Here is a 61,705-nt window from a genome sequence, read left to right on the forward strand (position 1 = left end):
GTTATATATACAGTTTTATATACTGATGGTGAACACCCACAGAAAGTTTCAGCTCATGTAATATGCTGATTTATTCTGTCATTAAATAGTTTTTTTTTAAGATTTTATTTATTTATTTGACAGAGAGAGATCACAAGCAGGCAGAGAGGCAGGCAGAGAGAGAGGAGGAAGCAGGTTCCCTGCCGAGCAGAAAGCCCAATAGGGGGCTCGATCCCAGGACTCTGAGATCATGACCTGAGCCGAAGGCAGCGGCTTAACCCACTGAGCCACCCAGGTGCCCCTGTCATTAAATAGTTTTTAAAAATATGATTTAAGGGGCACCTGGGTGGCTCAGTGGGTTAAGCCTCTGCCTTCGGCTCAGGTCATGATCTCAGGGTCCTGGGATCGAGCCCCGCATCGGGCTCTCTGCTCGGCGGGGAGCCTGCTTCCTCCTCTCACTGCCTGCCTCTCTGCCTACTTGTGATCTCTGTCTGTCAAATAAATAAATAAAATCTTTAAAAGATATATGATTTAATTGACTATAATACTTTCTGTGTAGATACTGTATTTTTTTAAATCATCTTGAGTTGTTGGAACTTGGTGGTTATTGCCTCTAGTTTCTGTGTGGAGTGTCAGCCACAAGTTACCCTCCTGGGGAAGAGGGTTACCCAGCCACTCCTTCTCCCCTTCTCTTCAGCCTTTGGCTGATGGGAAAGAGCGCTCTCGATTTTACAAAGGCAAGCTCCCATGTGCCCAGAACTGTCTATTTCTGGGGAGGGAAGTCCATTTAATTTCAAGATTCAGTATTAGGAAGCTGTGCACCAAAGTCATATTCTCCATGAGCAGGAGACAAGGCCGTGTGCAATTCTCCACCTGCCTTTTATGCTGAATTATAATTTAACTGATCTAGAACTCAGGAGAGGCGAAGGAAGGTACAATTTACTAAGCCCTCCCAAACCATAGCCAGATTGTTTCTAAAATTTTCCTACTCCAAGCAATGCTGGGATGAATATCCTTTTACAGAATCTTTGAGCATGTCTTAAGTTAGTATTTTACAAGAAATTCTTTGATTTGTAATTACTTCGTTTTCAGATTTTTTTTTTACAACTCTATAAACATACTGACAATTTATCATATTGCTCTGGAAACAAGATACCAAGTTTTTAAATATATAGATGTATTATGAATGTTCTACCTTGAAAGGAAGGGCTTGAAGACATAAGAAAGAAGGGGAAAGACCCGGGGGGAAGGTCTTCCTTGGCTGAGGGCAGAGACCTTGCTCTAATTCATGTAAGGAAGTATGGATGCACTTGAGTTTAGAGGCAGAGCTAATGAAAATTTGAAGAGGTTCATATCTGAAAAAAATAAAGTGTATGTATTTTAGCCACATACATGTATATACATTTAAAATACCATCTTTGAAATTTTGTAAAAAAAACCTACATTTTGGATTAGCATCCAATATAACCTAAAACCAGGTATGGCAGGATGGGCATTACACAATGAAGCCTATTAGGAGTGGTTCAGCAGGAATAAAGGAAATAGTGCATCCAATGTGTGTATCTCAAAATATATTTTGTTTACTCTAGCAGCAACTTACAACTAGAAAAATATCCAACTTGGATTCTATTTATTCAGTGAGTGAGTCAATTTACTAAGTAAACTTGCTTTACTTAGTAAATGATTCAATCACGGAGTAGGTCCTGCAAAGAACTTTCTTTAAAATGTTTTTCTCTACTAATATTGTAGGAAGTTTGTTTTTCCTTAATTTTGGATTCTGTCTATTCACATCTAGAAACAAGGTAGCTAGCACCACTGCAATGTATATAGTAATGAGAATCTGTCCTCAAGTGGATAGCTTTCATGATTTGTACAGCTCTGAAAGAAATATATGCTCTGAATTTGAAAAATCTTTACTTCTTAAGTCTTTACGCAAATAAAACAGCAACTGCTTGAATGACCTCATGAGGAGGACAGATAGCAAAGAAGATGCATACTTTAAGAATCTTTTTATGAAGATAGGTAAGTAAATACATCTACTAATGTGTTGCAGATTTTACCTTCTGACCACTGTCATTCATTTCAAGCAGAGCACTGTAACAACATCCAACATACACCGTCAGCTCTCGCCGAGTCCTCCCTATCCACAGCTGGCCTCCAAACCAGAGCAGGTTACTGTATATAAGCAGAGTCTATGCCAGAAATCCATTCTTCACATGGCCTGGGAGCTTTAGAGAACAGTCTCAAAAATCAGGGAAAGGCACACACAATACAGGACAGGAAATTCCGTGTAATGTAGAGGTCTCTTAACCAGACAGCTTACTCTAGAAAAGCCAAAGAAGCACCATGTTTCCTGAGAAACATTAACTTGGGTTTACTAAATTAATGATAAAAAATATTGATTTTTATTTTATAGTGTGCATTTCCGCCCCCCCCCCCATCACTTTCAGTTATAATATTTTATTTGGGAGCAGATGCCATATTATTTAGAAGCTTCTGGCTCCTGGGCAATGAACATAAGTAGTTTTTGTTGCCAAAATGTAAATGAATTACTCTGGAACTTTGATAGTTTTTATTAAAAGAAGTATAACCAAGCACAAGGGTGAAGAAGTTTCAGTTAGGGAAGGCCCAAGTCTTCCATCTTGAGCTGAGTCGGGCCAGTGCCATTTGAGGAAGAAATAAAGTGGGATTTCCAAAATGTCCCTGGTTAGACACAGGCTCTTCCTGAACACTGAAATGGCAAAGACTACTTATTACCTCCTCAGCATCCATCCTCTCCTCCCTCTTCAAGGATGGGCATGAGCCCAAGTTGTCCCAAATGAGATCTACATGGAAGTATTGTGTGGATAGCCACAGAGTCTCCTGAAAGAATGATGTGACTGTCTTTGCCCTGTCCTCCTCCCTGGGATCTGGCATAAGCCCCTGATGGTTAGAAGCTCCAACAGCCATCTTCGACCGCTGGGTCACTGGGGTGACCTGAAGATGGTGGAGCAGAGAACTGAAAGGAGAGACTCCAGACCCCTGAAGACATCACAGACCCACCCTGTTAGAATTTTCTAACAATTTTCTTTAAAAAAAAAAAAAAGATTTTATTTATTTATTTGTCAGGGAAAGAGAGAGAAAGAATGTGCACAAGCAGGGGGAGCAGCAGGTAGAGGGAGAAGCAGGCTCTCCACTGAGCAGGGAGCCCGATGTGGGAATCGATCTCAGGACCCCAGGATCGTGACCTGGGCCAAAGGCAGACCCATAACTGACTGAACCACCCAGGCGCCCCTCTAACAATTTTCAAAACAATTTGAGACACAAATAAATGTTTATTGTGTTTAAGCCAGTGATACTTTAGATTTTTCAATTACATCCAGCTAAACCTACTCCTAGATAATTCAGTGTTTAAAAAGGAAGCTCAGAAGATAAACTGGAAGGGATTATACCATTTCAGGCTCTGCCAACGATTGGTCTATATCAGACTACGGAATAGCAATCAGGACCATGAAAGGAAACTCCATGAGCCAGGTGGGAACTCTGATGAGTGGAGACAAATCACACCCAGAATTGCAATGTATTCCAATTTGTCAAGGGGAAGACAAAAAAGTTGGATTTTTTTTAAACTGCTATCTTCTGATTTTAAAGTATCTGCTAGTATTATAAAATATATTGCATGGGAGGGGTGGGATGAGAAAAAATAAAATATATTGTATATATGTAAACACACAAATGTGCACATACATACATATGTCCAATTGAAAAGTATCCACTGAATGAAAAGGCCTGAAAACTGTGGTTTATGTCTTCTGGGTTAGTGTTTGGCTTTATGTCTTAATATAACACTTCTATAGCTCTAGAAATGGAATCTTTTACTTCTCCTTAGCTTTTGATATAACTCAAGACCTGGAGGTAACATGGTCAAAGGTAGGTGAGGCTAAGAAGTGGCAGGCAGGGGAGAAAAAGACAAGATGACAAGTCAGAAGACTGGACTGACTCTGTCTGTGGCATTTACTTAGTTTTGTGACTAGCATTTAGTTACCTAACTTCTTCCAGAATCTGATGCTGTTCCTATAAAGCTCGAATCTTCAGAACAGATTCTGTAAAATCTTAATATGAAAGCATTGTAAAGTTATAAGTCTCTTTACAAATTAAAGGCATATCTGCTCAAGAATGGACACACTGAGTAATTCGGTGGCCACTATGAAGAGATATCCTCTCTGAGCACATTTATACCAGGACGACATGGCAAGAGGTAGGGGATGGGAGAGACTTTCTTATCCTTCAACCACAGAGGTGAAATAGGACAGAACAGCCCATCCTCTCTCTGTGTCTAGGCATTCAAGTCTTTGCCCAAGAGTTCTCATGATATGGTTCAACAAAACACAACATATTCCTGGCAGCCAACAATGATGACAGAAGCAGCAGGTGTACATCTGCTTATTATTCTTCTTATTATATTATCATTCTTATTATTCTACTTCATGCACTGAGGACTCATTCAATTCCTTCCTTCATTCGCATTTCTAAGGTTTGGCTGGGATAACAAAACCAGCTCCTATATAAGACCAAGGTAATAGGAGAATTGTTTAAAAGTTTAAGCAGCACAAAAGAGAGGCCTTTTCCAGAGGGGCATTTAGAAGCTTATCTTTTCAGTTTTGAAACAACTTAGCCTCTGCATCAGCGAGCAACTCTTGACATCTAAATCATGCTCTGAGTTTGCATCAGCTGAATCCACTGCAGATTGTATGACTCCCCCTCAACCTTTTCCTCTAGAAGGAAAGCTCAAACCTCCCTATTCTTCAGGATTTGGACCAGCAGAAAGCCTGCTGGAAAATGTGCAAAAGCTATTCTTGGTCTACTGTATGAAAACAAAATGGCTCTAACTTTATTCATCAGGGTTTTAATCTAGTGCCATCTCACACATCTCCAGATTTTATTAGAAAACTTAACAACAGATCCTTTCCTCCCATAAGGCTGAGAGAGCAGACTTGCCTCCTGGTAAAGGTGTGAATGTGTACTAGTGTGGACATATCACAACGATGCTCTTTCCCTAGAGCTAGGAAGATAGCTACTGCCCATCTCTTCTTAGTCTTCTGGCCATCTAAAGCTCGAATTTTTTTGTGAGACAGCACATTCCCCACCAGAGGATCATATTTCTGGAACTCTGGAACGTTGGAGAAAAGCAGAAATTTTTTCCAAAGGAAGCTTCATGCTGTTTGTTTAATAGATATTTAGTGAACGTGAAGTAGGAATGAGGGGCTCTGCTTTTATTACAAACTTGAAATGCTGAAGAGGTGGAGAGCCTTGCATTCACAGCATGACCAATCCAAAAGATGCAGTTTAGGGAAGGTAATTTATAAATACACGACAGAGAGAAAAATGAAGAAAAAAGGTCATTATGAAAAAGTCATTCCTTGGAAAGGAGAGTCTGAAGAGCTTTTTGTTTGTTTTGTAAAAGGTTTTCATGTGATTAAGTTCAAGGTGCTAAATCTTCCTCCCATTCATTGACGGTGTTTCTGCAAAGACCTGTGCTACCTGTAGATGCACTGCTTTAGTCCTTGCCCTCTTTGATGAGTGCTAGGGGGATAATGTCTAAAAAGAAAAGGCCTACACTGCCGTTTATCCATTGAAATAAAGTGTAATATACTGAAAGCTAACAGCAAATCTCATGCTGGTAAAGGAAATTCTACATCTTGGGATTTTTACATAAGAGGAGTCAGGTGTGTGGACTGTTAGGGGCAGCCATGGACTTGCAAGTATGTGTCTACGTTTATGTTATTGTGCCTTATGTGTTTGTCTGCCTGTGTTTATGTCTGTGTATGGTTGGGCGGACATTCAGTTTCAAGTGGAAAAGGTTTGAAAAGCTAATTTTTCTTGGGAAAGTCACTAACAACCTCAAAAATATCCCTGTGATATTCACTTTCCCAGCTCACAAACACAGTCCGTTCCAATAATACCATTCTGCACACATATGGGAATCTGATGAAGCGTCTCATTTCCCTGATAAAATGTATTAAGTTTCATATCCAAACCCGAACTACACAGCTTACAATTTTCAAACTAATTCTGCAATGAAACAGGCTTGTCTCATCCTCATACAGAAACCCATATTCAAACTTCCACTAATGTCATTTTTAAACATCACTCCTCTTCTGTTGATTTTCTCCCAATACCATATTTTAATTATACCTAACAATACTCATCAGCGGTTTGGAAAGTTACAGTAAAGATGCGTTAAGTTTCCAGGTTTCTGACCCTCTCCTGCACCTTCACATAATCCAAATGAGAAAAGAAAAATAAAATCAAAGGGAAGGTCAGTGAACACCAACTTTTGAGAAGTCTCGGCTTGTTAGATTACAAATGGATCCAGACTGGAGAACAGCACTGGGAACCTTGTTGGCAATTTCCCTTTCCAAGACAGGATGTAGTATTTGGAAGGAGAAGGCTGAAGACAGAGTAGGTCTTGAAGCGAGCAGTGTGTACTCGATTCATTACCCATTTAACTGTTTTGGATCAACGTACTCAAAGGCCCCAGGCAAACCTGGCCAATCCAAACAGAGGAGTGAGTATATGGCAAGTTTTTCCCTGATGCAGCAGGCTTCTTCTCAGATGGAGTGGGTGATGACATCAGGAAAAAGGCCAGCCCTAGGACTTCATGAGTACTTGGAGTGGGGGCCAACAGAGAACTGGATTTGCAAAACTGAACCCTGCCTATGAAACAATTCAGTAAAAGGAGAGCATCTTTAAGGAGTTACTTCATCTCCTAGAGGCAAAAGCTTTTCAAACTTCACAGGAAATGAAAAAAAGCATAAATGAAAAGAAAAATAAATTCAATCAGTTGATAAAATGATAGAGGTTATCACTATGAAGAAATTTAGAATGCAAGTAAAACACCGAGAAAAACAACTTTCTTCATACTTAGCAGTGGGAAGGTTAATACCATCAAGATGCAAAGAGCATTTGCAAATCAATAAGAAAAAGAACCACCCTCAAATAAAAAATGCATAATAACCCCCAAATATTTTAATGGCTATCCAAAAAAGCAGAGCTATATATGGCCAATAATATATGAAAAAAGTGTTCAGACTCACTAATAAGGAAATGCAATTCAAAATGGGACTCTTTCACATATAAAGTGGGACAAGGGGGTGGTGTTCAAATGATACTAAACCTGTGTTGGCTGCTTCCTAAGGACTGATCCAGGTACTTCACATAAGAGTACAATTTGGTATCATTTTTCTGCAGGACAACTTGGCACATGCCTTAAAAATTGGCAAACTCTTTGATGTATCAGTTGCTGCCACTCAGAAATTTGCATTAAGGAAACTATTAAAGATATGAACAAAACTTTAGTCACACAATATTGTTTTTAACGGCCTAAATATATAATAATAGGTATTCACATGGTAAAAATAAAGGCATATTCTATGACAGATACTATGTGACTATGAAAAATGAGAAAGTAAAAGTCTATTTCTTATTATGGAAAGAAGACTGAAAATATGGTGGAATAGAAAATCAACTTACAAAAGAGAATGTACAATATAATCTGTTTTGGGAAAACACTGCTTATGCATGAACAAAAAAAAAATACCTATTATTTAAAGAACTGAAAAAAGTCAAGAAAGGTGTGTATCACAATAGTACAGTGTATTTACAGGAAATTTGTCTGATTATTTCATTTTCTATAAACCATTTATTATCAGTAAAATAAAATGTATTTAAAAAGAAAAAAAAATGAACCAAAGAGACTTCAGCAAGAATCCAGATACAGAAGATATAGTCAGAAAATCAACAATGTTTCTGTAGAACAAGAATAATCATTTACAATTGAATTCAAAAAGGTGCTATTCACTGTAGCAATATTGAGTAGAATATAGTTTGGTCTAAATTTGGAACTGTATGCAGGACTTAATTATTAGAAATTTACAAGCTTATTGAATGATATAAAAAGAACTGGTTATATATGGACATACCATATTTTTGACTTGGAGGGAACTATTTTATAATAATAGTAATAATAATAATAATATAGGTAATCTACAACTTAATTCAATATTTTCTGTATTGAAATAAAAATTCTGGTTGCTTTCATTTGAAATACGTGAAAATGAATTAAAAATCCATAGTAAGTAATAAGTGCATAAGAATTGATTTCAAAGGGATAAGAAAAAAGGAGAATTTGCACTGCCAGATATTTAAATATATTGTAAAGTTATAGTAATTCAATCACTTTTGCAAAGCTAAATAATAATAAATAGATAAGACAAATTAACAGAAAGTCAGAAGATCAAATACACATAAGCATTTAGTGGATGATAAAAGTAGCATTCAATTACATTGAAAAAGGATGGATAGCTTTCAAGCAAATGATACTAAGACAACTTATTAACTACTTACTAAAAAATAAAACTGGGTATCTCTGCCATACCATACACTAAAATAAGTTCCAGACGGATTATACTGTTAAATGGAAAACCATTTCTCCAATTTGGGAAATGAAAAGGCCATTCTAGGAATGCAAGAAAATATGGGATCTTAAGGACAATGTTTAATAGATTTGAATATATAAAAAGTTACATCATCCATCTAACAACACTGCAATAAACAAAAGTAGAAGGTAGTGACCTGGAAAAACATTTGCAGCATATACAAATAGGAGGTACCACTGTTACTATATAAAGAGCTTTTACAAATCATTAAGAAAAAAAACTAACATGTACTGTCAGTGCAAAATGGACAAAAATTATGATCAGGTAATGATCAAAGGAAAAATACAAATGCCCAATAAATGTACTGGAAAATGTTCATCCTCAATAAAACTAAAAATGTGAATTTGCTGAGATGATACCTCCTCTATTCAACGATGAAATTGGCAAAGATATTTAAAATAATAGTACATGTTATTGGTGACCATATGGCAAATTTACTGCTGTGATACTCTGCTGGTGGGAATGTAAATTTACACAACCCTCTAGGAGAGAATTGGATAGTACGCATTGAGAAGCTTACAAGTGTTCATATTCTGAAGTCAGGAACCTTCCTAGGGAAGTAGTCAAAAGGGCATACAAATATTTGTGTTTACCACAACTTTGTTAACAAAAACCCTAAGTGTCCAATAATAGGTGACAAGTAAAATAAATGACAGTGTATGTATTCAATGGAATAGTATGCAGCTAATGTAGACTATAATAGACTAGTGTAGATCATTTTTGATTTAACAAATGAAAAATGCAGACTACAAAACAGCAAGACACCACTGTGGTAAAAAGTATGCACAAGCATACTGGGCGACTGTTCAACAACATATAAACAGTGGTTTTTTTTTTTTTTTTTTTTTTAAAGGGTGATGGGGTTATAATCCCCCCCCCTTTTCCTCCTTTCTGTTTCATTCATTCCATAAATATTGGCTTGCTGGTATGTGTCAGACATTTCTGTACGTTCCAAATTTTCTTCAACTGAATATGCATTACTTGGTTAATCAGAAAAAGTTAAATTACATAAAAGTCCATCCTCTATAATTGACTTCCTCTTCCAGATGCTAAAAATCCTATAAAGGTCTCAGAGTAAAAGTAAGATGCTTAGCATGCAGTGAAATGAGTATCAAAAACATAAAATAACACAAAAAGGAATCGAGGAACTATTCAGGTCGCTCTACCTCTTACCTTTAGAGACACTTCATAACACACCCACACTCACCTGTTCCAGCTGGGACATGGTCTGTCCCTGCAAGTGCGAACGTGAACCGCATTTTAAAAGGACCCCTTCCTAAGAGGGCCCTCAAAGAAGACCCCTCTGAGGAGCCTGCCATCTCACTGAGCGTTTAAAACCCATGACCCGCCGGGACCCCCTCTCAACAACAGGAAGGTAGCAGGACTCTGATTCTGTGCACTGGGACTTGACGTGGGTAAGCAGCGGCTTGCCGGAGGGTGAGCCCCGGGTTGGAGGTGAGCCGGCAGCAAAGGATAGGCAGGGCCGGGTGGGGGCGAGGGCGGGTGCCGGGAGGGGCGGGCGCCTTACCGCGGCTTGCTGGAAGGCGCCCTTGGTGTAGGTGCCGCCGCCGCGGTAGGTGATGGCCGGGATCTCGCGGCTGAGCAGCGCGCACTTGTGCTGGTGCGCGCGGCTGTGGGAGATGTAATCGACGCGCGGCACCACGTTGTTCTTGGACGAGAAGGTCACGATGGCCACGCGCGTGGCCGTGGACACCACGGGGAAGTCGGAGAGCAGCTTGCGGACGAACTTGAGCTCGCTGAGGAAGTTGGCTTGGCCCACGCTGGACGACTCGTCTACCAGGAAGACGAGCTCCAGGCGCTCGCTGAGCTCCCGCAGCCGCCGCACGCGCCGCCGGAACGCCTGGCCCAGCCGCTCCACTTTGCTCTCCGCCGGGTCCTCGCCGGGCGCGGGCGGCGCCGGTAGCCGCCCGGGGGTTCCGGGCGCGGCCTCGGGGAAGAGGCGGAAGCTGAAGTTGCGCGACGGGGACATCTGCTGAAAGGTCGCCCAGCCCGAAACGAGAGCCAGACCCCAGCAACAAAAGGCCAGGCGCGACCACATCGCGCTGGAGACGGAGCGGCCGGGCCGGAGCGCAGGCGTCGGCCCCGGCGCGGAGGGACGCTCGGCCGCCCGGCTCGCGGAGGGGCGTGCGCGGCGCGGGCGCGGGGCCGCGGCGGGAGCCTCGGCGCCCTCTTATCCCAGCCTGGGGACACCGGCGGACTCCCGCGGCTCCGGGGCTCGCGGGGAACGGCGCGCGCTCTCTACCCCTCGCGCTCTCGCCTTTTCCCTTCCCTCTCGCCTCCTCCCTCTCTCTCCGAAGCCTATAAAATGTTTGAAGGAAAGGGGGCAGTCAAGAAAAATCTCCCGCGTCCCTCCTTCTCCCTCTCTTCCTCCTCTCTCTGTCTCTCCCGCTCCCCTCGCCTCTCTCCTTCCTCTATCTCTGCCTCTATCTCTCTCCTCCCCCTCTCATTCTCCTCCCGGGATCAGGCCAAAGACTCGGAGATTCCATGACACCAGAACCCCGCGTCTGTCAGGCTGTCAACATTCCCGCAGCAAGCGCACCAGCGCCGAAGCCCTGATTGATCCCATATGTCTGGCAGGAGCTGCAGAGGAATTCACTGGAGATGGATCCAGATACCGAGAGTGCCACAGTAATTGGAAACACTTTGTAGAGGAAAACACACACGGACTGGCCAGCGGGTTGAAAGCATCCTTTGAAAACTGCTTGCTCACCTTTTGTGTCTCTTTTCCCTCCCCGCCGGTGCCCCACAGCCCTCACCAAATAGATGTTTATTTGACTTTGCCGGTGGGGATTTCTGGTCAGTGGTGTGCGTGGGTGTGTAGACTCGCCCCCTCAGACCACACCATGTAGGGACTGCATCTGCCCCTACGCATCCATGGGCATAATCTGTCCTGCTGCTTCGTCCTTGAATTTACTCATTCACTCATTTGTTCATTCATTCATTCGACAAATACCTTTGAGCACCTATTATGTGCTAGGGCACCAGGAATATAAGGAGAGACAAAAACGGCCATGGATCTTGTCTCCAGGGAACTTACTGGGTAACAAGTGAGGTGACCATTAGCCAGATATTCACAAACGATATATATAATTATGGCCCTCAATGTAAGTGCTAGGAAAGAGATCTCCGTAGACAGACTTGACCTTGAAGAGGTCAGGGAAACCTTCTCTAAGAACCTGTTGGAATCTGAAGAATGAGTAGTGTTCCTTTACTGCCAGTACACTCTCATGTGTCTGTGGTCTGTTTCAACAGCCAAGACCCATAGAGGTCTATTTCCTTGACGTTGAGTGGTACCTGGCACATAGCTACCGTGAAACACAGGTTGCCACCTGGGTGTGGTTTTTCCAAAGCAAGATCCTAAAAGTAAAAGCATACTTTACATTAGAGGCAGGGACCTCGGTTAAAATATTCCAGCTACAAGTTAGGAGGCTTGTGAAGAAAGGCCCCTGCAGTTTCGAAACTATCTAAACCAAGTTACTTCCAAACCTTGACATCAGTCTCTGCATCTATTTCATGATGAAATTCAATGATCTTCAAGTTCCTTCTATCTCTAGTATCAGATGATTTAATTCCATCTATATTTAATGGAATTACTTCATAGAGAGGTATCATAGTGTATTGGCTGAAATGCTAAGGTTCTGGAATCAGTTTGCCTGAGGTGAAATCTCGGCTCTACCATTCACTAGTTGTGTGACCTTGACATCAGTTTGCTTCTCTGTGAAACAGAGTAATAATAATAGTCTGGTAGGGTGACTGTGAGGACTTAATCACAAAAACCTAAAGTTCTTAGGACAGGGCTTAGAATATAATGTGTCTTCTATAAATGCTGATTCTATCATCGCCACCTTTAATCATGAACATTCTTCAAACTCTTATTTTTCTAACAGTATTTATTGACCACCTATCATGTGTCAGAATATTAGATACTGAGGTTTTAAAGTTGACTAAGACTCAGTTCCAGTCCTCCAGAAGTTCAAAGGATATCAGAAGAGAATGTAATTTGGAAACCTTTACAAAGCAGTAAGATGACTGCAGGAATGGAGAAGGGGCAGCAGGAAGGAGAAAGTTCTAAATCCTCCCGGGGAATGAGCAAGACCTCGTTTGAGCTGAAACTTTAAAAAAGAGAGAGAGAGAGTTCTTCCAAATTTTATCTACTCTGTGTTGTTTCAAACACATCATTAAGAGCTAATATTTCAGGACTTGGATGTGCCAGGTACCATGGCAACTACAATGTGTACTAGCTCATGTGTTCTCCACAAAACTCCAGGGGGGTAGACAATTCCACTAGGACTCTTTGGTTGCAAGCAATAGGCACCCAACTTCTCCTCATTTAAACAAAAGGGGATTTCTTGGCTCGCATAACTAAACTGGGGAAAGGGCAGGGGTGGAGCTGGTCTCAAAAGGATTTGGAAAGGAAATTAAGAATTACCTAGGTCTTCCATTTTTCTCTCCCTTATGCTTCTCTTTGCATGTTAGATTTGGTCTCTATCTTCAGATTTATGATCTGAGAAGGAATGATTCTTTCCTTTAAGTTTAAAATGTTATCAAAGCAACACTCACCATGACCTTAAAGAAGGACTCCAGTATAGCAGGCATAGGTTATATGCCCATCCTTAAGCCCACTCTGTGATTGAAGGGATGGGCCATCATAATTGTCCTAACTGAGCTCATACACTCACTGTGGCAGAGACTCCTAGTCACCTACCCACCATATCTGGTATCACCTCCTTCAGGTAATAGAGCTCCTGAGTTTTAGCTAGGCATATGGTATTGAAATAAAGACTACATATCCCAGCTACCTTTGCAACTGGATGTGGCCATGTGACTAGGTTCTGGATATACATATCGCTTTGCATGGCAGTTTCTAGAAGATCTCTTTAAAAGATAGCTGCTATTTTTTATCTGTTATCTCTTCCTTTCATCCCCTAATCCATCTTTCTACCTGGAACATGATTACAGTGGCAGAACTCTAGTAGCCATCTTGGACCATGAGAACAATGGTCTCATTCTAGCAATGGGTGAGTAACAATCTGGAAGGAGCCTGACTTCCTGAAGACTTGGTAGAGCAGAACCACCATACTCACCTCAGATTTCTCATCTACCTACCTTGATATGGACTTTTCTGTCACATTCTGCTGAACTTGATCCCAACTAATAAACCCAAACCTGTAGCCAGAGGCTATCTTTCAACACATGCTTTGCTTTACCTCAGTGTAGTGGCAGAAAAAAGGAGAACATTATGAATTGCTCATGGGCTCCTAAAGTTGTCCCAAAAGGGACACACATCACTTCTGCTTCATTTCATTGGCCAAAGAAAGTTATATGGCTATCTCTAATCCAACGGGAATAAGGAAGTACAATCCCACCATATTCCCAGGAAGCAGAAAGCTAGAAATATTTGACGAATAGAGCAAATAATTACCAAATTGAGTCACATGACAATGAGAAGACAGTTGAGTTCACAGTGCAAAGGACAGGGGAAGGGGGAAGAAAAGCAAAGGAATGATAAAAGCCTAGAAAGTTTAGCCTACCCTAAAATTTAGGACATTCCTACAGGAGAGAGTTATAAATCAGTTTCTGCAAGCACTTTCTGATCTTTGGTTTGGGACAGTAAATATACCTAATGCCTACTCTATTTACATATAACTATGGTAAATTATGTAATAGTGTCTGGTTCTAACAGGGGTTCTAATTAATCACCCATAGGAATTAGGTTATAGACTTCTTTTCTACCTTTTTCATCCCAGCCCATCCTGGAATCTTAGTCTTTCTTTGCATTAAAAAACACTGGATTAAATCAAAATATAGTTATTAAAATATTGTTAAAAAATAAATGTGTCATAGGGGCACCTGGGTAGGTCAGTCAGTTAAGCATCTGGCTCAGGTAGTGATCTCAGGGTCATGAGATCAGTCCGGTGTGGGGCTCTGCGCTGGGTGTGGATCCTGGTTATGATTCTCTCTCTCCCTCTCCCTCTGTCCCTCCTCCACACCCCTTCCTGCTCATGCACACATGCCCTCTCTCTCTCTCTCAAAAAAGAAAAATAAAAACAACAAAAACTAAATATGTCATATAGTAATACATGTACTTCTTCATGACCACATTAAATAACATTATCTATCAAATGTTCCAGTAAATGCCTTATTTTCAAAGCAATGATGAGGGCGATATTTTGAGGTATTTGTCATGGGTCTAGGCACATTTAAAGCTTCCTGGATAATTCCAACCCATGCCCTCTGGGTGAGCACCTACGCCAACATGTCATTGTGTACCTGCAACGGGCTGAACAGTCAGGATTACGTTCATCATCCTCGTGGTAAGATGGGGACATGGAGAACATTATTAAGACTGCAGTTCCAGGGCACCTGGGTGGCTCAGTGGGTTAGAGCCTCTGCCTTTGGCTCAGATCATGATCCCAGCATCCTGGGATCAAGGCCCGCATCAGGCTCTCTGCTCAGCAGGGAGCCTGCTTCCCTTCCTCTCTCTGCCTGCCTCTCTGCCTACTTGTGATCTCTGCCTGTCAAATAAATAAATAAAATCTTAAAAAAAAAAAAAAAAGACTGCAGTTCCAATCTTGGCACTACTCTGCAGAGCTCTCTAGTATTTATACTCTCTAGTCTAAAGCCGTGGTTCTTAATGGGGGTTGACTTCGCAGGGAACAATGGGCAAAACTTGGAAATATTTGGGGAGAGGGCAGTGTTACTAGTGTCTCATGTACAGGCCAGAAATGCAACTAAACATCCTAGAAAGCATCAGAGAACCTCCGCCACAAAGAATCATCCAGACCAATATGGCCATTGCAACAAGGTTCAGAAACCCTGGTTTAACCCACAATAGATAACAGACACAGAAAATGATTAGCTTTCATGATACCCAGAAACTGAGACAAAGAAGCCACCAAAAGGTACTGAAATGGAAACTAGAGCTAAACTGAGGGGGAAAAATTACCCTCGCATCATTCTATGAAATAAAGACTCCCATGGTGGGGGGGAGGGGGGGAATTGTGTTGATACAGTCAGGAATGGGGGACGCATTATATTTTTCTCACCACCTGTGTGCTGTCTCAGAGTACCACCGTTTGATCAACAAAAGACTGAATTTCCATCCACGTCTATCTACTGAGACCTGTGCTGGTGGGCACCCACCCTTCAGTGCAACCATCTTTGCACATTGAAGCAGGTGCTGTAAGAAGATAGGACACCTGTGTGTTTAGGGAAACAAGGAGGGGGGACCAAAAAAGAGAGCAGAGTCATACTGGCAAAGATCCTTCTGTGACATCAGGCATTAAGTCAAGTAAATGGAAGTAGAGCAGGAATTTTTTTCAGATTCCATGTGTCCTGGGAATAGTGTCTTGTTTTAAAAATCTGTAACAGTGTTAGCTAATCAAAGGACAGGCAGTAATGACTGGAGGAAGATGCCCCCTTGTGACTGTATTCTAGAAGAGTATCTTTTTGTTGGGTGTTTAACAAAGATAGTCTCCCACATACAGAGGTTGGAAAAATAAACCACCTTGTATGTTTCTTTGAGTAGAATTACCTGAAGATGGAGTTTAGGATAGAAAAGTCCTAGCAGTAGACACTGCAAACAATTAAAAAACCATATCTGTAAATAAATGTTGCAAATCTGGTTACAACACGAGATACAGATTGAAAAAAAAATTTAAACTCACGTTATTTTATGTGTTTCATCTCATTTGACCCTGCCATAAATCCTGAAATAAATATCATAGTCACACCAATTTTATAGGTAAAGTAATAGAACTTATAAAGGTACCCACAGAATCAAGAAATATAAATGGTTTACTGCTATTACCTTTCGATGCATAGCAGGTTCAGTGTGCTGTGCTTTGATAGCAATGCAATCTTGAAGTGAGGCGGCCCATTAAGTTATCATTTGTGTCAATCTCTCATTCATCTGCCCTCAGATAATTTAGTATCTGATTTCTGCAGGATAAACCTGAGCCTTTAACAAACCCCAGAGGAAGGCCTCAAACGGAGTTCTGATCTGGTAGTCTACTCCACACAACGCCATCAGCCAACACAGTTCTGGAAATTCTCCAATGAGTCCCTTGTGGTAGTGTGTCGGCCTACTGGAACCGCTCCAGACACCCCGCCCCAAGTCTGTCATGTGCAGGCACTGACTGGTCATTTGACACGATGAAATTCATCTCTTCAGACATGTAGCTTCAAAGAAAATGGTCCCAAGACACGTGTTTTGCACAGGTCACATCACACCATCACCCTTGCCTTGTGTTTGGGTGGCTGAAGTCCAATGGAAGTTGTCTTGTCTCCTGACCAACAAGGCATCTACTGTTCATTGGCCTTCCTGTTCAAATGAAAAGTACCTTGGCCTCAAAACAATCTTGGGAAAAGCAGGTGTTCTTATCCAGGAGACCCGAGCATCAGGAGCACATTTCCAAACAACAATTGGGGTTGTCCTTGGCTAAACTTTGCAGGATTTGCATCTTGAACTGGCAAAAGGCATTGAGAATCTTACATGTGGTACTGCTAGGCACCCCAAGCTTCTAGAATGGTCTGTAGGCTGACTTTCTTCAGGCTGGCCATTAGGCTCACAGTGACCATCTCCTTTACTTCTTCAGAAACAGTCATCCGCAAAAGAGTGTGCCCCACACATTGCCTATATCCTTGAATTTGTGAACCAGCTTCTCAAAGGTGCATGGGAGATGTTACTTCTTCCAGAAGGACATGCATAGAAGGACTCTTTAGATCCACTGGTAGGACCAGCCCTGTGTCCACTCAGAAGTAGTGGCTTAATGTGTTCATCTTTCATTATCTTCAATCTATAAAAAATAAAATAGTATCATCTTTGTTTCTAGATATTACACCCAAGGTCAAGGCTTGAACCAAACTCTGTGATTTCCAGCATAATTCTAGAGGTTGCTGTGCTAATAACAAATAATAATGATGGCAAAAGTCTTAAAAAAGGCATGTTCTTTCTTCTCTCTTTTCCTTTTTCTACCAGTGTGTGAAATACAAAAGAATCAGTAAGGATAACTAATTTCCTACCGACAAAGTATACCACTACCACTGTCATTTGGAGGCAGCTCTAACTACGTGTATTTTTAAGATTATCATACAGTAAAACTGACTTCTTGTGTGTACAGTTTCATGGATTCAGACACCAGTAACAGATTCACATAACTACAACCAAAATCAGTATAGAGAACAGGTCCATTCACTCCAAAAAACTCTCTTCTGTAGTTATGCCCTCTCCTTACTCCTAACCCCCAGGCAACCCACTTCTCTGTTTTATAATACTATAGTTTTATCTTTTTGAGGATCATATAAATGAATCATACAGCATGTATTTTTTGGAGACTGTTTTTTTTTTCCACCTAGAATAATAACTTTGAGATTCTTCTGGGTTTGTATACAGGTTTTTGTGTATACTTAAGATTTCATTTATTTAGGCTAAATACTCAAGGATGGGATTCCTAGATCATATTTAATGTTATAAGAAACTGCCCAAATGTTTTCAGAATGGTACACATACCATTTCTCATTTGTGATAGAAATAGAAGTGTGTGAGAGTTCTAGTGGCTATGCATCCCATCCAACATTTAGTACTGTGTGTGTTACGGGGTGAGGAGGCGGGGAGGAGGGATCTCTATTGTATATATATCACCATTCAAGTAAGTATGTAGTGGTATCTCATCATGGTTTTAATTTGCATTACCAAATGGTTAGTGATGTTGAACATCTTACTCTTTCTTCATTACTGAAATTGTGGGTTTACTGCTGCCTGAAGAACTTCTGTTATAAATTTTTGTAGAGCAGATCTGCTGGCACAAATCTTAGTTATCTTTGATCTGAAAATGTGTTTATTTCATCCTAATTCCTGAAGGCTATTTTGTTGAAGATGTATACTATATTTATAGATACAGATTATATAAAGTTCTATAAATATAGATATATAGGTAGATCAATAGATATAGATTTACTTACATATATAATTATAAAATTATGTATAATTATAGATTGATAGTCCTCCCCCTTTCTCTATTGCCTTGAGTCTACTATTGGGCCCATTTAGGAAATTTTAAATTTCAGTTCTTGTATATTTCAGTTCTCATATTTTCATTTGATTGTTCTTAATATCTTCTATTTGCTGGAATAATCTATTTTTCCATTTGTCTCAAGAGTGTTTATAATTTTGAGACATCTGTATACCTTCTTTAAAGTCTTTGTGATGTAATTCCAATTATATAGTCCTAATATCTACCATTATCCTCCATGCAAGTTGTGATTTCCTTTTTTATATGATGAGCAAATTTTTTTTAATTTTTAAATTTTTTTTATAAACATATAATGTATTCTTAGCCCCAGGGGTACAGGTCTGTGAATCGCCAGGTTTACACACTTCACAGAACTATATGGTGAGTAATTCTTAATTATACCCTGAATATTTTAAATATGTTATGTGATTCTGGATCTTGTTTAAATCCCTTAGAAAGTGTTGATGTTTTCATTTTAGTTGGCAGTTAACCTTAGAAGTTTCAGGCCACAAGATCCAACCACACTTTTATGTGTGCTAGTTCCAATGTTAGTTCAGATTTCAAAGTTTTTGCAATGCTATTAGACCTTCTGCTACTGTGAGCTCCCCAGTGGTCAGTCTGGAACCTGTGTAGCATTCAGTTACTCATAAAGATCAAATCCATGCATAAGCAGCCAAGAAGACCCAAGCCCTTTGCTTCCCATGACTGCCCATTTATATTCCCAATTTCTGGGGCTCCCCTCTTCAGTCCTCTGCCCAAAAAACTGATAATTTAGTTACCCTACTCTCCTGCACCCTCCTGGGACTACGTCTGAATTTGGGCCAAATGGCAGGAGGACAGAAAGGTTTCCCCACATCCTCCTGGATTTTCAACTCTGTTGAGAGAGAGAATCTCCTCCAGGGTTTGGCCCCTGCAATTTCTGTTTGCATTGCAGCTGCTGAAGTCACTGCAGCCGCCACGAGATTGCCTGGGGTTTGGGAAGCATGAAAGCAGAGGGGAAAAACAAATACTCTGTCTATGCACCAATGCCTGTCTACTTCGGGGTTTCAGACTGTTGCATTCCACCTGGGGAATCCTGGAGGGGAAGAAAATGGTAAACTCGTTGCTGGCATTTTGAATTCTGATCTTCTTCCCCAAGTCCCCTGCTACTACTAACTTTTCTGAGTACTCAAATAGTGGCCCCATGCTCCTGTACAGACTGACTGTATAGCTGTATTCAGGGGAAGAAACAAGGTGGAGTAAACTTATTCCATCTTGCACAGAACTGGAATCATTACTTTATAGTTTAAATAACAATTTTATTTTCCTCCATTACTCTTCCAAGGTCATGTGTTCATTTAAAGTTTTATATCTTTTCTTAAGAAAGTTTTAGTCATTAACATTTTCTTAAGAAATTGTCCTTAATTCAAATGTAAATTTAAAAATTTATTAACAGAGATTTAAGTAGCATATGTTTCCAATTATTGTATTCTCTTCTACATATATGGTGTCATTTAGTTTCTTTCCAATATTATATATGGCTCATTTTACTTTTTTTCTCTTGATTACTTGCATGAACATTTTTACCGATTGTGCTTTTTAGAGACCCAAAACTTGGACTTTTTGTTTTCTGATACATTAATTTATGCTTTTACCCTGAACAATTTCTTTTGTAGTTCCTTTGAATCCTCTGTTTATTTTTATTTATTCTGCTTTTTAAATAGAGCTCTTAGAGGAATCATTTCCCACGCAGTCTAGCTTCAGCTAAATCTTATGTGTAGTGCATGATTATTTTCTAAATACCCTATAATTGGACTTTTCTTTCCTCTTTGGCCCAGAAATTATTGAAGTGGGTGATTTATTTTATTTTATTTTAATATTTTATTTTTATAATTTTAATTCCAAGTATTTGTTTGTACAATTTGTTAATGTATTTTAAAATTAATTCCCATGTTTATTTCATCAAGGGCATACAACAGGTCTTTTCCTATTGAAATCTTCTATGACCTAATATATGTCATTAGGTTGTGGTTTTTTTTAAGATTTTATTTATTTATTTGACAGAGAGAGAGCAAGAGAGAGATCACAAGTAGGCAGAGGGGCAGGCAGAGAGAGAGGAGGAAGCAGGCTCCCCACTGAGCAGAGAGCCCGATGTGGGACTCAATCCCAGGACCCTGAGATCATGACCTGAGCCAAAGGCAGAGGCTTAACCCACTGAGCCACCCAGGCGCCCCATGTCATTAGGTTTTGAGACATTTTTAGTTGTAAGATATAAATTTTTCTCTTATAAATCAGTTTTACTGTACACATTATCTAAATGTTCTATATCCTTATTCACTTTAATCTATCCCATCTGTTCAAGACTGAAAGTGTGTTAAACTCTGGTACAGTCATTTTTTTGACAATTTATACTTACATTTTTAGCTTTGCTTTATATTTTTGTGATATATTAAGTTTTATGCATGAATGTTCAGAATGGTTATATATTCTCTGTGAATAAAGATACACTCATTAACAAGGTAACTTTAACAACATAAAATTAGCCTTTGTTCATTTACCACATTTACTTTGAACTTCATTATGTTTGGATGGCACCTCAGGTTTATTATAATAATTATTATTAGTATTATTATTATTATCAATATCACTACTTTCAATTTGCTTGATATTTCCTTACTTAGTCTTTTTTAATCCCCTCTTTTAGACTGTCTCTCTTCAATATGCCTTAAAAGGATATTAGATTTCTGACAGACTTAAGAAATAAATATAAGTTAAGTCATAAATAAGACAGAAGAATATACAGATGAACATTTCTAATGTTCATGTAGAGAACATTGATTTATTTGACCACATAGCAATTAACACTTTTACTCAACATAAAATATCATTAAACAAATTAGAAGGAAAAAGACAGATTAGAAAATGGCAGAAAAAAATCTTGTCCTTACATATAAAGCACCCTTGTCAGTCTACATTAGCAAGACAACTGAAAATATGGACAAAGGATAATGAAAAAGCAATTCACCAAGGAATATGTTCAGATGGACACCAAGCATATGAAAAACCATTCAGCCACATTTTTAATTGTGGAACTAGGCATCATAATTAAAACAAGAAACTTTTTTCTTTGCATTTCACGTTGGCAAGAATTACTGAATATATATTCAGCCCCAGACTGGCAAAGGCTGAGTAGCAGACACAAAGCACATGTGTTTCTATTCTTCCATCCCTCATGGAAGTTAAACATCACTAATTTATCTTAGCGTTCTTTGCTGCTGGGCCCACATGTGGTCTTCTAGTCCTCCTCATAAAGGAGTGCCGGTCACCACCACTAATCAATCGATGCTGGTACTCCAGATGGAATCTATCTGCCATCCCTAAAGTTTGATGAAAGTGGGGCTGTTATACATGGTTAGCCTTGAAGGCCTGATTCAATAATACGATTTTTTTAAAAATTATAATGATCATATTCTTTAACAAAGCATCCTCTCAAAGCAGATAATCAGAAATGAGTACACATTTATGTACAAGGATGGAATTTATAGTACTAATTACAAAAGTGACATGTTGGGAATATTGGCAATAATCTTAACATAAAATAATATGAGAATGATTAGATAAAGCATATTTGATGCATACAAAGAAAATTTACAATTAGTATGCTTATATGTTCTCAAAAAAGTTCAGGGCTCTAAAAATGCTCAATACATCCTGCTAAATTGGGAGGCGGGGAGGCAAAAAAACACACTTGCGTAATGTGAATGAAGAAATACATGTAGAAAATGATGCAAGGAAACATAAAAATGTAATAATGCTTATTTTAAGGTAGATCAATTGCTATGGGTGGTTATTTCATTCATTATATTTTAAGCTACGGAATAAACCTTGGTATTCACATCCAGATAGTGCTGAGGAGATCATACAGAGGATGTGACTGCTGGTTGACCTTGAGCCAGACCCAGGCAACTGGAGGCTGCCTACCACCTCCCCTGTCCTTGGAATGTATCTTCTGGCCACCATTCCCACAGCGGGAAGCATATTCAAGGAGGCAGCCTTGAGAGAACAATGTGTCGTTGAGACCATCTGGATGGTATGTATGACTAAACCTAGTTAAATCCTCTAAATAAACTCAAGGATCTGGTAGGTGGGTATGGAGGTCTACTGATCTTTTAGCTGACAAGTCTCCTATATAAATTCCCTCACTTTATTAAACCTGCCATCTATCAATCTGGAGTGGTCTGCCTCTTTCTTTGACCTCTTGCTGCCCTCCAAGCAGAGGGGCAATTTTCAGATTACACCTGGGAAACCTTCAAATTTGAGAACTAAGAATATAGATATTATAAAATATGTATCAGTGGTAACCTATGGTTAAGTAAATTCAATATTGTAAACCTCCCAAAGTGTCTATGTCTAATATAAAAATGTTTTTTCAAATTCTGGCTTTGTGTACATAGCAGTTTCTGATGATCTATGGAGTATAACCACTCTAAAACTTAATGACTTAAAACAATTATTATTAACGTTTAAGATTCTGTTGGTTAATTGGGATCAGTTGACTGGGTCTCATTCAGCTCTCATGGGATTCCAATTACACAGAGGCTGTGGCTGGAGTTACCTAGAGCTTCAACCGACCAGGACATCCAAGATGGCTTCCCCACTCACAAGTGTGAAACTCAGTGCATTTCCATGTAGTTCTCTTCCCAAAAGAAAAGCCCAGACTTTTGACATGGTGGCTCACAGCTTCAGCAGGCAGGAAGCAGAACCACTGGGCCTGTTAAGAGTGATGACTGGAGATGGCATGCCATCACTTCAGCCATACTCTAATGGTCAAGCAGACAGAAAGTCTATCTAATTTTAAGGGGGTGGAGAAAGAGACTCTACCTCTTGACTGGGAAGCAGTGAATTCAACACTGCAGAAAATCATGTGGAATGAAAATTATTATCGTGGACCTCTTCAGAAAATATACTCGGTCACTCAGTATTAGAAGCAAATCTATCACTTTGAAGGATCTCTTACCTATTCTGCAACTTGCCAGCCTCATAGCTAAGGATTCTAAGCCTTCAAAGAGCTTTAATGTATTCAGTGGGTCTTAAGCTGATGTAAAGTCTAAAAAAATAGGAACTTCTCTCTTATTTCACTACTTGATAAAGGACCAATTTTCAGTAGCTTAATTTATACCTTATGGAATGTGATTTGATCTCAGACTTACAATGTTTGCAAACTTGAAGAGTTTAAAATGAAATAACATACTCCACTAACTTCTGTTCATCCTGTTAATCTGTGCCTTGTTTTCTTCTAGCCAGATGTTTCTTATACTTCATTTGCCTAACAATATTCAGACTAGGAAACGATTCTAGCATTAAAATGATGCACCAAGCATATCCACATTTATTTTCCATATCCTTGGCTCTTTCTAGATCTGTCTTGCATTTTTCAACATCCTTAATTTCTATTGAACCCAGATGGAATCTAAGTTTGCCAAGAAAGAAAGAAAACCAAACATGCACCAGTATTTTATATTCTTCCATGCTATATGGAAAAGGTCTGAAGATACAATACGCTCTTTAAAATCATGCATACCAGGCATTTAGTTGAAGAAAGTGTGGTAGTCAACTTCTGAAATGGCCCCCAATGGCCCCTAATGACCTCTGCCTCCTGATATCCATGGCCTTTTGTAATTCTTTCCCTTTGAATGTGGGTTGGACATAATGACTTACTTCCAACAAATTAAATATGACAAAGTGTTGGGATGTCACTGTCAAGATTAGGTTTCAGAAGACTCTATTTTCCATTTTTTCACTCTCTCTCACTCTCTCCCTCTCTTGTTCTGAGGAAAGCCAGCTGCTGTGTCATGAGATGCCCTGGAGAGAAGTCCACATGGCAAGGAACTCATGTCTCTGGCCAAAAGCCAACAAGGACCAGCAGCCTGTCTACTGTCACGTAGTAAGCTTCAAAGTGGAACTTCTGAAGCCTGTCAACATCTGTATGTTCCGAAGCTGACTCTTCCACTGCCAAGTCTTGAGATAACTACAGCCCTGGGCAGCATCATGACTGCTACCTTGTGAGATGCTCTGAGCCAGAAAACCCAGCTTAGCAACACCTGAAATTCTGAACTATGGAAATGTCAGATACTAAACACTTGTCAGGGAAAGCCACCAAATCGTAGGGTAATTTGACATAGCAGCAGCAATTTGGGTACCTAAAATTTATAGAGAAAGCTCATGTCTTTGGCTCTAAGACCAAAGAAAAGAGCTCCTGTGGTCCAAAGTGTATGGAGGGAATCAACATTTTTTCTCTCCTTTCTCTTGCTACTTCATTTTCAGGGCAGCCCTGGTAGCACAGTCTCTATACAGAGTGGGGGGATAAAACTCTGAAAGAAATTCTGGCTTTTTATCGTAAGAGATGGAGAGTATAGGGGAAATTCCAGGGAGTAAAGAGCTAGAGGAAGATCCCTAATTCTATGTATGAACAGATATAAGTTGTCATTCATGAGCTCCAAGTGCATGAACAGACACAAAGAAGAATAGCTTTGAGAATGGAGCTACAATATAAACCACTACCCATAGCCCTAACTAACCTCTCCACAGTGCATGTATGGAGCAGACCCATGCAACACAGGAAAGTGTTTGAAAAGTAAGCTTACATCAGAATCACCACCCACAGAAAGAGAGAGAGAACGTGTGGTCTAAACCTAACTGGACTGATTGTGTGCTAACATAACATAACATAACATAGCATAGCATAACATAATGTAACAATGATTGGCATCTCCAAGGCTTTTTAAAGGACCCAGAATCTCACAATACCCAAAATATCCAGGATACACCCCAAAATTACTTCAGAGGAAAAGAAAGATCTGATCACTTTTGAAGGAAAGACAGTCAACAAATTCAAACCCCAAGATGGCCTAGATGTTTGGTATCAGACAATGTTAAAAGAGCTATTATTATACATATGCTCCCTAAGGTAAAAGTGAATATTCTTCAAACTGTTTTTTTTTTCCTTTTTTTCTTTTCTTTTTTCTTTACTTTTACTATTGCATGCAGAGATAACATTTCACCTACATAGAGGCATTTCTTCCAAAGAGCATTTTTTTAAATCTTTTTTTTTAATATTTTATTTATTTATTTGACAGACAGAGATCACAAGTAGGCAGAGAGGCAGGCAGAGAGACAGAGAGAGAGGGTAGCAGGCTCCCTGCCGAGCAGAGAGCCCGATGCGGGGCTCGGTCCCAGCACCCTGGGATCATGACCTGAGCCGAAGGCAGAGGCTTTAACCCACTGAGCCACCCAGGTGCCCCCCCAAAAGAGCATTTTTTTTAAAATTGTTTTTTTTTTTTTATTTTTTTCCTTTTCTCTCTTTCTTTTTCCTGTTGCATGTAGAGATAACGCTTCACCTACACAGAGGTATTTCTCTCACAGACACTTTGTGTTCAAATTGTTTTTCCCTTTTTCCTTTTTTTTCCCTTAAGTTTTACTGTTGCATGCAGAGATAAAATTCTACCTACATAGAGGCATTTCTTCCATAGAAAGGTGAATATTCTTAAAATGCATGACAAGTAGAATTCTTGAGCAAAGAAACTGTAAAAATGAACCAGGTAGATATTTAAAAACTAAAAAAATACATTATCTGAAATTTTAAAAGATTAGTGGCTGAAGGGGATGACAGAGGAAATATTTAGTGTACTTGAAAATAGGTAAATATGATCCAGTTTGAAGGACAGTCAAAAAGATTTGGGGAAAAAAAAAAAGAACACAGGTACAGTTACCTGTGGGACAATATCATAGTTCTAATATTCATGTCACTAGAGTCTCAGAAAAAAAAAGAAATTGACTGATGCAAATATATATATATATATGAAGAAAATATAGGTAGACACTTCTTAAATTTTGCAAAACACAAATTTACAGATGCAAGAAGTTCTGAGAACCCTACATAGGATAAACTAAAAACAAAACAAAACAAAAACCCATGCTTAGCCAGACATACCATACCCAAACTACCAAAAAACAAAAAGAGATAGATAAAACAACAGGGAATGACTGTGGATTTCTCATCAAAGATCATGGAGGCCAAAGATGGTGAAATAATGACTTTTAAGTGCAAAAAAAAAAAAAAAAAAAGGAATTGTCAACCAAAAATTCTATATCCAATCAGGAATGATGGCAAATAAGGACATTTTCAGCTGATAAGAAACTAGAAGAACTAGGAACTAGCAGACCAGCTCTAAAAGAAATATTAAAGGAAGCTCTTAAAGTTGAAGAAAAATACCAGAGGGAAACCTGGAACTACAGAAATAAAGAGTGACAGAAATGATAAATATAAAGGTAAATATAATAGATTATTTTCTCCCTTTTGAGTCCTTTAAATATAACCGTCAAATGCAAAAAGTATAAAATTAATTGTCTGGGGAGGCTTTCAATGTGAGTATGTGAATGTATATTAAAAGTATAACATAAAGAGTATAAAGGGACCTATGTGGATATAAGGCTTCTACATTTCTATGTGTTCCAATTAAAAACAGAGACTGGCAGATTAGATTTTAAAGCAGACTCAGCTATATGTTGACTATAGGAAATCTACTTTATATATAAACATAGATTGATAAAAGTAAAAGGAAGGTAAAAGATACATTATGAAAATACTAATCAAAAGAATACTACAGTAGCCATATTAACATCAGACAGAGCGACTTTAGAACAAGGATATATTATCAGTATAAAAAAGGACATTAAGTTAATTATTAAATACTAATAAAAGGATAAATTCTCCAAGACATAATCCTAAATATGTGTGCTGCTAACAATAGGCATCAAACTTCATGAAGCAAAAACGGACAGATCTAAAAGAGGAAGTGGACAAATTAACAAATATAGTTGGATACCTACAGTCAGTAATCAATAGAAGAACCAAATGGAAAAATCAGCAAAGACATAGGAGACTTAAAACTAATTGCCATTTATAGAATACTTCATCCAACAATAGCAGAATATGCATTATTTTAAAATATTCATAGAATAGTCACCACAATAGATCATGTTCTAGGCCATTAAAAAGTCTTAATCAATTTACAAGAATTGAAGTCATACAAAATATGTGCTTATTATAAATGGAATTAAACAAGAAATCAGTAATAGAAAGACGTCTGGAAAATTCCAAGACATTTAGAAATTAAACAACCAGGGCGTCTGGGTAGCTCAGTTGGCTGGGCGACTGCCTTTGGCTCAAATCATGATCCCGGGGTCCCAGGATCGAGTCCTGCATCGGGCTGTCCCCGTATCGGGGAGTCTGCTTCTCCCTCTGACCTTCTCCCTTCTCATGCTCTCTCACTCTCTCTCTCAAATAAATAAATAAAAATCTTTAAAAAAAATAAAGAAATTAAACAACCAATGAGCCAAGAGAAAAATCTCAAGAGAAATTAGAAAATATTTTTAACTAAAAGGAAATGAAAATGCAACCTATCCTAATTTATGGAATATGGCTTAATCAGTACTCACAGAGAAATTTGTAAAATTAAGTGCTTATATTAAAAAAAAAAGAAAATTTAAGTTGGCTATCTAACCTCACATTAAGAAACTAGTGAAGAAGAACAAATTAAGCTAGAATAAGCAGAAGGAAGGAAATAGTACATACATTACTAAGGGAGTGTATTCTCTAAGTATACGAAGAGATATATATGGAGTAGAAAACAGGAAAATCAGAGAAAATCAATTAAACTGAAGAGTAGATCTCTAATAAAACTCCAGCCAGACAAAACATGGAGAAAAAAATACGCAAATTACCAACATCAAAGGCGAGATAACACTAGATCTCACAGATACTACAAGGACAGTAAGAGAATACTACAAACAACCCTAAACACATAAATTCAACAACTTAGATGAGATGGATGAATTTCTTGAAAACTATCAACTACCAGAAGCCACTCCAAACCAAATGTTTGGTGACTGGAAGGCATTCATTCATCTCAGAAAACTCTCCAGGTGTTATTCGGGACAATTCCCTGCTCTCAGGTGCTATTTCTCCAGCTTCAGCCTGACTTCCCATCTCCACCTTCCAGATACCAATGGAGATTAGTTCCAAATTTTGGCCACTGATTCTCTGGTTGCCCCTTTTCCTTATAAACTTCTAATTTGATCTCTTCACCACCCCCTCCCTACCCCTACACCCTCACGATTTTTGTTGAGAGGAGAATTGATACAATCTTTGGAAAAGACAGCCTAGGCTTCTATGGAAAATTTTTTGAAGAGCGTCTGATTAGCTTGAGTCCCTCTCCTTATTATCTGGTGCCCAAACTTTCTCAGCAGCAACATGTGCTCTTGGTATTGGTGCTCATTCAGGAAGAATCAAAGCACTTTCCTGCTACTCTGTACGTGGCCAAGATCTCAATCAAGAGCATTTCTTCATCTAGCTACACTACTTTCCAAATCAACCTGTTATCAGTAGCATGTGGCTTGTCTCATGAGCTTTACTTCCTGCTTTGAAGAATCAACAGAGTTCTCAGAGTTGAAGAAGGCTCCTTGCTCAAATAATCGTGATAAGGTTAGGATGCTAAAAGGACATCTGCTATAGCTCTTCCTTCTAATTTATACAATTTATGCCTGCAGATTCTGGTTTATGGATTAACTTCTAGGGTTCCTCCCCTCTTGTCAACTTCCCAGGTAGTTTGTGTGAGTTTATAATAAGATGGGAAATACATATTCAAAAACACAATTCTCATCTCTGACAAATGATTAAGTAGATTTTTACCAATTTCTTATAATTTTGGAGTTGTGTCCCCCAACTAATACTAATACTGGACAGATATATATTCTCAGGCAGCATTTGCCACTCCCTTGACAGGTATGACGAGTTATATTCCTGGCAATATTTTGAGAGAACACAAGAGCAATGGAGTTTGTAATAGATTCACTAATGAAGCCAAAAAGTTATAATGTTTGAACTTCCCAAAAGCCGCCCCCATAATTAATACAAATTTCTTTAAACCACTAGAACTGGGCCTCATTCCTCTCCCACACTCCCTGGGAATTCTGACTGCCATCCAAGATCTTCCCTATGATTTAAGATCAAGAGGACATGGTCTTTATGGTGTCTCCCAAACCGGATTTCTCTTAGTTACATGTTGACTACCAGTTTCTCATTGAAGTGATCCCCAACTTTGCAGAAACACCTGAATGCTGGCACCAACACCTCTCTGAGCTGAGCCCCTGCCTTGCCTTTTTAATTTTTTTTGTAACCAAAATCCATGGTATATACTTCTCTAAGAAAATATAACTCCTGCTCCCTCCTTTCTGTCTTTCAACAGCACTGCCTACCATCCCTCTTACACAAAATTACCTCTTTATGCTCTACCCCTTATTTAAACAGGTATTTCCCTCTTTTGTTCTCTTGTTTCCCTTTCTAAATCCCTAGGAGTATTAAATTTAGGGCTTGATTTTCACTTGGAAATGTTTTCCATATTTGTGGCACCAGTGCCACCAGAGGATTTACAGTAGGTCAAGTGAAGAAAAACAGAGTGCAGAATGAATGGAGAATTAAAAAAAAAAAAAAAAAGGAAAACTCTTTTGCAACAGATCAAAATGCCAGTCAATTATTTTCTGCTAGAACACATTTCATCAAATAATTCATGGCTATTCTAAGAACTATAGCTAGTTGGATTAATCAAAAAAATGAATTTGTATAGTCATTCTCCTTGAAAACACGGATTTTCAGATTTGAATGAGGAATTTTTTAAATTCTTTTAAAAAGATTTATTTATTTTAGAGAGAGAATGTGCACAGGGGGAGGGGCTGAGAATCTCAAGCAGACTGCCTGCTGTGTGTGGGGCCTCATACAGGGCTTGATCTCACAACCCATGAAATGGTAACCTCAACCGAAAATAAGAATCAGACACCCAAGTGACTAAGCTACCCAGGTGCCCCAAATGCCTGAGGACTTTTTAAAAACACTAATACCTGGGTCTCAGTCACAAAGACTGATTTAACTTGTGTGAGTTGCAACCTGGGCCTTAAGATTTTTCGAAGTTCCCAGGTGACTCTATAGTGCAACAGAATGACTTTACCGTGCAGCCAATTTATCGAGAACCATCACCAGGAGTCTGATAAAACACAGATTGCTAGAGCTGCTGATTCAGTAGGTTTGAATGGGGCCTGAGGATTTCCATCCCTAATAAATACCCAGCAGAAGCTGTTGTTCCAGAGGTCATACAGTGAGAACCACTTTCTTTCTTCCTTTTTTTTTAAATTAACATGTAATGTATTATTTGTTTCGGAGGTACAGGTCTATGATTCATCAGTCTTACACAATTCACAGCACTCACCATAGCACATACCCTCCCCAATGTCTATCACCCCATCCCTCCCCCACCCCACCCCAGCAACCCTCAGTTTGTTTCCTGAGACCAAGAGTCTCTTAAATTTTGTCTCCCTCTCTGGTTTCATCTTTTTTTTTTTTTAAGATTTTATTTATTTATTTGACAGAGATCACAAGTAGGCAGAGAAGCAGGCAGAGAGAGAGAGGAGGAAGCAGACCCTCCGCCGAGCACAGAGCCCGACGCGGGGCTCGATCCCAGGACCCCGGGACCACGACCCGAGCTGAAGGCAGAGGCTTTAACCCACTGAGCCACCCAGGCGCCCCTCTGGTTTCATCTTGTTTCATTTTTCCTTCCCTTCCCCTATGATCCTCTGTCTTGTTTCTCAAATTCCTCAAATCAGGGAGATCATATGATAATTGTCTCTCTCTGATTGACTTACTTCGTTTAGCATAATACCCTCTAGTTCCATCCATGTCGTTGCAAATGGCAAGATTTCGGGGGTTTTGATGGCTGCATAATATTCCTGTGTGTGCGTGTGTGTGTGTGTGTGTGTGTGTGTGTACCACAACTTCTTTATCCATTCATCAATTGATGGACATCTAGGCATCTAGCCTCTTTCCATAGTTTGGCTATTGTGGACATTGCTGCTATAAACATTGGGGAACACGTGCCTCTTCGGATCACTATATTTGTATGTTTGGGGTAAATATCCAGTAGTGCAACTGCTGGGTCGTAGGGTAGCTCTATCTTCAACTTTTTGAGGAACCTCCATGCTGTTTCCCAGAGTGGCTGAACCAGCTTGCATTCCCACCAATGGTACAGGAGGGTTCCCCTTTCTCCACATCCTCGCCAACATCTGTCATTTCCTGACTGGTTAATTTTAGCTCTTCTGACTGGTGTGAGAACCACTGCTTTCAAGTGCATATGAATCACCTTCAGGTGCAGAGGATTCCTGTAAAAGGCAGGTCTACTTCAGTCTGTGTGGGATTGGAGTAGAATTTCTGCATTTCTAATAAGCTTTCAGGAGATACTAATGCTGCTGATCAACAGACCATACTTTATACAGCAAAAGATTAGAGCACAGGAAATTAACTATTAGAGCGGGACATTCATGAAATAAATACGATTTTGTGAAATAGTGAGAAAAAAAATTTTAGTACCAAAACACCATTTTGAAGCAAATTTTCAACTGTAATTGCAATATCATCACACGGATATATATGAGAAAAATTTCATGACCTTTGAAAATTATGAAAAAATGCTTAAAGTCATAGAATGAGAAATTCAAAATTACTTTTTTCAGGTTTTATATGTTTATTCAGAAAGTGATTCAACTATGGATGATGAATTTTTAGCACTATGAAATCCAACAGTTTAAAATCACTTTTCCCTGCAATTCTGTTTATTACATTTTTTTTGTAGTCCTGAAGAAATTCTCTTATCTTAAATTTTTCATGCATTCGGGTATTTTGCATGATCTCTGATGTGATCAGGAATAAAGGTTGCGTTGATGCTGTAGCTATCATCATAACCCTCTTAAACCTCAAAACAACAGGGACTTTCTTTTCTGTGCAGGCAGCTATGAAGTTACCAAGTAGTGACTGTCCATCTGGAAGGAACTGGTTATCTTTTCCTTCATCATTTATTATGTCTCGCTGAGCACCTGGGTAGGACCTCACAAGCTGGGTGGCATTATAAGTCTTCCATTTATTTTGATCTGTCCCTAAATATCTACTAAAGGATTTTTTGTCCCAAAGACAGAGCACTGGGTTGCAAATTGGAGCAAAGGCAGATACAGATTTGTATTTTCCAGGATTCTTCGGAGCACAAATCAAAGTTTCATGGCCTCCCACGGAGTGGCCAAAGATAGACATCCTTTGGGGGTCCACTGGAAAACTGGCATTTATAAGTTGGGGAAGCGCCCTAGTTACATAAGAATACATTCTGTACTTGGGGCTCCTGGGTAGCTCAATTGCCTAAGTGTCCAACTCTTGGTTTTAACTCAGATGATCTCATGAGTGATGGGCTCGAGCCTGGAGTCAGGCTCAGTGGGGATTCTGCCTGACCATTCTCTCCCTCCGCCACTCTTTCTCTCCCTCTCTCTCTCAAATACATAAATAAATCTTTTTTAAAAATGTAAGCCTTGTGGTAGTTTTTAAAAATCAGTGCCTGAAAAGTGCCTATAGAGTAAGAATTGGAACCACCGGGCTCCTGAATAAGTAATTATTTGGAGGCCATTTTCACAAAAGAGTTCTAATATTATAATTTTATAATTCTGTTTCAGCTCTCATATTTTTTATTTTCTAGGCTTGAAGTTAGCAGGCTCAACAATTTTTACACTCCTACTCTGCAAGTGTTTATCCAGTTTTACGTAAATGACAAATCAATCCCTGAATTTCGTTAAGTGCTTTCTATTTTTTGGATAGTGAAGGTCTCATAATAGGGTGGAGAGAGAACATTTGGTTCCTTCTGTGACCTTCTCATACACATTTTAAAGCAATGGCTTCAGTTTTAGAACTGCTGGCTTTTTTGGAAACATCTGAATGTGTGACTTCCAAATTCTGAGAGAATAAGCAAATAACCAAATAAAATGGCATTATAGTGTGATAACTGAACCTTTTAGACTCAAGATTCTAGATTTTAGAGGAAGTGGCCAATATAAAAATGGCAAGAGAACTATTAGAAAATGATAAAGATTGTGATAAAACCATATTTCAAAACAGGAATAAGACATTAGGCAGATTTTAGTAAAAATAAAATCAATAATATGTATATTTCTCCCTTGCAAAATTAGGATTATTCTCACCAGTCTGAGACCTCATGATTGACAGTATAGAGGCTCTGGGTGATCAATACAAGTAAATAAGACCTGATGGGGTGACAGCCCATTTGGGCTCTCAGTAAAATGAGAAGGTTCTACTTGACACTGTTTCTTAGTCTATGGGGGCAGGAGGAAGGCACACAACACTTTGAAAAGCTTATGAAAGCTATAGATCCTCTCTCCAGAAAAATTCATAATTTGCATGTGATTCCATAGATTCCAGATGCCCTGACCAGGGCTGACAGATGGGGATGCTTAGAGCCCAAGTGAACACACACGTCACACAGTACTTGGCACAGAGGAAGTTCTATATGTTGGTGATGATGGTAATAAATAGTTTTGTTTCACAAAGTGAAGAAGCAGAAAAAACCCACTTGTTTCATAAACGGGGTTTCATTCAAGCTAGTGATTAGAGAACATCCCTCCCAGATTCTGGCAACAGGCGGTCAGCCTCTACTGTCAACATTTGTTATTTTGAATGCTCCTTCTTTCCTGTTTTTAATCAATAATTTTTGGCAACTTGGGAGAAGATCCATTTAAGAACTACTGACTATTTATTAATTCCTTTGTACCAAGCTCTCTGATAAGCAATTAGTCTGCATTAGCTCCTTTAATCCACAGAAATCCTAGTAAGTAAGGTTTACTAATGAAGAAGTTGAGGCTTCCAGTAGTAACTAGTGATCCCACAGACTATTGTGTGCCAGGAGCAGCTCCGTTCCACAAAGTGAAAATTATATAGAACACTATTCATTTTTTAAAATAAATCAACCTTCGTTGGCCCAGGAATTACTGAAAATTTCTTCCCGGTTCTTTTTTTTTTTTTTTTTAAAGATTTTATTTATTTGTGTAAGATAGAGAAAGCGAGCACAAGCAGAGGGAGCAGCAGGCAGAGGGAGAAGCAGGCTCCCTGTTGAGCCAGGAGCCCAACGTGGGACTCGATCCCAGGACCCTGGGATCATGACCAAGCCAAAGGCAGACACACTTAACTGACCGAGCTACCCATGCATCCCTTCTTCTGGGTTCTAACAGTCTGTTAATACTCATTTTCACTGTTTGTTGTTTTGGATTGTCATCATCTCCTGATTTTCGTCAATATTTTCATGTGAACTCTGGACAAGATAAACTAGGAGCTGCTAGCTCTTGAATACGCCATTCTGACCAGAACTGTCATTTCCACCGCGTAGCTCCCAATATTGTCATTTGGTTTCCTTTCTAGCTTTGGCTTTCCTCAAGAAATTGCTCCCTGGAATATAAACTGAAACTGATTCTATGCTCTATACTTGCATACCTTGTTTTCCTTTTCATTCATCTTGGTTTCATGCTAAACATGAAATTAGCTAGAACATTCCACTTCAAAGTGTTCACTGCAAGGTTGTGAAGAAAAGAACACCATTTCTGTAAAGACTACCATGCTCGACTTGGTAAATATTTGCCATTAATGTCAGTAGGTGATAGAAACTGCTCATCCTGTGATCATCTGCTTTCTCTTTATAGGCTTTTAGCCTCTGCCCTCTCCTCCCACCACTTAAAAGCTTTTCTGATGCATACTCGCGTTTTGGCCTCATATTATCATACTATACACATTACCCTTGAGTGGCCTCATCCACTTTCAGATATTCATGACAAGCAAAGCTCCATTCCCAGCCCAGACCTTTTTCCAAACTCTCGACTTGTTAAATCATTAACAACTTGGATCAACCATCCAGTTTTCTGTGGGCATCTCAAACTCCACATGTCCAAAACAAAGTTATTATCTTCAACAATCCTTCTACCTCCTGAATAGTCCACTTCCCTCCCACCATTCACCCATACAGAATTAACTTCTGATGTTTCTCACCACCCCACAATTATCACCTGCATTAATTTATTCTTGTGAAACTGAGAATCACCTATATTCACTGATCCATGAATTGTTAATTGCTACTTTCTGCATATGCAAATAGGAAGAATAACATTCACTTACCCCAGGAGGGTGAGGATTAGAGGGAGTTGCAATTGTTTGAAGGCTCTTTCAAATATATTTTTCTGTGATTAAAATGATGGAACACCTCTGAATGAATTTAAGTATAAAAGGCAAACTATTCCATCCACTTAACTTTTTTTCCTTTTGGCTTAGAAAATGTTAATATTTCTACTCAAGCCATCTGGGTCTTGGAAATATCATGTGCCTTTGATGACTATATGTGAAAACTATTTTTTGCATCTTTGAAAATTCCTGAAGGAATGCTATTCCTCAGTTTGTTTTCCTTTCTATTTTTCTGACAACAAATTGCAATTAACTTGCAATTCAAAAGACAAATTTGAAATATATTTAAGCAGTTCCAAGGGAACATCACAGATACCAAATGATCAAATTAAAATATTAATAGCTCTAGATAACTCAAGTGTCTCCTTGACTTACTGTCTTTTGTTTGGATGTAATTTTCTCTCATATTTAAGAAGTCCTTCAGCACCATCTGCTCCTATAATACTTTGCCATGCTTAAAAAATGTTATTCCCAGACACGGTAGTTTTGAAATTATTCCATCAAAAAGTTTCTTAAAGAAAATAAATTGGAAAAAGAATTTCCATTCCTCCTAGCTTGTTTCTTAACAAACAGCAAAGAGGACGTTTGTTACCCAAGAAACACGGTGCTACACGAATATTTTGTTATAATCAGACATTTCCCTTCTGATTTTCCCTCTGACCCTAAGGCTAACTAGTGCCTGAGGGAACAATATTTTATGTGCTGTATGTACGGATCTGTGCAATCATATGCCTTTTGGAGACGCAGGTCTCATTTTTTAATCAGAACTATAAAATAGGGTGAATTTTCATGTAGTCTTGTCCATTTTATGGATAAACACTGAACAAATGACTAGATTGCCAAAATAAATTCCCCAAGGGAAGCTGATAGACTGGAGCAATAACACCAGTAAAAGAAATCCAACAAAGGAAACAGATTCTTCCTCTATGAAACCGAAGCATACTCTTAGAGAAAAATCAGACTTTTCCAGGGCACCTAGGTGGTCCAGTCAATTAAGCAACTGACTCTTGATTCTGGCTTGGGTCATGGTCTCTGGGTCATGGGACAGGTCACTAGGGAGTCGGCTTGAGATTCTCTTTCTCCCTCTGCCTCCCACCCCCCACCCCAGGACCCCCGGGCCCTCTCTCTGTCTCTCTGAAAGAAATAAATTAATCTTAAAAAAAAATCAAACTTCTCCAATTCTTTTTTTTTGTTTAAGATTTTATTTATTTATTTGACAGAGAGAAAGAGATCACAAGTAGGCAGAGAGGCAGGCAGAGAGAGAGAGAAGCAGACTCCTTGCTGAGCAGAGAGCCTGATGCGGGGCTCGATTCCAGGACCCCGAGATCATGACCCGAGCCGAAGGCAGAGGCTTAACCTACTGAGCCACCCAGGTGCCCCAAACTTTTCCAATTCTTGACAGTCGTAGTAGAGGATTAGGCAGCTGACTTTTTCAATGTGTACAATTCTGAGTCAGTGATATTGATTTAGAAATATAATTAGGATAGTGATATTGACATTGTTGTAGACAGAATAAGAATAGGCCAGTTGTCTTCCTAAGGAAGTCTACGTATGGATGCTAAATTGTTTACAGATCTATTCATCCTTTCAGTCACTATTAAATATACATCAAACACCTGCTAGGTCTAGATTCTATATTAGTTTTTGGAATGAATCAATGATTTTCTTTTAATTATAATAAAATGCATTCATCATCTTGTAGATGTAATTTGGACCTCCATCCTCCTATTTCTACCTGAATCCATTTTCCACACATGAGCCAGAATTGACCTTTTTTTTTTTTCAAAGATTTTATTTATTTATTTGACAGAGAGAGAGAGAGAGATCACAAGTAGGCAGAGAGGCAGGGAGAGGGAGAGGGGGAAGCAGGCTCTCTGCTGAGCAGAGAGCCTGATGCAGGGCTCGATCCTAGGACCCTGAGATCATGACCTGAGCTGAAGGCAGAGGCTTAACCCACTGAGGCACCCAGGCACCCCTAGAATTCACTTTGTAAAGTTAAAATTAAGTTGCATGATAAAATTCAAACTCCTTAATAATGGTTTACAAAGACCTTTACCGTTTGACTCTTAGCTTACCTCGCCTGCCTTGCTGATAATGAATTACTAACCATTCACAAACAGGCCTTTGCATGCTGTTTCCCTGGCCAAATGCTCTTCCTCCCCCACCTTGTCTGACTCTTTCCCCCTGACCTTTAGTTTCTAGCCTAAACATCTCTTTGGCTAAAACTTCAAGGACTAAAGCGTGGGCAGGTGAGCCTCTTAGGCAGTCAAATGCTCTGCTCCTGAGCTACAGGCAAAGGTGAACTTCTCACGCACCATACAACACTCCAGGCCTTACACTGTGTAGCCCTATCACGGCAAGTGATTTCCTTGTCTCGCTCCGGCTAGACTGTATACCCCTCAAGAACAGGCACTACACTTGGTTTGCTCTGCAAACCTCATGATGTGAAATACAGCCTTGGCACATCTTAGTGATAATAATTTGCTAAATGAGTAAGTCGAAAGTTGAACTATGCTTCATCTTGGTAAGGTCATTTTACAGTGACAAGCGTGTGAGATAAGGAAAATTATCCTTAGCCTCACTACTTGACTGCATGAATTCAGACATCTGATGGTAAATGCACATAGTTAAACATCTTCTCTTTGCCCCACCTCATACATTTTAGTTATTTATATTATTTTAGTTATTTAGTTCAGGAAAATGATTCATCCTGAAATCAGTAATGTCTGATCTTTCCTACTGAGAATATTACATGGCTTCTTCTTGCTTTATGTTTTATGATGGATCAAAATACAAGGCATCTCCAAAATCAACTTAAATCTTTTTTTTTTTTTTTTTTTTTTTTTTTTTAAAGCAAGGTAGAAAGTAAAATGAACTGCTCTAGAGAAATAGTAGAGAGATGAGAACTCCATCTGGATAAATTGTTTGGGTCCGCACAGTGTAACATAAAAAGTACTGAACTTTTTTTTTTTTAAGATTTTATTTATTTATTTGACAGAGAGAGATAATAAGTAGGCAGAGAGGCAGGAAGAGAGAGAGGAGGAAGCAGGCTCCCTGCTGAGCAGAGAGCCCGATTCTGGACTGGATCCCAGGACTGGATCCCCTGGGATCATGACCTGAGCCGAAGGCAGAGACTTTAACCCAATGAACCACCCAGGTGCCCCCAAAATACTGAACTTCTGAAAAAGTTTTATTTCATTGGTATTTTCTCTTTAAATTTATTGATATGGATACGGCACCCCCGTTTTACAGTATCATTTTAAGCGATATCTATAGATCCCAAGATCAAATCTGAAAACCAAATAAACATACATCTACATATATTTGACTGGGAGGAATTAGATCAAACATTAATGACAGTTACCTATGGCTGCATTTTATTTCCATTTTCACTCCTCTCTATTTTCCTAAAGTTTGACCAAAAGGTCAAAAGAAAACCAACAAACATTTAACACACAGGAATGAACAGAAAAGATAGTAACATTGTTCAAGAGAGAAATTAGTAAATATGGGTGTTCTGTAAGTTTCATACTATCTTTAAAATTCTACAATTTTATAACTTCTCAATTGCATTATGCAAAAATCTCTTAAGATTTCAGTCTGTACTAGACACAGTGGGGATTCAGATAGATATGTCTGTTAAATATTCTTTCACAATAGAAATAATTAACAAAATAGTTTACATATGACCTTGGTCATAATTAAAGGTGAACGCCCTGCACGGAGTAGTCACTCATTCTGTGTTAAATGAATAAATCCATTGATTGGTCAATGAATGGTAAATGACCTTGGTGTTAAAATTGTGTCTCTGCTGCCCTCCAGTGGCTCATGTGCTTAACTCCAAAAGAGAAAATCAAGTGCCTTCCATTCCCAGACCCTTATTTGAGAGGAGTATGAGTGCTCAGATTTGGGGGCTTGGTATTCCTTTTGGGAAGAATTTTGTATTCAACCTCTGTGATAGAACCTGGTAGGTCAAGGCCAAATGCATCATCTGTTTCCTTCCACCTGCAAAAAGTCAAAGTGAAGCAATCGCAACAGATGGTGTCAATAAACAATATGTTTATGTTCACATGTCATAGGGATTTTTTCATTTGTGTCAACACAAACTTCTAGTAAGAAATTGTGGTGAGGGGTGCCTAGGGGAATCAGTCAGTTAAGTGTCTGACTTTGGCTCAGGTGATGATCTCAGGGTCCTTGGATTAAGTCCTGGCTCAGCGCTCAGCAGGGTGTCTGCTCATCCCTCTCCCTCCTATTTTGCCTCTCCCCTGGCTCCTACTCTCTTTCTCTCTCTCAAACACATAAATAAACCCTTAAAAGAAAAAAGAAACTGTGGTGATAGTAATAATAATAATTGCAACTCCTTTATTAGAAATAGCTCTGGCCCCTTGTTAAGGGCTGATGGTGTTGTCATGGGCTGTTAGACATGAAAGTTCCCATCAAGGATACATCTTAATGAGCTGCCCGGAACTCTAAACTTACAGATCATCTAAGTGTAGTACTAGAGGAAAATGTTAACTCAGCAGCAAATACTGTCAGCAAATATTAGTGCTGCCACTGGCGAACACTAGGACTATATTTTGGTATTGCCCTCGTCTGTGAGAGTTCATTTGGTCGTTACGGTGGCTAGAGGAAACCTTCTAGTTTCCAGAACCTTTTTTTTTTGGACATTGGCTATGATCTATTCTTTTTTTTTTTTTTTTTAAGATTTTATTTATTTGACAGACAAAGATCACAAGTACGCAGAGAGGCAGGCGGGGTGGGGGGAGTGGCGGGGGGGGGGGGAAGCAGGCTCCCTGTAGAGCAGGAAGCCCAATGCGGGGCTCGATCCCAGGACCCTGGGATCATGACCTGAGCTGAAGGCAGAGGCTTTAACCCACTGAGCCACCCAGGTGCCCCGGCTATGATCTATTCTGAGATATCCTGCACTTCAGGCCTCATCCTGCCATTTTAGACAATCATCTCCAAATGAGTTATCTTCTCCATGACTTTTTTAAATGATTATTTATTTTAGAGACAAAACAAGAGAGTGTGAGTGGGGTGTGGCAGAGGGAGAGAGAGAATCGCAAGCAGAATCCCCACTGAGCCAGAGCCCAACATGGGGCTCAGTTCCAGAACCCTGAGACCATGACCTGAGCCGAAGTTAAGAGTCAGACACTTGGATGACTGAGCCACCCAGGCACCCCATGTGACTTTTTAATGCTTATTTTCCCCTGTTATTGTAGTTGTTCTGGAATATCCTTCTAGTGTAGAGCAAGGAGTCTCTTGATTCCTTGCTCATCTGCCACCACACCTCCACGTGAGCTGATTACTTCTATCTTTCTCATCTGCTGTCTTTCTGAATTATAGTCTCTTATTTTATTTATTTTATTTGTCTCTTACTTTCTTACTCAAACAATTTTTTCCTTTTTGGTGGTATGGAAGTATGAGGTATTAGCCTTCATAAACAAGTATTTGTGTTTTCCTTATGCTTTATTCCTTATTTATTCCTTATCCTTATTTTTTCCTTATTCCTTATGAGAATTTTGTGCATTGTATTGATGTTTTCATAAGCTCTTGGGTTTATTTGGCAAATGTATCGTGCTGTGCTTCTTTACTTCACAGTAATTTTGTGACTTGTTTTCAATTAAAATACTGGGAATATTACAAAAGAACATCTATTTTTACAACTAATCTTAAGAGAATAATTCTCTCACAAAAGCCTTATTTTATAATACTGAAGCATTTTAAAAAATAAGCTAAAAGTCCAATAAGAGATGTATGATACAAACTCAATAACCACAAAATGTAAATAATATTAAGAATTAAAATTGTGTGTATTTTTAAGGAATTAATATTGTTTCTTTAAAATATTCGTTTGGCTTGTTGTAAGTCCATAAAATACCAAATAAAAGTTAAAAATTATACAACATTGTGGCAGTTAAAAAATAAAAACAAAGAAATAATTATAAAAAATACTTTCCCTATTTTTAGAAACGAAGGTACATGCATGTATTGTGTATTTATGTGTTATGTATACCACACGTAATGTCTGAAGGAATATACTCTAAGCTACCAACAGTGACTTTATCTGTGTCACAGTTGTTATTATCTGACTCTGTAACCAAGATCTATCCCAACTCTCATTATGGCTTCAGGAGGCTTTTAACCTACTCCAGTTGTGCCTTTAAGTTTTAGCACATATTTCATATAATTTCCTAAATATTTTTAAAAATTATATTGTAATGCAATAAGACCAAACACATTATAATACCATCTCTATTCCATCTGTTCCAATCCATTACCAGCAGAATATATTTGAGATTAGAACATTAAGATAATTTCACTGACCAGCAGGCATTATTGAGTAAGGGGGAAATTCATAAGTGGAAACACACTGCACTTGAGAAGCAAAGCCATCAAGCTTGGTTTGCAGCGTAAAATAATAAATTAAGAAGACATTTTTCCTTAAGAACTTACACAGAAAACTAATGGAAAAGACTGGACTCTGGTATGCTTTTCATTCTTGTTGTAAAAAAGGTGAACCAAGAACACAATGAGAAATTGTTTTAAAACACCAATTTGTGGTACTTAGTTATGCCAGCCCTAGGAATCAAATACAGTTTTCTTAGGGAATTATCCATTTTCTCAAGGTTTTAAAATTTTATTTGTATCGACATCTATAAAGCAGTCCCTTGTGATTTTTAAATGATTTCTGTTTCAATTTGTTTCTACTCAATTTCTCTTTGTGTATTTTTAAACTTTTTTTCTTGATTAAATTAGAATTTTGTCTATTTTATTTTGCTACAAAATGGGGATTTTTATTTATGAGTTAGATCTACTGTTTTCTCTTCTAAACCTCAACAATTCCTGATTTTATCTTTACTACTTCCTTGCTTATTTCTTTCTTTGGTTTGCATTATTTATCTTTATTATTCTTGTTTGTCTCCCCCCCCCCCTTGTATTTTGATCTGGAAATTTGATTCACTTATTTTCATTCTTTCATTTTTATTCATAAAAATTTAAGTCTATGAAGTTGCCTCTGATCAGTACTTTAAATATATCCAATAGATTCTGATACATAGTGTTTTCATTATCATTAGTTTTCAAAAATTCTGTAATTTCAGTTTGTATTCCCTCACCATCTATTAGGCAAGAGTTGAATGGAACGCTTTCAAATTTTCAGTTGGACTTCTGTTGTAATTTTTATTTTTTGGCTTTGTGATAGATAATGCAAAATATTTCTACTTTATGATCCTCATTGCTATTTTCCTCATGACATGATCTATGGACAATTTTTGTAACTGCCATGTGCACTTAAGGAGGCTTAAACCAGAGTTTAAAGCTTTATATATCCTTGAGATCTTTTTTCTCTTTAAGATTTTATTTATTTATTTGTCAGAAAGAGTGCACAAGCAGGGCGAGGAATAGGCAGAGGAAGAAGCAGACTCCAATCTGAACAGGGAGCCTGATGAGGGACTTGATCCCAGGACCCTAGGATCATGACCTGAGCTGAAAGCAGACGCTTAACCAACTGAGCCACCCAGATGTCCCTTCCTTGAGATCTTATTATCAGTTTGGTGTTTGTTATCTCAAGTCTATCATATTATTTTATAATTACAATATATATTTTTTGAGTTCTTTTTCTATATATTGCATCTTTTCTTCACCTTTTTACCTTTTAAAATCTCTTTTGCTATTTAGAAAGTTCTAGTGTTATCCTTCTTCTTATTCCTTTTAAATGCATTTAGTCCTTTCTTCTTTAACCTTTTCCTCAGTATTTTATTAGTTTTTCTGATATCCATATACTCTCCCCTATTCCCTATATTAAAAGAAGAACGAAATTATTCTACCTTCCTCTTTGGCTGTCCCTTCTCCTCTCATATTTTAGTTGCACTGTTTATACTCATCGAAGAATAACTTCTAATATATAGCATACAACATATTCTTCTACCATCCTTGTCCATGTTTTTGTTTTGGTCTTACTTAGATCTACAACCGAATGTATTAAATGTGTGCCATTAGCCTTTTTTTGGTTGAAGTTTCAGCAGTGATAGCTTTGGTTAGAAGAAGCTCTTGCTCTAGCAGATTACTCAAGAAAGGCTGTTGAGTATAGAATGTCCTGCTCTCTAGCATATTAGCATGGATAGATGAAAGACAACTCGCCTTTACATAATTCTTGGTTCATACCTCCTTTCTTGGAGCTGTTTGAAAATGCTGCCAACTGATGGCTTGCTTTATATATGTTTCTCTAAGAAATTTGATGCTGGTTTACTAATCTTGTTCTTATAACTTATTGGATTTTTTTTTAAACTGGTGGCCTTGAGAATCTTCTTCCTCATTTTTAAACTATACTACTTTTAGACTCATAGGTCTAATAGGGTATATCACCATATTTATTGTGGTGGGTCAATTTTTCCTTCTATCTGGTGGGCCCTTTCAATATGTAAATATAGGTCTGGTTTGTTTCCAGAAAGTCTATTAGATTATACTTTTAAGTATTAGTTCTGTTGTATTGTTTAATTTTTCCTCCTTCTGAAACTGCAATTATACTTAAGCTAGTTCTTCTTTGCTTGAATACCATCTTAATCACTTTCCTTTGGCCTTAAAAAAAAAATCTCTATTTTTCATCTCCATTGTTGTTTTCTTACTATCATTCATTGCACTTTATTAAATGTTCACTCATATCTTTTCTTCCTTGGGTTCTTGATAATTTAGTCTTTATTTTTTATACGATTCCCCTCCCCCCTCCAGTTCAATCAATTCCCATTTTATTTCTTCCTATTTTGGCTCTTGGATTTTTGATCCAATCTGTTTTGTTCTGTTCTGTTTTGCTTTAATTCCCAAATACTGGTTTCAGAATATCTAATTCCACTTGGAATATTGTGTTATAGTTTCCTTCTGCTTTGCTTTTCTTTTGTTTGAGGAACAGTTCCTCAAGGGCCAGGTGCCCCTTATGAGATTCTTAAAAACACCTTCTTCTGTCAATATAACAAAGTATAATTTCTTTCGAGATGGTGCTTGTTTTTCTGTAGGGAGTAAAGAAAAATGTGTGCTTTTTGACATTTTTATTTCCTTTTGTCTTCCAGGATCTTAAATTTCCCTCTTTTGCTTCTTTTTTTCATTCACTGTGAAATTTCCGAGACAAGTCTCTCTCATCTTTTCAAGCCTTATCTCCCCCTCAAGATTTACTCTTTTCCAATTGCTTCCTTATGTTCTCTGTACATTTTTAAACCCATTTCACAAGGTCACTACTCCTCTTCAGTATTTTTACACTTAGGGTTGATTTTCTTTCTCTCAAAGTGATTTTTAGATCTATCTTAGGTCCACTGACAGTTCCCTTTCTGTCTCACGCAGTTTTGAATGGGCTGCTAGTGCTCTCAAATTACACTTCTGTCAGGAGTATGAGATAGAGTTCACTGGTCTTTTGTTTGCATTTTTCTAATTTTACACATAATTTAAACTTTGGACCTCTACTACAAAAGTTTTGCATAGTTTTATTTCTCCTTATTGTTCTGATTTTTTTTTTTTAAAGAGGCTATGTTGGGAGATTTGAATTTACACCACTGCCTTTGCTTTGGGCTCTCCAGATGCCACCAATTTTAAGTGGCGGATTTTAATATATTTAATATTTAATATATTTATATATTTAATATATTGTCATCAACTTGATTAAAAGTAACTTTGAAAATAATGTGCATTTTTTAAAAGCAAAAGCATCCCACAAAGCTGCACAAGATGCTTTTCAGCAAAAGACATGTTGAAGTTCAGGCTTCTGCTCAAAGAGCAATTTCTTTTGCAACACCAGAATCACTACCAAGCATCTCTGAGATATCAAGAGGACATGGGACAGTTGCATAGATATCACAAGTGGGCAAATACTGTTGAAGTTTTCTCAACATGAAAGATGGATTAAGATAATTATAGCAATTTTGATTTTGTGCCTCAATAGTGTTATAGAATGGTTATTGAAAAGGTAGTGTGCAACTGCTAAGATGAAGCATTAGTTGAATATGGGTTTGTTGTGAAAAAGTACTATCAGATTATCTGGACTCCTTTTTTTTTTTTCTTGACATGATGGACAGAGTTGGGGATTATTGTAGATGCAATCCAGAAGTGTGAATACATTTGACAAATCTTTTATTAAATCCTTTTGGACAAATTAGGAAAATGTAGGCTGTATATTTCTTACGTCTTTCCTATAGGCTATTGGACTTATCTTTGTGACAGATATTCACTCCTTCATATAGAAAAGGTCCATCAACACATTCTTTTTCACTACCATTGTCCTAAACAATTTTTCCTTATTTGTTTCTTGTTTATCTTTACCTGAACTTCTGACCTGATTCATTTTCCTATTTATGACTTCAACTTGACCCTTGGAATTCATTACAATTTGCTGGCTAACAGCTATATTTGGCTAGAATTCATATTCTCTTGGGTAATTTCTATGAAAGGGGAGGCTATAAATTGAAGATGATAGAGTTATAATGTAAAACAAAGGGATAAGAGAATATTAGAGTCCATATTTCAGATTTTGGAAACCATTTTAATGGTATCAGACGTAAGTTAAACTAAGTGAATTTCACAAGATTTCTTCTTATACATTCCTCTTTTTTCTTAAATATGTTATAATGTTTGATTCTGATAATTATTGACTTTCCTATGTTCTCAAATTTTTTGTTGTTCTAGGGAACACTCCCAACATGATCAGCAGATGGCACTGCTAACTTGAAGAATGAATTTCTAGATGCATTTAAAACTGGAGACATGACTTCTTAAAACTATTAACAGACACTATTTTTTCATCACATATGAGTCTTATAGAATAATGAGAAATAAAGTTAAGCAGATGGAAGAAATTTAGTATCATCCATATACAGTTAAAGTCACTATGAACAATTCAGTGCATAGCCATGTTTTATATTCATATATTTAATAAAAATGGAATATATCCTACAAGAGTTTAGTAAGCAGGTTTTTTAAATGAGCCATGTATTATAAACAAATTACCATGTCATATTTCAACAACAAAAATTTTTGTGGCTGTAACTGTATCATGATTTAGTTAACCAATAGCACGTCTGAAATTTGGGTTATTTCCAATTTCTTATTCTCATAAATAACACTGTCATGAACATCCTAGTGCCTAATTCCTTACTTACAAAGTCACATAACTTAACTGCCTCCACACGACAAATTCCTAGAAGGAGAACTTCTGTTTTAAAAACATCTATATTTTTATTTATTTTTTTATTTTTTTTTAAAGATTTTATTTATTTCTTTGACAGAGACAGATCACAAGTAGGCAGAGAGGCAGGGAGAGAGAGAGGGGGAAGCAGGCTTCCCGCTGAGCAGAGAGCCTGATGTGGGGCTTGATCCCAGGATCTGAGCCAAAGGCAGAGGCTTTAACCCACTGAGCCACCCAGGCGCCCCAAAACATCTATATTTTTAAAGTATTACTTTTAAATTGGTCCCAAGAAAGGAAATACTAATTTACTCTTTTCTCCCTTTGGTTCATATACACTGTATATTAAAATATCATTTGCTTCAAAATAAGTACAAAGCATAACTTTTAAAAAGTTCTGTCTTTGATCTACTTGATTTTTGTGAATTTCATCGAATTCATGTCTTTTACTCTTTTTGAAAAACAGAATAATTCATGATTTCTCTACTTATTTTGTAAGCACTTTTGACATATTAAGGTTATGACTGCCATTAAGTTTATCCTAAATAGGGCACTTGGGTAGCTCAGTCATTAAGCATCTACCTTCAGCTTAGGTCATGATCCCAGGGTCCTGGGATTGAGCCCCACATCGGGCTCCCTGCTCTGCGGGAAGCCTGCTTCTGCATCTCCCACTCCCCCTGTTTGTGGACCCTCGCTCACTGTCCCCCCCCTTCTCTCTAATAAATAAATAAATAAATAAAATATTTTTTAAAAAGATCATCCTAAATATCCTAGTGCCATTAACCCAAGAATAATGTAGAACATTCTTTTACTTTAGAAATAATATATGTCTCATTTTTAAAGTTTATTGAATTATTCTTTGGGTGTTATTTTAGGCTTAATTTTAATAAATGTCCTCAGGGGCTGCAAAAAGAGTTAGTCTATACTTGCATGCTATAGAATTCAAAATTTACAATCTTGTTATATTTCTCAAATCCTCTACATACTGTCATTTATCTTTTGACCACTTGGTTTCTCATGAAAAACAGATGCTAAAATTTTCTGCAATCTATTGGATTTTATCCTTTACATATTTTACCATTATATTATTTGATGCATTGAAGTTCATAATTAACATTTTCAGTGTGGATTTTGCATTTTGGTTCAAAAAAAAGTTATTTGCCCTATTTCAGTTGTTTCTATCTCTTTAATCTCAAATTATACTTAGTATACTACTTAATGTATCACTTAGTACATTAGTAATATATCAATCAATAGATACTTCTAAAGTGGTTGAAAAGTTTGATCTTTCACTAGCCCTAAATATTGTACTGATAAATGTTTTCTACGTTTTTTCAGTGGTTTCCTTCAAATGGTAGCCCTGCCACATACCACATATTATGAATTATTAAGGTCTAAATTCCATAATATAAATGCCATAAAGAAGGATGTGTTTCTTATGTACTCAGTACTTAGGGAACTGCCTAAATTGGAATAAAATATTCCCACTGAAATTAATGGATTTTTAAAAATAATGGTCATTCACTTAATGATGGTTTTCAGGAATAATTTAAAATCTTTAAACATGGGATAGGTATATTTCCTTATCAAAATATCCATACAAGGTAGATATTATTATTATACTATTTTACAGATGAGGAAACAGAGGTTAAATTATTCCCCCAAGGTAAGGCGGCCAGGATCCAAACCCACATGACAAAAATATCTGAATTAGTGGTTTTATTTCCACAATCATCCCAGAGAAAGAAAAGCCTATGAATTTTTAATGTCTTTTGTTGAATCACCTGTGGGAACTTTCTTCTTATTTTATATAGTTGATATAAGCTCTTTACGCACTATAGATCGTAATCAGTTGCAATGTCAGTGACAAACATTTACCCTTAATTTCTCTTAGGGAGAGAATGGTTCTACCTCATTCCTGATGTCTATATGTGAACTCTATTTGCATACGGTTCCTAGCTATTTTCTGACCTTGTTATCACTCTTCCGAAGGAGAAGAAGCATCATGATCCCATTGATGAGTTTTGGAGGAAACTTCCCCCTCAGTGAAACAAGAGGAACAAGTTCTGTTCTGTTCCTTTATGTTTTAAGTTTGACGGGGGGACAGGGTGGGGTGGGGGGGCTGCTTTATGTAAAGGTCTAGGTTGGTGGAAGGTTGTCTGTGAGTGAGTGGGTATACTTGCCTAATACAGGGACTTTATACTAGTAAACCGCCAATCACTGTCCGGGAACATTCTCCAACATCAGCTTAATAATAACAAAGATGGTATTTGGGCCCCTATTGACTGATGACCTCTTTTATTCTTCAATAAGTACAGAAGTTGGGCAGAGTAGAAAGGTAATATTTACTGGACAATTTGCATTTCAATAATTTGATGTTTTCTTCTCGATGTGTTTTTTATAATATAAAATATTTTAATTTTTGTGAAGTCAAATTTATTGCTGCTTTTTTTTTTATTCCTTAGATTGCTTTTGTCCTTAAAAAATCTTTTCCTATGCTAAGATCATTCAGAATTTATCTATATTTTCATCCAACTAATACACAGTTTGGCTTTTTGTTATTTAAATTCATGAAAAATTAGCCTATATACATGATGAGAAGTGAAGATTTCTTTTCTAAATAATTAAGAAAAAACCCTGGCACAACTTTTTAAATTTTTCTTTTTGGGTGTGTGGGTGTCTCCACCAGTTCAGCGTCTGCCTTTATCTCCAGTCATGATCCCAGCGTCCTGGCTAGGACCAAGACCTATGTGGGACTCCCTGCTCAGCAGGGAGTTTGCTTCTCCCTTTGCCTCTGCCCCTCCCCACTGCTCATGCATGTGTGCGTGCTCTCTCTCACTCTCTCTCTCTAAAATAAATAAATAAATAAATAAATTTCCTTTTTTTTCACAAAATTGCTATAATTTTATCATATACCACCTACTTATGTGTGTATATATACATATGTATTTATGCAAATGTGCATATATATATATATATATATATGCATGTCTTCACCCACATAGTAGTACTGTCATGTCTCTATCAATTACATACCCTGTTGATTCTTTTGCTAAAGTTCTATTTTTCAGTTACCACAGCTACATTATTTTTTTTTGAAGTATAGTTGACATGCAATATATACCTATTTTTTAATCATGTAAGGAAAGTTCTACTTTGCATATCTGATTATGTGAATACATGTTATAATCTATAACATAACCTAAAATACTATTTTGCAGCTATCAAGTTTGCAAGCAAATGTTTAAACCCATTTCCTACAATAGCTTTTATTATTTTATAAGTATGATATTAAGCACTGTCCATGTGTAAAAGGCATCTGTGAGCTAGGCCGTGGACTGTATTGTGGATTGTGCTACCAGCTGGCCTGGTGCATGACAGAGAATGGTCACCACCAGTCACAAATTACATCTGTTTGTGCCTCTATTTGTTAGACAATCTGGCACCAGTAACAGCTGAGAAGAAAGATTTGCAAACAGCTTGCTTGATTGATGTGTCTAGAGTTATCTCTAAATCCAAGTAAAATGTTAAGTACTATCAAGAAATCATAAATCAGGCATATCTCTGAGCCATGAGAAGGTCTTGCTAAAGCTTTTATGACACCCATGTGGGAGAGGTACTATTGGCTGATATTCAAAAAGAGAATTTGGACCTGCTTGTCCCACACCATTAATTTGGTCACATTTTTAACCTGATTGAGCTGTAAGGTATACCAGAGGGCCTACCATTTAAGTCATGATAATAAAAAACAAAAACAAAAACAAAACTAGGGGTTTTAATCAGGTAAGAGGAATATAGCATCAACTAAGAATGCAGAAGGTGGTTGATACTAAGGAGTATGTTGAGAAAACAGATGACCTGTGATCTAGGTTATCTGTTTTGGGGTAGCCAGACATCAATCGGGACAGGCATGAACAGAGCAGTGTGGCTGAACACCAACCAGTAGGACACAACCTTGCGGGGGAATCCCAGCACTAAACATTCATGGGTTATGACAAGAAGTCTTCACATTTTATATCTGTGAAAACTCTAAATGCCCACAAGAGCATGCAAAATTATCTCTTTATCAGGCAAGACTTAAAAAAAAAAAAATCCTGATCTGTTGTATTAGATGAATACCACCAATGACTACCACCTCTGCCTAATTTAGGGGGAAAAGGAATTACGGAAGAGTATCATGAAGCTCACAGAATCAACAGGAAGGCTGGCGAGCCAACCTTGAAAAGGGCATAAAAATCGAAAAAAAGCTAGGCGGGAGGCACTATGTCAAAGCAAGGGCCAAGGAGTCACTGGGCTTTGCAGACATCTTGGCAAGCACTTACGGCTGGACTCTGCTGCCTCCATGCCCCCTGCCGGTGAACAACATTCTAAATTACCATTGGCTCCTATCTGACTCACTCAAGACTCAAGTTCCTGGTTCGGAGCATCTGATTGGCTGGTCCTGTGCGTGTGCCCACCTGCTCTGGAGGCAAGGGTCAAGAAGCTGAAACCTTGGACTTCTTTAATGTAAGGATTGCCTTGACTCCTTAGTAAGTCCTCAAGAGTAGGAAGGGAGAAAGTCTACGTGTTGGGTAGCAGGAAAAAAAAAAAAAGAAAGAAAAAAGAAAAAATAGCACCTCCCACATACACACATAAATATATCAACAATGTAGTTCTATACCTAAAATTTAAACATTGTGAATATTTGTTACTTACATAATAAAATTGTTACTTATAATAAAAACCTCTTTCTCTTTCTGCAATAATTTGCTTTGAAAAAGATATTTCTTAAGGTCTGGTTTTGGTTTTGTTGTTTTGTTTTTTTTTTCCTACTTTTGGTGAGAGAAATATCTTCTGTTTATTTATTCTTTTGATAAGCATCTGGTATATCTCCAAGAAACTGGGTGCTTGGATGGACCCTCCCGGATTTCCCCCAAGTAAGGCTGAGCTCTAGCTCCTTGATACAGTAGCCCAAATGGAGTTTGGGATCAACTAAGAATGCAGAGGGATCTGAGGTAGCGGGCAGTCCTGGCAGGTAAATCTCGTTTCTGGGGTTTCTCATCTGTGTCTCTCCAAAGTTACATATCAAATACCTCATCCTGTATGTCTGGATCTCACTCCTGGTGCGGCCTCAGCTATGGAAACCCACGCATAAGTCGTGTCACTTACCGGAGACTATTCCCCACTTCTGCCTGCTCCTAATTTAGCACTCTGAACAGTTAGTGGTCTGAGTCTTGGCAAAAGTTTTCCAATGTTGCCATTGTTAGCAGCCAGTGACTTGACAAAGCCTTTCTTGGTTCAGAACTCTCAGGATGGTTACTCTTGAACCCTGTTGGACTCCCCTCCAACACTGACACCATCAAAGTCTCTAAGCAGCCACTGCCAAAGGCCTTCTAGGAGGAGGGTTTTCCTATGATCTGATGGTCCATTTCCAACTCAAGCCTTGGACCATATAAATTAATGTATGTTTATAATTCTTAATTTTTGCAAAGCTCTAATTTCTAGGACAATGCCTTCTTGATGTTCAGAAGGCTCTAATCTCTAAGGCAAATGATTTGCAAGTCAATCCTGATTAATCTTCTTTAAACAGGTCTCATGTGCCCTTTAATGACAGAAATTCTAGCATTTGGACGGCACCCTTGCTAGTTTCTTATATGAATGCAGTTGTTTCTCCATTTCTTGGCTGATTCCACTAGTTACTGGGAAGGGAAATGCTAGACATCTGTTGTCAAGTAGCCAACTTGTCCCACAGATGGCAATGTGACCTGCAATCTTCTTTTTTTATGTATTTTTTTTTTACCTCCTCCTTTGAATTCTTGTCTCTTTCTCTCTTTCACCATTGACAGAAAGGTAGGAGGCAAAAATGAATGAGGCAAGAAGGGAAATAGCACATTTCTCTCATATCCCCACCTCTTGGAGAGGTTAATTCCTGTGAGCTTCGTTTCTCTCCCTGCCCTCACACCTACCTAGCTAACAACTGCTCAGCTCAAATGCTACCTTCTCAGGGGTGGCGGTCACCTCAGATTGCCCTCCCCATTGCTGGATCCCCCCATAAGTGCCTAGAGTGCCCCCCAGAGTGCTCTAAACAGGCCTCTCTCACACTTATCCATGCTATTTTAATTTTTGATGTATTCACCCACCTCCGCAGCCAGACTGTGAGCTCCCTGATAGAGAGGGCTCGTCCCTGTATTCCCAGGGTCAAATTCAGTTGGTTAAAAGAATGAACAGGTTTGGAAAAGAGAAGAGTCAGGAAGAAAGGTTTCCTTAGAAACTCTAGAGAGTTTCTAAATTGGTAATATTTAAGATCGCTCATCCTTGGTTCGGCCAATATAGGAGGACAAATGGGAAGAATAAAGAAAGAGCTGGGTTACTGGAACTGATAACCATTTTTGTTTATGTTCTGTTAAAATCACAGTGCATGTGTTAAGGGTTAATTTAGTGATTGTAAATAATTACTAATAGCAAATAACTATAAAACATAGCTTTTGATAGTAGCTTCTGTACAACCCCAGTTCTTTATAATACCTGCAGTATTCTGCACTGGTAGAAAAATGAATTGTTCACTGTGAAAATGCCACCCATTAGTGCCACGGCTCCCAAACGATATACAGTCTTGTGTTTTATGGCTCTCAGCTGCACACTGCCTGGAAGATACTTTAGACATGAGCCAAATTTTTACATCTAATAAATGCCCAGTAAAAGACACTAAGAATTCCAGTTGGACTAAACTTGCCCTTCTCCAGAGGGCACATAAATGAATAAATACAAGGAAATCCCCTCCCATCACACACACACATATGCATGCACGCAATCCTCAGAGCAGCTGCATTATATTATAAGTTGGAGGCCTTTTGTTAGTTCAGATGTTTCAGGTCTGCAAAGGCACTCTGGAGAAGAAATAAATATTATGAGTAAGTCTCGTTTCCATGCTTGTAGTGGGGAAATACTTACTAGTACCGTCTACTACAGTCTTATACTGCAACAATCTCATAAAAGAATACCAGCATTACTCACTCAGCACATGACTGCTAAGACAAGATGGTGTCTGTTTTACTTCCTCAATATTCAAACATGATTTCATACAGACGCTTTCCCAGATGGACTTTCTTTTCAGTAAAACTAATCAGAACAATCACAGAATGTGCTTGCTAAATCTAGTCTTTTTTTTTTTTCCTAACCATTCATCTCTCTCTACTTTTACTGAGTAGCGCATATAAATGAAACTTCATGGACGAGAAAGACTGGATATTAGCAGGTTGTCAAAGGAAGGGCAGGTTGGAGTTGCTGGGGAACTCAAGCTGGACTCCAGGTCATTCCACCAGAGGATCTGGTGTTCTGCTGTGAAAGCTCAGAGCCTGAGGTTGACAAATTCGGAAAGAAGATAATGTACTAGAGATTGATATAAATGTGGCTTTATTAATTTGGGAGGAGAAAGGACTCTCCTAATAACAAAAATACTACAACTCTGCACAATCATTGCATTCTCTTGTTATTATGAAAGCATGTGTGAAGCCAAAGTATAATAAGATTGTTTAATGAACATAAAGTCAGGACAAGGGGACACAGAGAAATCTATTTTTAATGGCACTGAGAGCTCGATGTGTCCATCTCCCTCTGAGGTCCTGTTGAAGGGATTAGAAACACTCTGCCAAACTCGTCCCGAAGCCTGGTACATTCTCTCCCCATTCTTCACTAACTTCTACTAATCCATCTAATCTTAGCTCAATTATCACTTTCTTAGAGACACCTTTTTTGGTCTTCTTGTCTAGGAAAGGGTCCCCACCGGACACTCCAGAGCACTCCGTAATTTCTCTTTATAGCACTTCCCTCAATGCTTAGATTCTTATCTAAGGTCCGTCTGCCTCTAGACTGTAAGCTCTAGAAGAGCAGGAACCACGTGTGTTTGGAGTCCTGCTGGCTTCTCGGTGCTGGCCAAGCACCTGGCACATCTATCTGCAAGTGTTCAGGATGCACTTGATACATGAACAAATGAGAAAAGCTCACCCAGGAGGTGCGCAGGGTAATGGCGAAGGGCACAGGTGCTAGATTCAGAAATCCTGCCTCTGCCTCTTTAGTAACTACGTGAGTGTAAGCAAGTTACCAAACAGGATTCTTTATAAAATGGGAAAAGTGAAAGGGCCTGCCTCCCAGCATTCTAGTGAGGATTAAATAAATTAATAGATATAAAGCACCTGGAAAGATATATAGATATAAAACAGTGACTGGCACAGAGTGAGCCCTCAAGCAGAGTTAGCTCTTAATATTGCCTTACAAAGGATAATTCTAAGAGAAGTTGAAACTTGATTGCTAAAACTCAGTTTCCTTGGGATGTTATTGGGATGGGTAGAATTCATATGAACCTTTGAAGATATGTATTCATGTTCCCATGGTTTAGCAACTATCTTTCTGATGACTTCCATTAAGGATGGAATGTATTCAAACAGGTTTTACCCAAGCTCTTCCAGCAAGGAAGCCACTTTATCTTCTTTCATGGTTTTTTGTGTCTGTGTACTGACCCATTATGCATGAACATCAGAACTTAACTCTAATGGCAGGTGTATTTTACCCTTTTTTCCAAGTTCTTGGGAGGGTTATACCCATAACAATGCATTGTGGATAACAATATTCATTATAGCATTTAGAAAGTAGAAAAGGACACAATAAATATTCATAATTCTGTAACAAGAGAGGTAATTATCGTTGTATTTGTCTTATTTGGTTTTAAAGGCTTTACTAAAAATTATTATGGGGTAAAGCACCATATTTAACAATCACATATTATAATGTTGTCAGGCAAAACTGGCATGGTTGTTAGAATCTTAGCCCCTAATTCATTTGTTGAACATGTTTTTATTGAGTGCCTAATATGTGCCAACCAGAGATCAATGGAACAGAATAGAGAACTCAGAAATAAATCTATGCTTATTAGTTCAACTAATTTTCCATAAAGGCACTATGAATACACAATGGAGAAAAGATAGCACTTTAATAAATGTTGTTGGGAAAACAGGATATCCATATGCAAAAGGATGAAATTGGACCCCTATCTTATACCAACACAAAAATCAACTCAAAACGGATTTAAGACTTAAACATAAGACCTGAAATTATAAAACTCCTAAAAGAGAACATAGCAGAATAGCTCCTTGACATCAGTCTTGGCAATAATTGTTTGGATTTGACACCAAAAAGCAAAGGCAACAAAAGGAAAAATAAAAAAGTGGGACTATATTAAATTAAAAAGCTTCTGCACAGCAAAGGAAAACATCAACAAAATGAAAAAGCAATCTATGGGATAGGAAAAAATAACCACAAATCATATATCTGATTAGGGACTGATATCCAAAGTATATGAGGAATTCATACAACTCAATAGCAAAAACAAACAATCCAATTAAAAAGTGGGCTAGGGGCCGAATATCATTTTTCCAAAGAAGACATACAAATGGCCAACAGGTACATTAAAAGGTACTCAATATCACTAATCATCAGGGAAATGCAAATCAAAAGCACAACAACACACCACCTCACACCTATTAGAATGGTTATCATAAAAAATCCAAGAGATGATAAGTGTTGGGAAAGATGTGGAGAAAAGGAAATGCTTGAATGCTTTCGGTGGGAATATGAACTGATAGAGCCATTATGAAAAACAGTATGGAAGTTCCTCAAGAAATTAGAAACAGAACTTAGAAGCCAGCAATTCCACCTTTTGGTATTTATTCAAAGAAAACAAAATCATTATGAAATAGACATCTGAACTCCCATATCCACTGCAGCACTATTCGTAATACCCAAGACAAAGAAACCACCTAAGTATCCATTAACGGATGGATGGGTAAAGAAAATGTGGCATATACATACAGTGGAACATTATTCAGTCTTAAAAAAAAAAAAGAAGGAAATCCATTCGTGACAACATGGATGAACCTGGAAGACATTACACAAAACGAGATAAGCCACACATTATGGTACAGTATAACTTCTATGCAGGATCTAAAAAAAAAAAAAAAAGTCAAACTCAAAGAAACTAATAGACCAGTGTTTGTCTGGGAAACTGTAAGGCAATGGAAATGAGGAGAGGTTGGTAAAAGGGTACAAACTTCCAGTTACACGATGAATAAGTTCTGAAGACCTAATATACATCACAGTGACTGCACTTAATAACACTGTAGAGTATACCTTAGATTTACTAAGACTATAGATCTTATACATTTTCACCAAAAAACCGTAACTATGTGAGCTGATGAATGTACTATTTAGCTTGATTGTTGGAATCATTTCTATATATATATATATATATATATATATATATATATATATTCGATTTATATATACACATATATAAATCAAATCATCAAAATATCTTAAAAATTTGTCAAATAAACCTCAATAAAGCTGGGGGAAAACCTACTACTTTCCACTGGGACTATCAATTACAGAGATATGTTAAAATCTTCTCCAGCGGCTATAGATTTGCCAAAATCTCCTAGCAATTCTATACATATTTCCTTTATGTATATTGGGGCTAAATAATTTGATGTATTAAGCTATAGTGTATAACAGGAGGTCAAGAAGAAACATATATTAATGGAACACAATGTACAAATATACAGAATATTTTATATTACCCTCCCATTTGTGCTCATGGGAGAAATCGGTAGTCAATCATGGCACGCCAGTCTGCTCCAACATGACTCCAGAATATGTTTTAATATTCCACTCTACGCAGTCATCTTAGTTGTCGCTCAGAGTAATTCCTTTTCCCTTTCCCTGGCCTACCTTAGTATTGTCCTGAAGGACAGAATATTCTAAAAAGATAGAATTTCAGATAAATGGGATGAATAAAAGATTATTCAAGAAATAGTGGTAGAACAATTGATGCTTTAGGAAAGAATGCCATATTTCTACTTTCTATGATATAATAATTCTGACTAAAAAAATTCATTATAAAAATAATCAACTCCTAGACAGTCTAGAAGAGAACATAGATGTAATCTTTTCTTGGGATCCAGAGAGCTTTTATGACCATAAAACAGAGGTGGATTTGCAATGACGTGGATGGAACTAGAGGGTATTATGCTGAGTGAAATAAGTCAATCAGAGAAAGACAATTATCATATGATTTCTCTGATATGAGTAAGTTGAGAGGAAGAGCGGGGGGCTTGGGGGTAGGGAAGGAAAAAATGAAACAAGATGGGATCGGGAAGGAGACAAACTATAAGAGACTCTTAATCTCACAAAACAAACTGAGGGTTGCTGCAGGGTGGAGGGGTAGGGAGAGGGTGGTGGGATTATGGACATTGGGGAGTGTATGCGCTATGGTGAGTGCTGTGAAGTGTGTAAGCCTCATGATTCACAGACCTGTACCTCTGAGGCAAATAATACATTGTATGTTAATAAAAATAATTTTTAAAAAACGGAGGTGGGAAAGAAGTTACAAGAAAAATCTGATAGATTAGGATTTATAAAAATTAAAATCTTGTTTTTCAGTCATAAAAAAGCAAACTGAACAAATGAGGGAAAATTTAGCAGTGTGTATAACAGTTAAAGTTCTTAATGCATAAATATCTTGTAAATTAAATAAGAAACAGACAAACATCCTACAGGAAAAATAAACTAGGAACAAATTCATATAATTTACAAGAGAAGACGTATTAATGACAAATAACATATATCGCATAAGGTTACATTTCACCCTAACAATAAAATAACACAAGATATCTTTTTTAACCATCAATTAACCATGAAGAGTTCAGAAATGAGAAAGCCGTGACAGACTGTGCATAGGGGAAAATATCTGGAAGGAAATTTGAAAATATACACCCAGGGCCCCATAAGTACTCACTCACATTGACTCAGTAATTCCATTTCTATAATGATCTGAATTAGATATAATAATCCACAATTACAGCATCACGTGAAATAGAATGGATGAGATGCTGACATTTTATTCCTAATAGGTAAAAATTGGAAATAACTAAAACAGGTGAATGGTTACACAGACAACAGTGTATCTGTACATTAACAATTAAAGTTGTAATAATCAATGATGGTAAAAATGTACAAGAAACAATGTGCTGTGTGCTTCAAATTTTATTTAACGTATATTTTCTATATATTTAATATGAAAGAAATTGGGATATAAATGCACAAACATGACAATGATGTTCGTTTTCTAAGTCTGGGCTTGACCCTGAAGTGCTTGGCTCTTGTTTTTATTCTCGGCATTTTATGACTGTTTTCCTATTACTTTTTAAAAGTGAATGGCTGAAGTAATCAGAAAAAGATTTCTCAGAAGAAAATGTCAGAGAACAGAGAGTGCCTAAAAATCACATCAGTTTATTGCAGTTCCCAAATATTTCCTAATCCAGAGAGACACAATCAAAACTGTCTTATTATACTATTGTAATATGCCCAAGAAAATCTCACAAATCTAACTTTGCTCAGGAAGATAGAAAACGTCTCCTTGAGTACACATTGTAATCCTGCAGAAAGGCATGTGTAACTCACAGCTCAAAATCTCTAGGACTGTCCATCGTCAGCACAGTTCAGTCCGGCCCCTTGCCCTGGGCTAACCTAAAGCAACCCCTAAGTCTGGTCCAGAGGCCACCCAGCCAGGCTTTGAGAAAGAGCCAGAAGCCCTGTTGGTTTGCCTACCCTAATCCTGTGATTACCAAAACATTACAAAAATAAGACTTATCTGTGGGTTTATATTTTTATTAAATTAAGTCTCCTGAGAGCATCATGGTTATGCATAAACCACATTTATTAATTCTGGCATAGCTCAGACAGATCACTGCAAAAATAGACTATGAATAAATTGACCACGTCATACTTACTCAGTGTGCAGTGTAATTTTCCTAGTGTTATTTTGTGCCACTGAGCTGCTGAGTGGCTGAGGGGCTAAATGAAGGCTTCTCTTTCCCTGAGGTACTATAGTTTTCAAAACTGGAAAATTCCTTTCCACGCAGTGTTGACATTAGTACACACCTTCTGAGCTTTTATTTATCTAGCAGAGTCAATTTAAGTGTACTGCACTTTTACAGAAGATGCGAGAAGATGCCATCTAGCATCTAGAATCCATTCAAGAATATAAAGAAGCATTGTCATAATCTGTGTGTGTGACCAGCAATTACCGCTAGGATAGGTGAAGGACAACTTGACTGCATTTATTTTCTGATCGTTTAATCACATGGCCAAAAAAGGGGCTAGTTTTGGGAAGCAATTTGCAAAGCTACTTTAAATGTGGTGTTAACAGTCCAAATACATTCTGCTTCAGATTTCCAAAATGAGGATTCCATGAATCAAATTAAGTCGAACTGAAATTTCATACATGCATAGTTCTCCTAAGACAAAATATCGTCTGCAGTCTTAGCCTTTCACTCTGCAGTTTGAAATAAATTCCTCCGGCCCAGGTCGCCAGCAACCAGCCTATGGCCAGATCAGACAGCGCTCCCATCCCTGAACTCCCTTGTCCTCTCAGCGGCCTCCGACCAAGTGGAGCGCTCCCGTCTTCTTAAGGAACATCCATCTCTTTCCCCCAACCATGTACAGGGCCGGACCTCCTCCGGCTTCTCTGACAGTTGTTTCTCACTCTCTTCTGCCTCATTAACTTGCTCTTCTTCCTCAATACAGCCTCTTAAAGCTGACATGACTAGAAGCTCAATCCCAGGCCCTCGCTTTTGCTCCATCTGAACTTGCCCGTGACCTTCCATGCTGGCTCATGATTAAACAACACCCATGTGCTGAAAGCTCCCCCACTGGTATCCTGAGCTGCACACCTAAGTCGGTCCTACCTAGCAGGCATTTTTATTTGGAGGTCACGTGACTTCCCTACATCCAAATCTGAAATCACGATTAAGAACACAGCCCTCCCTAAAGTGGCTTTTAATCCGATCTTTAGCATCTTACGACATGGCACCACATGCACCCAGGTGTTCTCTCCAAAATCCTCAATAACACTTCTGTTCCCCCTTCTGCTTCGCCAAGTCCTGTTGTTCTGAAACCCCTGATAGAGGCAGCAATCTTTTTAGAATCTCATCTCGGAAGTAACCCGTCATCGCCTCGGCTGCGTTCTGGTCATCAGAAGTGAGTCGTGAACTCCACACCATGCTCAAAGAAAAAGGATCCTGCTGCTGGCGGCCATCTTGGAGGCTGCCTGCCACACTACCAGGGCAGGCTCCCTGAGGGCTGCTCTGACCCTTCTGCTGTGCTCTGAACCTTGCCAAGAGCTTCTCTCCTTACACCACCACATGGCCTACTGGAAGCAGTTGCCCATGTTTCCTTTGGACTCCAGGGCCTGGCCTAGCGCCTAGCCATGACCTGCTGAACTGAACTGAATTGTGCGTCTCTCAGCCTGGATCGGAATATATAAACAGTGCTGGGACTAAACGGAGAAATGAAGCTCCTAAGACAGGATGTTTCCTTTGGAGGTGATCTCCCAGTGCCTTAAAAGCAAGTCTAACATATTTGAGGAATCTGTGGTAGCAGTCTGGAACACTCCAATTACAATGAAGAAGCGGAAAGGAGACAGGCAGTGAGAAAGAAGGATGGCTCTGTCATCCTGGTAGGAGCTTACATAATGGTTTTCAGTCTTTTGTGTCTCCTCACAATACCTTGGGAAACTCAAGATGATGTTTGTGATGAAGGGAAGCAGAAAAGAGGAGGCGACAGAAGGGAAAGTTGCAGGGTATTCAGGTGCCAGTTTTATCATAAGGGGAACCAAGAAGGGCATTTGCTTACTACCTTCAGGTTCCCAAATGAGAAAGACTACAGAGGGGCCAAATCAAAACCAATCAAAGACACCCTATTTCTGTATACTGTATTTCTGTATTCTGTATATTCTGAATTCCTGCTCACCCTTCCCCCTCTAATTTAGCTGGGTAAGTAATACAGATAATCTTTCTTCTCTACCGAAACATAGTCTTCA

At 38.3% G+C, this 61,705-nt stretch overlaps 1 protein-coding gene and 1 pseudogene across 1 annotated transcript in view; both read right to left on the reverse strand.

The window, feature by feature from the left end:
- Window positions 1-10,515, reverse strand: part of LOC111145837 (sushi, von Willebrand factor type A, EGF and pentraxin domain containing 1) — a 209,004-nt gene extending 198,489 nt beyond the window's left edge. Inside the window, exon 1 of the mRNA XM_022501101.1 lies at window positions 9,985-10,515. Within this exon, the coding sequence (XP_022356809.1) occupies window positions 9,985-10,515 (531 nt within the window). The remainder of the gene's footprint in view (window positions 1-9,984) is intronic.
- Window positions 10,516-32,235: 21,720 nt separating this feature from the next.
- Window positions 32,236-59,312, reverse strand: LOC111146269 (annotated as a pseudogene).
- Between the last annotated feature and the right edge of the window lie 2,393 nt (window positions 59,313-61,705).

This window comes from Enhydra lutris, unplaced genomic scaffold, assembly GCF_002288905.1.
Source record: "Enhydra lutris kenyoni isolate GAN:26980312 unplaced genomic scaffold, ASM228890v2 scaffoldscaffold13, whole genome shotgun sequence".
In the NCBI taxonomy this organism is placed as follows: domain Eukaryota; kingdom Metazoa; phylum Chordata; class Mammalia; order Carnivora; family Mustelidae; genus Enhydra; species Enhydra lutris.